The sequence below is a fragment of the Bombus fervidus genome, chromosome 7, assembly GCF_041682495.2.
Source record: "Bombus fervidus isolate BK054 chromosome 7, iyBomFerv1, whole genome shotgun sequence".
Lineage (NCBI taxonomy): Eukaryota > Metazoa > Arthropoda > Insecta > Hymenoptera > Apidae > Bombus > Bombus fervidus.
The window spans coordinates 3088338-3160426 of NC_091523.1; positions in this window are offsets into that span (position 1 = coordinate 3088338).

The window sequence follows — 72089 nt, forward strand, 5'->3', positions numbered from 1 at the left end:
GTAATGCTACATAACGTTATACGTTATCAGCTAATAGTATATAACGTTATACGTTAGAACGTAATGCTACATAACGTTATACGTTATAAGGTAATAGTATATAACATTATACGTTATAACGTAATGCTACATAACGTTATACGTTATAAGGTAATAGTATATAACATTATACGTTATAACGTAATGCTACATAACGTTATACGTTATAAGGTAATAGTATATAACGTATAACGTTATAAGGTAACAGTATTTAACGTATAACGATATAAGGTTATAATATATAACGTTATACGTTATAACGTAATGCTACATAACGATATACGTTATAACGTAATAGTAGATAACGTTATACGTAATAACGTAGTGCTACATAACGTTATACGTTATAAGGTAGTAGTATATAACATTATACTTTATATGGCAATAGTATATAACGTTATACGTTATAAGGTAATGCTACATAACGTTATACGTAATAAGATAATAGTATATAGCGTTATACGTTATAACGTAATGCTACATAGCGTTATACGATATAAGGTAATGCTACATAACGTTATACGTTATAAGGAAATAGTATATAACGTTATACGTTATAAGGTAATAGTATATAACGTTATACGTTATAACGTAATGCTACATAACGTTATACGTTATAAGGTAATAGTATATAACGTTAGAAGTTATAACGTAGTGCTACATAACGCTATACGTTATAACGAAATGCTACATAACGTTATACGTTATAAGGAAATAGTATATAACGTTATACATTATAAGGTAATAGTATATAACGTTATACATTATATGGTAATAGTATATAACGTTATACGTTATAACGTAATGCTACATAACGTTATACGTTATAAGGTAATAGTATATAACGTTATACGTTGTAACGTAATGCTACATAACGTTATACGTTATAAGGTAATAGTATGTAACGTTATACGTTATAACGTAATGCTACATAACGTCATACGTTATCAGGTAATAGTATATAACGTTATACGTTATAAGGTAATGCTACATAACGTTTTACGTTAGAAGGTATTGTATACAACGTTATACTCTATAACGTAATGCTACATAACGTTATACGTTATAAGGTAATAGTATATAACGTTATACGTGGTAAGGTAATTGTATATAACGTTATACGTTATAAGGTACTGCTACATAACGTTATACGTTAGAAGGAAATAGTATATAACGTTATACGTTATAACGTAACGCCACATAACGTTATACGTTATAAGGTAGTAGTATATAACGTATAACGTTATAGGGTAACAGCATTTAACGTATAACGATATAAGGTAATAGTATACAACGTTATACGTTATAACGTAATGCCACATAACGTTATACGTTATATGGTAGTAGTATACAACGTTATACGCTATAACGTAATGCTACATAACGTTATATGTTATAAGGTAATAGTATATAACGTTATACGTTATAAGGTAATTGTATATAACGTTATACGTTATAACTTAATGCTACATAACGTTATACGTTATAAGGTAATAGTATGTAACGTTGTACGTTATAACGTAATGCTACATAACGTTATACGTTATAAGGTAATAGTATATAACGTTATACGTTATCAGGTAATAGTATATAACGTTATACGTTATAAGGTAATGCGACATAACGTTTTACGTTAGAAGGTATTGTATACAACGTTATACGCTATAACGTAATGCTACATAACGTTATACGTTATAAGGTAATAGTATATAACGTTATACGTTGTAAGGTAATTGTATATAACGTTATACGTTATAAGGTACTGCTACATAACGTTATACGTTAGAAGGAAATAGTATGTAACGTTGTACGATATAACGTAATGCTTCATAACGTTATACGTTATAAGGTAATAGTATATAACGTTATACGTTATAAGGTAATGCTACATAACGTTATACGTAATAAGATAATAGTATATAGCGTTATACGTTATAACGTAATGCTACATAGCGTTATACGATATAAGGTAATGCTACATAACGTTATACGTTATAAGGAAATAGTATATAACGTTATACGTTATAAGGTAATAGTATATAACGTTATACGTTATAACGTAATGCTACATAACGTTATACGTTATAAGGTAATAGTATATAACGTTAGAAGTTATAACGTAGTGCTACATAACGCTATACGTTATAACGAAATGCTACATAACGTTATACGTTATAAGGAAATAGTATATAACGTTATACTTTATAAAGCAATAGTATATAACGTTATACATTATAAGGTAATAGTATATAACGTTATACGTTATATCGTAATGCTACATAACGTTATACGTTATAAGGTAATAGTATATAACGTTATACGTTGTAACGTAATGCTACATAACGTTATACTTTATAAGGTAATAGTATGTAACGTTATACGTTATAACGTAATGCTACATAACGTTATACGTTATAACGTAATGCTACATAACGTTATACGTTATAAGGAAATAGTATGTAACGTTATACGTTATAAGCTAATAGTATATAACGTTATACGTTATCAGGTAATTGTATATAACGTTATACGTTATAACGTAATGCTACATAACGTTATACGTTATATGGTAGTAGTATACAACGTTATACGCTATAACGTAATGCTACATAACGTTATACGTTATAAGGTAATAGTATGTAACGTTGTACGTTATAACGTAATGCTACATAACGTTATACGTTATAAGGTAATAGTATGTAACGTTGTACGTTCTAACGTAATGCTACATAACGTTATACGTTATAAGGTAAATAGTATATAACGTTATACGTTGTAACGTAATGCTACATAACGTTATACGTTAGAAGGAAATAGTATATAACGTTATACGTTATAACGTAACGCCACATAACGTTATACGTTATAAGGTAGTAGTATATAACGTATAACGTTATAGGGTAACAGCATTTAACGTATAACGATATAAGGTATTAGTATATAACGTTATACGTTATAACGTAATGCTACATAACGTTATACGTTATATGGTAGTAGTATACAACGTTATACGCTATAACGTAATGCTACATAACGTTATACGTTATAAGGTAATAGTATATAACGTTATACGTTATAAGGTAATTGTATATAACGTTATACGTTATAACGTAATGCTACATAACGTTATACGTTATAAGGTAATAGTATGTAACGTTGTACGTTATAACGTAATGCTACATAACGTTATACGTTATAAGGTAATAGTATATAACATTATACGTTATAACGTAATGCTACATAACGTTATACGTTATAAGGTAATAGTATATAACGTATAACGTTATAAGGTAACAGTATTTAACGTATAACGATATAAGGTTATAATATATAACGTTATACGTTATAACGTAATGCTACATAACGTTATACGTTATAAGGAAATAGTATATAACGTTATACGTTATAAGGTAATAGTATATAACGTTATACGTTATAACGTAATGCTACATAACGTTATACGTTATAAGGTAATAGTATATAACGTTAGAAGTTATAACGTAGTGCTACATAACGCTATACGTTATAACGAAATGCTACATAACGTTATACGTTATAAGGAAATAGTATATAACGTTATACATTATAAGGTAATAGTATATAACGTTATACATTATATGGTAATAGTATATAACGTTATACGTTATAACGTAATGCTACATAACGTTATACGTTATAAGGTAATAGTATATAACGTTATACGTTGTAACGTAATGCTACATAACGTTATACGTTATAAGGTAATAGTATGTAACGTTATACGTTATAACGTAATGCTACATAACGTTATACGTTATCAGGTAATAGTATATAACGTTATACGTTATAAGGTAATGCTACATAACTTTTTACGTTAGAAGGTATTGTATACAACGTTATACTCTATAACGTAATGCTACATAACGTTATACGTTATAAGGTAATAGTATATAACGTTATACGTGGTAAGGTAATTGTATATAACGTTATACGTTATAAGGTACTGCTACATAACGTTATACGTTAGAAGGAAATAGTATATAACGTTATACGTTATAACGTAACGCCACATAACGTTATACGTTATAAGGTAGTAGTATATAACGTATAACGTTATAGGGTAACAGCATTTAACGTATAACGATATAAGGTAATAGTATACAACGTTATACGTTATAACGTAATGCCACATAACGTTATACGTTATATGGTAGTAGTATACAACGTTATACGCTATAACGTAATGCTACATAACTATATATGTTATAAGGTAATAGTATATAACGTTATACGTTATAAGGTAATTGTATATAACGTTATACGTTATAACTTAATGCTACATAACGTTATACGTTATAAGGTAATAGTATGTAACGTTGTACGTTATAACGTAATGCTACATAACGTTATACGTTATAAGGTAATAGTATATAACGTTATACGTTATCAGGTAATAGTATATAACGTTATACGTTATAAGGTAATGCGACATAACGGTTTACGTTAGAAGGTATTGTATACAACGTTATACGCTATAACGTAATGCTACATAACGTTATACGTTATAAGGTAATAGTATATAACGTTATACGTTGTAAGGTAATTGTATATAACGTTATACGTTATAAGGTACTGCTACATAACGTTATACGTTAGAAGGAAATAGTATGTAACGTTGTACGATATAACGTAATGCTTCATAACGTTATACGTTATAAGGTAATAGTATATAACGTTATACGTTATAAGGTAATGCTACATAACGTTATACGTAATAAGATAATAGTATATAGCGTTATACGTTATAACGTAATGCTACATAGCGTTATACGATATAAGGTAATGCTACATAACGTTATACGTTATAAGGAAATAGTATATAACGTTATACGTTATAAGGTAATAGTATATAACGTTATACGTTATAACGTAATGCTACATAACGTTATACGTTATAAGGTAATAGTATATAACGTTAGAAGTTATAACGTAGTGCTACATAACGCTATACGTTATAACGAAATGCTACATAACGTTATACGTTATAAGGAAATAGTATATAACGTTATACGTTATAAGGCAATAGTATATAAAGTTTTACATTACATTATAATAGTATATAACGTTATACGTTATATCGTAATGCTACATAACGTTATACGTTATAAGGTAGTAGTATATAACGTTATACGTTGTAACGTAATGCTACATAACGTTATACGTTATAAGGTAATAGTATGTAACGTTATACGTTATAACGTAATGCTACATAACGTTATACGTTATAACGTAATGCTACATAACGTTATACGTTATAAGGAAATAGTATGTAACGTTATACGTTATAAGCTAATAGTATATAACGTTATACGTTATCAGTTAATTGTATATAACGTTATACGTTATAACGTAATGCTACATAACGTTATACGTTATATGGTAGTAGTATACAACGTTATACGCTATAACGTAATGCTACATAACGTTATACGTTATAAGGTAATAGTATGTAACGTTGTACGTTATAACGTAATGCTACATAACGTTATACGTTATAAGGTAATAGTATGTAACGTTGTACGTTATAACGTAATGCTACATAACGTTATACGTTATAAGGTAATAGTATATAACGTTATACGTTGTAACGTAATGCTACATAACGTTATACGTTAGAAGGAAATAGTATATAACGTTATACGTTATAACGTAACGCCACATAACGTTATACGTTATAAGGTAGTAGTATATAACGTATAACGTTATAGGGTAACAGCATTTAACGTATAACGATATAAGGTATTAGTATATAACGTTATACGTTATAACGTAATGCTACATAACGTTATACGTTATATGGTAGTAGTATACAACGTTATACGCTATAACGTAATGCTACATAACGTTATACGTTATAAGGTAATAGTATATAACGTTATACGTTATAAGGTAATTGTATATAACGTTATACGTTATAACGTAATGCTACATAACGTTATACGTTATAAGGTAATAGTATGTAACGTTGTACGTTATAACGTAATGCTACATAACGTTATACGTTATAAGGTAATAGTATATAACGTTATACGTTATCAGGTAATAGTATATAACGTTATACGTTATAAGGTAATGCTACATAACGTTTTACGTTAGAAGGTATTGTATAGAACGTTATACGCTATAACGTAATGCTACATAACGTTATACGTTATAAGGTAATAGTATATAACGTTATACGTTGTAAGGTAATTGTATATAACGTTATACGTTATAAGGTACTGCTACATAACATTATACGTTAGAAGGAAATAGTATGTAACGTAGTACGATATAACGTAATGCTTCATAACGTTATACGTTATAAGGTAATAGTATATAACGTTATACGTTATAAGGTAATGCTACATAACGTTATACGTAATAAGATAATAGTATATAGCGTTATACGTTATAACGTAATGCTACATAGCGTTATACGATATATGGTAATGCTACATAACGTTATACGTTATAAGGAAATAGTATATAACATTATACGTTATAAGGTAATAGTATATAACGTTATACGTTATAACGTAATGCTACATAACGTTATACGTTATAAGGTAATAGTATATAACGTTAGAAGTTATAACGTATTGCTACATAACGCTATACGTTATAACGAAATGCTACATAACGTTATACGTTATAAGGAAATAGTATATAACGTTATACGTTATAAGGAAATAGTATATAACGTTATACGTTATCAGGTAATAGTATATAACGTTATACGTTATAAGGTGATAGTATATAACGTTATACGTTATAAGGTAATGCTACATAACGTTATACGTAATAAGATAATAGTATATAGCGTTATACGTTATAACGTAATGCTACATAGCGTTATACGATATAAGGTAATGCTACATAACGTTATACGTTATAAGGTAATAGTATATAACGTTATACGTTATAAGGAAATAGTATATAACGTTATACGTTATAAGGTAATGCTACATAACGTTATACGTTAGAAGGAAATAGTATATAACGTTATAGGTTATAAGCTAATAGTATATAACGTTATACGTTATAAGGTAATAGTATATAACATTAGAAGTTATAACGTAGTGCTACATAACGTTATACGTTATAACGTAATGCTACATAACGTTATACGTTATAACGTAATGCTACATAACGTTATACGTTATAAGGTAATAGTATGTAACGTTATAGGTTATAAGCTAATAGTATATAACGTTATACGTTATCAGGTAATAGTATATAACGTTATACGTTATAAGGTAATGCTACATAACGTTTTACGTTAGAGGGTATTGTATACAACGATATACTCTATAACGTAATGCTACATAACGTTATACGTTATAAGGTAATAGTATATAACGTTATACGTTGTAAGGTAATTGTATATAACGTTATACGTTATAAGGTACTGCTACATAACGTTATACGTTAGAAGGAAATAGTATATAACGTTATACGTTATAACGTAACGCCACATAACGTTATACGTTATAAGGTAGTAGTATAATACGTATAACGTTATAGGGTAACAGCATTTAACGTATAACGATATAAGGTATTAGTATATAACGTTATACGTTATAACGTAATGCTACATAACGTTATACGTTATATGGTAGTAGTATACAACGTTATACGCTATAACGTAATGCTACATAACGTTATACGTTATAAGGTAATAGTATATAACGTTATACGTTATAAGGTAATTGTATATAACGTTATACGTTATAACGTAATGCTACATAACGTTATACGTTATAAGGTAATAGTATGTAACGTTGTACGTTATAACGTAATGCTACATAACGTTATACGTTATAAGGTAATAGTATATAACGTTATACGTTATCAGGTAATAGTATATAACGTTATACGTTATAAGGAAATGCTACATAACGTTTTACGTTAGAAGGTATTGTATAGAACGTTGTACGCTATAACGTAATGCTACATAACGTTATACGTTATAAGGTAATAGTATATAACGTTATACGTTGTAAGGTAATTGTATATAACGTTATACGTTATAAGGTACTGCTACATAACGTTATACGTTAGAAGGAAATAGTATGTAACGTTGTACGATATAACGTAATGCTTCATAACGTTATACGTTATAAGGTAATAGTATATAACGTTATACGTTATAAGGTAATGCTACATAACGTTATACGTTATAAGGAAATAGTATGTAACGTTATACGTTATAATCTAATAGTATATAACGTTATACGTTATCAGGTAATAGTATATAACGTTATACGTTATAAGGTAATGCTACATAACGTTATACGTTACAAGGAAATAGTATATAACGTTATACGTTGTAAGGTAATAGTATATAACGTTATACATTATATGGTAATAGTATATAACGTTATACGTTATAACGTAATGCTACATAACGTTATACGTTATAAGGTAATAGTACATAACGTTATACGTTGTAACGTAATGCTACATAACGTTATACGTTATAAGGTAATAGTATGTAACGTTATACGTTATAACGTAATGCTACATAACGTTATACGTTATAACGTAATGCTACATAACGTTATACGTTATAAGGAAATAGTATGTAACGTTATACGTTATAAGCTAATAGTATATAACGTTATACGTTATCAGGTAATAGTATATAACGTTATACGTTATAAGGTAATGCTACATAACGTTTTACGTTAGAAGGTATTGTATACAACGTTATACTCTATAACGTAATGCTACATAACGTTATACGTTATAAGGTAATAGTATATAACGTTATACGTTGTAAGGTAATTGTATATAACGTTATACGTTATAAGGTACTGCTACATAACGTTATACGTTAGAAGGAAATAGTATATAACGTTATACGTTATAAGGTAATAGTATATAATGTTATACGTTATAAGGTAATTGTATATAACGTTATACGTTATAACGTATTGCTACATAACGTTATACGTTATAAGGTAATAGTATGTAACTTTGTACGTTATAACGTAATGCTACATAACGTTATACGTTATAAGGTAATAGTATATAACGTTATACGTTATCAGGTAATAGTATATAACGTTATACGTTATAAGGTAATGCAACATAACGTTTTACGTTAGAAGGTATTGTATACAACGTTATACGCTATAACGTAATGCTACATAACGTTATACGTTATAAGGAAATAGTATATAACGTTATACGTTGTAAGGTAATAGTATATAACGTTATACGTTGTAACGTAATGCTACATAACGTTATACGTTATAAGGTAATAGTATGTAACGTTATACGTTATAACGTAATGCTACATAACGTTATACGTTATAACGTAATGCTACATAACGTTATACGTTATAACGTAATGCTACATAACGTAATACGTTATAAGGAAATAGTATGTAACGTTATACGTTATAAGCTACTAGTATATAACGTTATACGTTATCAGGTAATAGTATATAACGTTATACGTTATAAGGTAATGCTACATAACGTTTTACGTTAGAAGGTATTGTATACAACGTTATACGCTATAACGTAATGCTACATAACGTTATACGTTATAAGGTAATAGTATATAACGTTATACGTTGTCAGGTAATTGTATATAACGTTATACGTTATAAGGTACTGCTACATAACGTTATACGTTAGAAGGAAATAGTATGTAACGTTGTACGTTATAACGTATTGCTTCATAACGTTATACGTTATAAGGTAATAGTATATAACGTTATACGTTATAAGGTAATGCTACATAACGTTATACGTAATAAGATAATAGTATATAGCGTTATACGTTATAACGTAATGCTACATAGCGTTATACGATATAAGGTAATGCTACATAACGTTATACGTTATAAGGTAATAGTATATAACGTTACACGTTATAAGGAAATAGTATATAACGTTATACGTTATAAGGCAATGCTACATAACGTTATACGTTATCAGCTAATAGTATATAACGTTATACGTTAGAACGTAATGCTACATAACGTTATACGTTATAAGGTAATAGTATATAACATTATACGTTATAACGTAATGCTAGATAACGTTATACGTTATAAGGTAATAGTATATAACGTATAACGTTATAAGGTAACAGTATTTAACGTATAACGATATAAGGTAATAATATATAACGTTATACGTTATAACGTAATGCTACATAACGATATACGTTAGAACGTAATAGTAGATAACGTTATACGTAATAACGTAGTGCTACATAACGTTATACGTTATAAGGTAGTAGTATATAACATTATACTTTATAAGGCAATAGTATATAACGTTATACGTTATAAGGTAATGCTACATAACGTTATACGTAATAACATAATAGTATATAGCGTTATACGTTATAACGTAATGCTACATAGCGTTATACGATATAGGGTAATGCTACATAACGTTATACGTTATAAGGAAATAGTATATAACGTTATACGTTATAACGTAGTGCTACATAACGCTATACGTTATAACGAAATGCTACATAACGTTATACGTTATAAGGAAATAGTATATAACGTTATACGTTATAAGGTAATAGTATATAACGTTATACATTATATGGTAATAGTATATAACGTTATACGTTATAACGTAATGCTACATAGCGTTATACGATATAAGGTAATGCTACATAACGTTATACGTTATAAGGTAATAGTATATAACGTTATACGTTATAAGGAAATAGTATATAACGTTATACGTTATAAGGTAATGCTACATAACGTTATACGTTAGAAGGAAATAGTATATAACGTTATAGGTTATAAGCTAATAGTATATAACGTTATACGTTATAAGGTAATAGTATATAACATTAGAAGTTATAACGTAGTGCTACATAACGTTATACGTTATAACGTAATGCTACATAACGTTATACGTTATAACGTAATGCTACATAACGTTATACGTTATAAGGTAATAGTATGTAACGTTATAGGTTATAAGCTAATAGTATATAACGTTATACGTTATCAGGTAATAGTATATAACGTTATACGTTATAAGGTAATGCTACATAACGTTTTACGTTAGAGGGTATTGTATACAACGATATACTCTATAACGTAATGCTACATAACGTTATACGTTATAAGGTAATAGTATATAACGTTATACGTTGTAAGGTAATTGTATATAACGTTATACGTTATAAGGTACTGCTACATAACGTTATACGTTAGAAGGAAATAGTATATAACGTTATACGTTATAACGTAACGCCACATAACGTTATACGTTATAAGGTAGTAGTATAATACGTATAACGTTATAGGGTAACAGCATTTAACGTATAACGATATAAGGTATTAGTATATAACGTTATACGTTATAACGTAATGCTACATAACGTTATACGTTATATGGTAGTAGTATACAACATTATACGCTATAACGTAATGCTACATAACGTTATACGTTATAAGGTAATAGTATATAACGTTATACGTTATAAGGTAATTGTATATAACGTTATACGTTATAACGTAATGCTACATAACGTTATACGTTATAAGGTAATAGTATGTAACGTTGTACGTTATAACGTAATGCTACATAACGTTATACGTTATAAGGTAATAGTATATAACGTTATACGTTATCAGGTAATAGTATATAACGTTATACGTTATAAGGTAATGCTACATAACGTTTTACGTTAGAAGGTATTGTATAGAACGTTGTACGCTATAACGTAATGCTACATAACGTTATACGTTATAAGGTAATAGTATATAACGTTATACGTTGTAAGGTAATTGTATATAACGTTATACGTTATAAGGTACTGCTACATAACGTTATACGTTAGAAGGAAATAGTATGTAACGTTGTACGATATAACGTAATGCTTCATAACGTTATACGTTATAAGGTAATAGTATATAACGTTATACGTTATAAGGTAATGCTACATAACGTTATACGTTATAAGGAAATAGTATGTAACGTTATACGTTATAATCTAATAGTATATAACGTTATACGTTATCAGGTAATAGTATATAACGTTATACGTTATAAGGTAATGCTACATAACGTTATACGTTACAAGGAAATAGTATATAACGTTATACGTTGTAAGGTAATAGTATATAACGTTATACATTATATGGTAATAGTATATAACGTTATACGTTATAACGTAATGCTACATAACGTTATACGTTATAAGGTAATAGTACATAACGTTATACGTTGTAACGTAATGCTACATAACGTTATACGTTATAAGGTAATAGTATGTAACGTTATACGTTATAACGTAATGCTACATAACGTTATACGTTATAACGTAATGCTACATAACGTTATACGTTATAAGGAAATAGTATGTAACGTTATACGTTATAAGCTAATAGTATATAACGTTATACGTTATCAGGTAATAGTATATAACGTTATACGTTATAAGGTAATGCTACATAACGTTTTACGTTAGAAGGTATTGTATACAACGTTATACTCTATAACGTAATGCTACATAACGTTATACGTTATAAGGTAATAGTATATAACGTTATACGTTGTAAGGTAATTGTATATAACGTTATACGTTATAAGGTACTGCTACATAACGTTATACGTTAGAAGGAAATAGTATATAACGTTATACGTTATAACGTAATGCTACATAACGTTATACGTTATATGGTAGTAGTATACAACGTTATACGCTATAACGTAATGCTACATAACGTTATACGTTATAAGGTAATAGTATATAACGTTATACGTTATAAGGTAATTGTATATAACGTTATACGTTATAACGTATTGCTACATAACGTTATACGTTATAAGGTAATAGTATGTAACTTTGTACGTTATAACGTAATGCTACATAACGTTATACGTTATAAGGTAATAGTATATAACGTTATACGTTATCAGGTAATAGTATATAACGTTATACGTTATAAGGTAATGCTACATAACGTTTTACGTTAGAAGGTATTGTATACAACGTTATACGCTATAACGTAATGCTACATAACGTTATACGTTATAAGGAAATAGTATATAACGTTATACGTTGTAAGGTAATAGTATATAACGTTATACGTTGTAACGTAATGCTACATAACGTTATACGTTATAAGGTAATAGTATGTAACGTTATACGTTATAACGTAATGCTACATAACGTTATACGTTATAACGTAATGCTACATAACGTTATACGTTATAACGTAATGCTACATAACGTAATACGTTATAAGGAAATAGTATGTAACGTTATACGTTATAAGCTACTAGTATATAACGTTATACGTTATCAGGTAATAGTATATAACGTTATACGTTATAAGGTAATGCTACATAACGTTTTACGTTAGAAGGTATTGTATACAACGTTATACGCTATAACGTAATGCTACATAACGTTATACGTTATAAGGTAATAGTATATAACGTTATACGTTGTCAGGTAATTGTATATAACGTTATACGTTATAAGGTACTGCTACATAACGTTATACGTTAGAAGGAAATAGTATGTAACGTTGTACGTTATAACGTATTGCTTCATAACGTTATACGTTATAAGGTAATAGTATATAACGTTATACGTTATAAGGTAATGCTACATAACGTTATACGTAATAAGATAATAGTATATAGCGTTATACGTTATAACGTAATGCTACATAGCGTTATACGATATAAGGTAATGCTACATAACGTTATACGTTATAAGGTAATAGTATATAACGTTACACGTTATAAGGAAATAGTATATAACGTTATACGTTATAAGGCAATGCTACATAACGTTATACGTTATCAGCTAATAGTATATAACGTTATACGTTAGAACGTAATGCTACATAACGTTATACGTTATAAGGTAATAGTATATAACATTATACGTTATAACGTAATGCTACATAACGTTATACGTTATAAGGTAATAGTATATAACGTATAACGTTATAAGGTAACAGTATTTAACGTATAACGATATAAGGTAATAATATATAACGTTATACGTTATAACGTAATGCTACATAACGATATACGTTAGAACGTAATAGTAGATAACGTTATACGTAATAACGTAGTGCTACATAACGTTATACGTTATAAGGTAGTAGTATATAACATTATACTTTATAAGGCAATAGTATATAACGTTATACGTTATAAGGTAATGCTACATAACGTTATACGTAATAACATAATAGTATATAGCGTTATACGTTATAACGTAATGCTACATAGCGTTATACGATATAGGGTAATGCTACATAACGTTATACGTTATAAGGAAATAGTATATAACGTTATACGTTATAAGGTAATAGTATATAACGTTATACGTTATAACGTAATGCTACATAACGTTATACGTTAGAAGGTATTGTATACAACGTTATACTCTATAACGTAATGCTACATAACGTTATACGTTATAAGGTAATAGTATATAACGTTATACGTTGTAAGGTAATTGTATATAACGTTATACGTTATAAGGTACTGCTACATAACGTTATACGTTAGAAGGAAATAGTATATAACGTTATACGTTATAACGTAACGCCACATAACGTTATACGTTATAAGGTAGTAGTATATAACGTATAACGTTATAGGGTAACAGCATTTAACGTATAACGATATAAGGTAATAGTATATAACGTTATACGTTATAACGTAATGCCACATAACGTTATACGTTATATGGTAGTAGTATACAACGTTATACGCTATAACGTAATGCTACATAACGTTATATGTTATAAGGTAATAGTATATAACGTTATACGTTATAAGGTAATTGTATATAACGTTATACGTTATAACATAATGCTACATAACGTTATACGTTATAAGGTAATAGTATGTAACGTTGTACGTTATAACGTAATGCTACATAACGTTATACGTTATAAGGTAATAGTATATAACGTTATACGTTATCAGGTAACAGTATATAACGTTATACGTTATAAGGTACTGCTACATAACGTTATACGTTTGAAGGAAATAGTATGTAACGTTGTACGATATAACGTAATGCTTCATAACGTTATACGTTATAAGGTAATAGTATATAACGTTATACGTTATAAGGTAATGCTACATAACGTTATACGTAATAAGATAATAGTATATAGCGTTATACGTTATAACGTAATGCTACATAGCGTTATACGATATAAGGTAATGCTACATAACGTTATACGTTATAAGGAAATAGTATATAACGTTATACGTTATAAGGTAATAGTATATAACGTTATACGTTATAACGTAATGCTACATAACGTTATACGTTATAAGGTAATAGTATATAACGTTAGAAGTTATAACGTAGTGCTACATAACGCTATACGTTATAACGAAATGCTACATAACGTTATACGTTATAAGGAAATAGTATATAACGTTATACGTTATAAGGCAATAGTATATAACGTTATACATTATAAGGTAATAGTATATAACGTTATACGTTATATCGTAATGCTACATAACGTTATACGTTATAAGGTAATAGTATATAACGTTATACGTTGTAACGTAATGCTACATAACGTTATACGTTATAAGGTAATAGTATGTAACGTTATACGTTATAACGTAATGCTACATAACGTTATACGTTATAACGTAATGCTACATAACGTTATACGTTATAAGGAAATAGTATGTAACGTTATACGTTATAAGCTAATAGTATATAACGTTATACGTTATCAGGTAATAGTAAATAACGTTATACGTTATATGGTAATGCTACATAACGTTTTACGTTAGAAGGTATTGTATACAACGTTATACTCTATAACGTAATGCTACATAACGTTATACGTTATAAGGTAATAGTATATAACGTTATACGTTGTAAGGTAATTGTATATAACGTTATACGTTATAAGGTACTGCTACATAACGTTATACGTTGGAAGGAAATAGTATATAACGTTATACGTTATAACGTAACGCCACATAACGTTATACGTTATAAGGTAGTAGTATATAACGTATAACGTAATAGGGTAACAGCATTTAACGTATAACGATATAAGGTAATAGTATATAAAGTTATACGTTATAACGTAATGCTACATAACGTTATACGTTATATGGTAGTAGTATACAACGTTATACGCTATAACGTAATGCTACATAACGTTATACGTTATAAGGTAATAGTATATAACGTTATACGTTATAAGGTAATTGTATATAACGTTATACGTTATAACGTAATGCGACATAACGTTATACGTTATAAGGTAATATTATGTAACGTTGTACGTTATAACGTAATGCTACATAACGTTATACGTTATAAGGTAATAGTATATAACGTTATACGTTGTAACGTAATGCTACATAACGTTATACGTTATAACGTAGTGCTTCATAACGTTATACGTTATAACGTAGTGCTTCATAACGTTATACGTTATAACGTAATAGTATACAACGTTATACGCTATAACGTAATGCTACATAACGTTATACGTTATAAGGTAATAGTATATAACGTAATACGTTATAAGGTAATAGTATATAACGTTAGAAGTTACAACGCAGTGCTACATAACGCTATACGTTATAACGCAATGCTACATAACGTTATACGTTATAAGGTACTGCTACATAACGTTATACGTTAGAAGGAAATAGTATATAACGTTATACGTTATAACGTAATGCTACATAACGTTATACGTTATATGGTAGTAGTATACAACGTTATACGCTATAACGTAATGCTACATAACGTTATACGTTATAAGGTAATAGTATATAACGTTATACGTTATAAGGTAATTGTATATAACGTTATACGTTATAACGTATTGCTACATAACGTTATACGTTATAAGGTAATAGTATGTAACTTTGTACGTTATAACGTAATGCTACATAACGTTATACGTTATAAGGTAATAGTATATAACGTTATACGTTATCAGGTAATAGTATATAACGTTATACGTTATAAGGTAATGCTACATAACGTTTTACGTTAGAAGGTATTGTATACAACGTTATACGCTATAACGTAATGCTACATAACGTTATACGTTATAAGGAAATAGTATATAACGTTATACGTTGTAAGGTAATAGTATATAACGTTATACGTTGTAACGTAATGCTACATAACGTTATACGTTATAAGGTAATAGTATGTAACGTTATACGTTATAACGTAATGCTACATAACGTTATACGTTATAACGTAATGCTACATAACGTTATACGTTATAACGTAATGCTACATAACGTAATACGTTATAAGGAAATAGTATGTAACGTTATACGTTATAAGCTACTAGTATATAACGTTATACGTTATCAGGTAATAGTATATAACGTTATACGTTATAAGGTAATGCTACATAACGTTTTACGTTAGAAGGTATTGTATACAACGTTATACGCTATAACGTAATGCTACATAACGTTATACGTTATAAGGTAATAGTATATAACGTTATACGTTGTCAGGTAATTGTATATAACGTTATACGTTATAAGGTACTGCTACATAACGTTATACGTTAGAAGGAAATAGTATGTAACGTTGTACGTTATAACGTATTGCTTCATAACGTTATACGTTATAAGGTAATAGTATATAACGTTATACGTTATAAGGTAATGCTACATAACGTTATACGTAATAAGATAATAGTATATAGCGTTATACGTTATAACGTAATGCTACATAGCGTTATACGATATAAGGTAATGCTACATAACGTTATACGTTATAAGGTAATAGTATATAACGTTACACGTTATAAGGAAATAGTATATAACGTTATACGTTATAAGGCAATGCTACATAACGTTATACGTTATCAGCTAATAGTATATAACGTTATACGTTAGAACGTAATGCTACATAACGTTATACGTTATAAGGTAATAGTATATAACGTATAACGTTATAAGGTAACAGTATTTAACGTATAACGATATAAGGTAATAATATATAACGTTATACGTTATAACGTAATGCTACATAACGATATACGTTAGAACGTAATAGTAGATAACGTTATACGTAATAACGTAGTGCTACATAACGTTATACGTTATAAGGTAGTAGTATATAACATTATACTTTATAAGGCAATAGTATATAACGTTATACGTTATAAGGTAATGCTACATAACGTTATACGTAATAACATAATAGTATATAGCGTTATACGTTATAACGTAATGCTACATAGCGTTATACGATATAGGGTAATGCTACATAACGTTATACGTTATAAGGAAATAGTATATAACGTTATACGTTATAAGGTAATAGTATATAACGTTATACGTTATAACGTAATGCTACATAACGTTATACGTTATAAGGTAATAGTATATAACGTTAGAAGTTATAACGTAGTGCTACATAACGCTATACGTTATAACGAAATGCTACATAACGTTATACGTTATAAGGAAATAGTATATAACGTTATACGTTATAAGGTAATAGTATATAACGTTATACATTATATGGTAATAGTATATAACGTTATACGTTATAACGTAATGCTACATAACGTTATACGTTATAAGGTAATAGTATATAACGTTATACGTTGTAACGTAATGCTACATAACGTTATACGTTATAAGGTAATAGTATGTAACGTTATACGTTATAACGTAATGCTACATAACGTTATACGTTATCAGGTAATAGTATATAACGTTATACGTTATAAGGTAATGCTACATAACGTTTTACGTTAGAAGGTATTGTATACAACGTTATACTCTATAACGTAATGCTACATAACGTTATACGTTATAAGGTAATAGTATATAACGTTATACGTTGTAAGGTAATTGTATATAACGTTATACGTTATAAGGTACTGCTACATAACGTTATACGTTAGAAGGAAATAGTATATAACGTTATACGTTATAACGTAACGCCACATAACGTTATACGTTATAAGGTAGTAGTATATAACGTATAACGTTATAGGGTAACAGCATTTAACGTATAACGATATAAGGTAATAGTATATAACGTTATACGTTATAACGTAATGCCACATAACGTTATACGTTATATGGTAGTAGTATACAACGTTATACGCTATAACGTAATGCTACATAACGTTATATGTTATAAGGTAATAGTATATAACGTTATACGTTATAAGGTAATTGTATATAACGTTATACGTTATAACATAATGCTACATAACGTTATACGTTATAAGGTAATAGTATGTAACGTTGTACGTTATAACGTAATGCTACATAACGTTATACGTTATAAGGTAATAGTATATAACGTTATACGTTATCAGGTAATAGTATATAACGTTATACGTTATAAGGTACTGCTACATAACGTTATACGTTAGAAGGAAATAGTATGTAACGTTGTACGATATAACGTAATGCTTCATAACGTTATACGTTATAAGGTAATAGTATATAACGTTATACGTTATAAGGTAATGCTACATAACGTTATACGTAATAAGATAATAGTATATAGCGTTATACGTTATAACGTAATGCTACATAGCGTTATACGATATAAGGTAATGCTACATAACGTTATACGTTATAAGGAAATAGTATATAACGTTATACGTTATAAGGTAATAGTATATAACGTTATACGTTATAACGTAATGCTACATAACGTTATACGTTATAAGGTAATAGTATATAACGTTAGAAGTTATAACGTAGTGCTACATAACGCTATACGTTATAACGAAATGCTACATAACGTTATACGTTATAAGGAAATAGTATATAACGTTATACGTTATAAGGCAATAGTATATAACGTTATACATTATAAGGTAATAGTATATAACGTTATACGTTATATCGTAATGCTACATAACGTTATACGTTATAAGGTAATAGTATATAACGTTATACGTTGTAACGTAATGCTACATAACGTTATACGTTATAAGGTAATAGTATGTAACGTTATACGTTATAACGTAATGCTACATAACGTTATACGTTATAACGTAATGCTACATAACGTTATACGTTATAAGGAAATAGTATGTAACGTTATACGTTATAAGCTAATAGTATATAACGTTATACGTTATCAGGTAATAGTAAATAACGTTATACGTTATATGGTAATGCTACATAACGTTTTACGTTAGAAGGTATTGTATACAACGTTATACTCTATAACGTAATGCTACATAACGTTATACGTTATAAGGTAATAGTATATAACGTTATACGTTGTAAGGTAATTGTATATAACGTTATACGTTATAAGGTACTGCTACATAACGTTATACGTTGGAAGGAAATAGTATATAACGTTATACGTTATAACGTAACGCCACATAACGTTATACGTTATAAGGTAGTAGTATATAACGTATAACGTTATAGGGTAACAGCATTTAACGTATAACGATATAAGGTAATAGTATATAAAGTTATACGTTATAACGTAATGCTACATAACGTTATACGTTATATGGTAGTAGTATACAACGTTATACGCTATAACGTAATGCTACATAACGTTATACGTTATAAGGTAATAGTATATAACGTTATACGTTATAAGGTAATTGTATATAACGTTATACGTTATAACGTAATGCGACATAACGTTATACGTTATAAGGTAATATTATGTAACGTTGTACGTTATAACGTAATGCTACATAACGTTATACGTTATAAGGTAATAGTATATAACGTTATACGTTGTAACGTAATGCTACATAACGTTATACGTTATAAGGTAATTGTATGTAACGTTATACGTTATAACGTAATGCTACATAACGTTATACGTTATAACGTAATGCTACATAACGTAATACGTTATAAGGAAATAGTATGTAACGTTATACGTTATAAGGTACTAGTATATAACGTTATACGTTATCAGGTAATAGTATATAACGTTATACGTTATAAGGTAATGCTACATAACGTTTTACGTTAGAAGGTATTGTATACAACGTTATACGCTATAACGTAATGCTACATAACGTTGTACGTTATAAGGTAATAGTATATAACGTTATACGTTGTCAGGTAATTGTATATAACGTTATACGTTATAAGGTAGTGCTACATAACGTTATACGTTAGAAGGAAATAGTACGTAACGTTGTACGTTATAACGTAATGCTTCATAACTTTTACGTTATAAGGTAATAGTATATAACGTTATACGTTATAAGGTAATGCTACATAACGTTATACGTAATAAGATAATAGTATATAGCGTTATACGTTATAACGTAATGCTACATAGCGTTATACGATATAAGGTAATGCTACATAACGTTATACGTTATAAGGTAATAGTATATAACGTTATACGTTATAAGGAAATAGTATATAACGTTATACGTTAGAAGGTAATGCTACATAACGTTATACGTTATCAGCTAATAGTATATAACGTTATACGTTAGAACGTAATGCTACATAACATTATACGTTATAAGGTAATAGTATATAACATTATACGTTATAACGTAATGCTACATAACGTTATACGTTATAAGGTAATAGTATATAACGTATAACGTTATAAGGTAACAGTATTTAATGTATAACGATATAAGGTAATAATATATAACGTTATACGTTATAACGTAATGCTACATAACGATATACGTTATAACGTAATAGTAGATAACGTTATACGTAATAACATAGTGCTACATAACGTTATACGTTATAAGGTAGTAGTATATAACATTATACTTTATAAGGCAATAGTATATAACGTTATACGTTATAACGTAGTGCTTCATAACGTTATACGTTATAACGTAGTGCTTCATAACGTTATACGTTATAACGTAGTGCTTCATAACGTTATACGTTATAACGTAGTGCTTCATAACGTTATACGTTATAACGTAGTGCTTCATAACGTTATACGTTATAACGTAATAGTATACAACGTTATACGCTATAACGTAATGCTACATAACGTTATACGTTATAAGGTAATAGTATATAACGTAATACGTTATAAGGTAATAGTATATAACGTTATACGTTGTCAGGTAATTGTATATAACGTTATACGTTATAAGGTACTGCTACATAACGTTATACGTTAGAAGGAAATAGTATGTAACGTTGTACGTTATAACGTATTGCTTCATAACGTTATACGTTATAAGGTAATAGTATATAACGTTATACGTTATAAGGTAATGCTACATAACGTTATACGTAATAAGATAATAGTATATAGCGTTATACGTTATAACGTAATGCTACATAGCGTTATACGATATAAGGTAATGCTACATAACGTTATACGTTATAAGGTAATAGTATATAACGTTACACGTTATAAGGAAATAGTATATAACGTTATACGTTATAAGGCAATGCTACATAACGTTATACGTTATCAGCTAATAGTATATAACGTTATACGTTAGAACTTAATGCTACATAACGTTATACGTTATAAGGTAATAGTATATAACGTATAACGTTATAAGGTAACAGTATTTAACGTATAACGATATAAGGTAATAATATATAACGTTATACGTTATAACGTAATGCTACATAACGATATACGTTAGAACGTAATAGTAGATAACGTTATACGTAATAACGTAGTGCTACATAACGTTATACGTTATAAGGTAGTAGTATATAACATTATACTTTATAAGGCAATAGTATATAACGTTATACGTTATAAGGTAATGCTACATAACGTTATACGTAATAACATAATAGTATATAGCGTTATACGTTATAACGTAATGCTACATAGCGTTATACGATATAGGGTAATGCTACATAACGTTATACGTTATAAGGAAATAGTATATAACGTTATACGTTATAAGGTAATAGTATATAACGTTATACGTTATAACGTAATGCTACATAACGTTATACGTTATAAGGTAATAGTATATAACGTTAGAAGTTATAACGTAGTGCTACATAACGCTATACGTTATAACGAAATGCTACATAACGTTATACGTTATAAGGAAATAGTATATAACGTTATACGTTATAAGGTAATAGTATATAACGTTATACATTATATGGTAATAGTATATAACGTTATACGTTATAACGTAATGCTACATAACGTTATACGTTATAAGGTAATAGTATATAACGTTATACGTTGTAACGTAATGCTACATAACGTTATACGTTATAAGGTAATAGTATGTAACGTTATACGTTATAACGTAATGCTACATAACGTTATACGTTATCAGGTAATAGTATATAACGTTATACGTTATAAGGTAATGCTACATAACGTTTTACGTTAGAAGGTATTGTATACAACGTTATACTCTATAACGTAATGCTACATAACGTTATACGTTATAAGGTAATAGTATATAACGTTATACGTTGTAAGGTAATTGTATATAACGTTATACGTTATAAGGTACTGCTACATAACGTTATACGTTAGAAGGAAATAGTATATAACGTTATACGTTATAACGTAACGCCACATAACGTTATACGTTATAAGGTAGTAGTATATAACGTATAACGTTATAGGGTAACAGCATTTAACGTATAACGATATAAGGTAATAGTATATAACGTTATACGTTATAACGTAATGCCACATAACGTTATACGTTATATGGTAGTAGTATACAACGTTATACGCTATAACGTAATGCTACATAACGTTATATGTTATAAGGTAATAGTATATAACGTTATACGTTATAAGGTAATTGTATATAACGTTATACGTTATAACATAATGCTACATAACGTTATACGTTATAAGGTAATAGTATGTAACGTTGTACGTTATAACGTAATGCTACATAACGTTATACGTTATAAGGTAATAGTATATAACGTTATACGTTATCAGGTAATAGTATATAACGTTATACGTTATAAGGTACTGCTACATAACGTTATACGTTAGAAGGAAATAGTATGTAACGTTGTACGATATAACGTAATGCTTCATAACGTTATACGTTATAAGGTAATAGTATATAACGTTATACGTTATAAGGTAATGCTACATAACGTTATACGTAATAAGATAATAGTATATAGCGTTATACGTTATAACGTAATGCTACATAGCGTTATACGATATAAGGTAATGCTACATAACGTTATACGTTATAAGGAAATAGTATATAACGTTATACGTTATAAGGTAATAGTATATAACGTTATACGTTATAACGTAATGCTACATAACGTTATACGTTATAAGGTAATAGTATATAACGTTAGAAGTTATAACGTAGTGCTACATAACGCTATACGTTATAACGAAATGCTACATAACGTTATACGTTATAAGGAAATAGTATATAACGTTATACGTTATAAGGCAATAGTATATAACGTTATACATTATAAGGTAATAGTATATAACGTTATACGTTATATCGTAATGCTACATAACGTTATACGTTATAAGGTAATAGTATATAACGTTATACGTTGTAACGTAATGCTACATAACGTTATACGTTATAAGGTAATAGTATGTAACGTTATACGTTATAACGTAATGCTACATAACGTTATACGTTATAACGTAATGCTACATAACGTTATACGTTATAAGGAAATAGTATGTAACGTTATACGTTATAAGCTAATAGTATATAACGTTATACGTTATCAGGTAATAGTAAATAACGTTATACGTTATATGGTAATGCTACATAACGTTTTACGTTAGAAGGTATTGTATACAACGTTATACTCTATAACGTAATGCTACATAACGTTATACGTTATAAGGTAATAGTATATAACGTTATACGTTGTAAGGTAATTGTATATAACGTTATACGTTATAAGGTACTGCTACATAACGTTATACGTTGGAAGGAAATAGTATATAACGTTATACGTTATAACGTAACGCCACATAACGTTATACGTTATAAGGTAGTAGTATATAACGTATAACGTTATAGGGTAACAGCATTTAACGTATAACGATATAAGGTAATAGTATATAAAGTTATACGTTATAACGTAATGCTACATAACGTTATACGTTATATGGTAGTAGTATACAACGTTATACGCTATAACGTAATGCTACATAACGTTATACGTTATAAGGTAATAGTATATAACGTTATACGTTATAAGGTAATTGTATATAACGTTATACGTTATAACGTAATGCGACATAACGTTATACGTTATAAGGTAATATTATGTAACGTTGTACGTTATAACGTAATGCTACATAACGTTATACGTTATAAGGTAATAGTATATAACGTTATACGTTGTAACGTAATGCTACATAACGTTATACGTTATAAGGTAATTGTATGTAACGTTATACGTTATAACGTAATGCTACATAACGTTATACGTTATAACGTAATGCTACATAACGTAATACGTTATAAGGAAATAGTATGTAACGTTATACGTTATAAGGTACTAGTATATAACGTTATACGTTATCAGGTAATAGTATATAACGTTATACGTTATAAGGTAATGCTACATAACGTTTTACGTTAGAAGGTATTGTATACAACGTTATACGCTATAACGTAATGCTACATAACGTTGTACGTTATAAGGTAATAGTATATAACGTTATACGTTGTCAGGTAATTGTATATAACGTTATACGTTATAAGGTAGTGCTACATAACGTTATACGTTAGAAGGAAATAGTACGTAACGTTGTACGTTATAACGTAATGCTTCATAACTTTTACGTTATAAGGTAATAGTATATAACGTTATACGTTATAAGGTAATGCTACATAACGTTATACGTAATAAGATAATAGTATATAGCGTTATACGTTATAACGTAATGCTACATAGCGTTATACGATATAAGGTAATGCTACATAACGTTATACGTTATAAGGTAATAGTATATAACGTTATACGTTATAAGGAAATAGTATATAACGTTATACGTTAGAAGGTAATGCTACATAACGTTATACGTTATCAGCTAATAGTATATAACGTTATACGTTAGAACGTAATGCTACATAACATTATACGTTATAAGGTAATAGTATATAACATTATACGTTATAACGTAATGCTACATAACGTTATACGTTATAAGGTAATAGTATATAACGTATAACGTTATAAGGTAACAGTATTTAATGTATAACGATATAAGGTAATAATATATAACGTTATACGTTATAACGTAATGCTACATAACGATATACGTTATAACGTAATAGTAGATAACGTTATACGTAATAACATAGTGCTACATAACGTTATACGTTATAAGGTAGTAGTATATAACATTATACTTTATAAGGCAATAGTATATAACGTTATACGTTATAACGTAGTGCTTCATAACGTTATACGTTATAACGTAGTGCTTCATAACGTTATACGTTATAACGTAGTGCTTCATAACGTTATACGTTATAACGTAGTGCTTCATAACGTTATACGTTATAACGTAATAGTATACAACGTTATACGCTATAACGTAATGCTACATAACGTTATACGTTATAAGGTAATAGTATATAACGTAATACGTTATAAGGTAATAGTATATAACGTTAGAAGTTACAACGCAGTGCTACATAACGCTATACGTTATAACGCAATGCTACATAACGTTATACGTTATAAGGAAATAGTATATAACGTTATACGTTATAAGGTAATAGTATATAACGTTATACGTTATCAGGTAATAGTATATAAGGTTATACGTTATAAGGTAATGCTACATAACGTTATACGTTAGAAGGTAATAGTATATAACGTTATACGTTATAACGTAACGCTACATAACGTTATACGTTATAAGGTAGTAGTATATAACGTATAACGTTATAAGGTAACAGTATTTAACGTATAACGTTATAAGGTAACAGTATTTAACGTATAACGATATAATGTAATAGTTTATAACGTTATACGGTATAACGTAATGCTACATAACGTTATACGTTATAAGGTAATAGTATATAACGTTATACGTTATAAGGTAATTGTATATAACGTTATACGTTATAACGTAATGCTACATCACGTTATACGTTATAAGGTAATAGTATGTAACGTTATACGTTATAACGTAATGATACATAACGTTATACGTTATAAGGTAATAGTATATAACGTTATACGTTATAACGTAATGCTACATAACGTTATACGTTATATGGTAGTGGTATACAACGTTATACGGTATAACGTAATGCTACATAACGTTATACGATATAAGGTAATAGTATATAACGTTATACGTTATAAGGTAATTGTATATAACGTTATACGTTATAACGTAATGCTACATCACGTTATACGTTATAAGGTAATAGTATGTAACGTTATACGTTATAGCGTAATGATACATAACGTTATACTTTATAAGGTAATAGTATATAACGTTATACGTTATAAGGTAATAGTATATAACGTTATATGTTGTAAGGTAATTATATATAACGTTATACGTTATAAGGTACTGCTACATAACGTTATACGTTAGAAGGAAATAGTATATAACGTTATACGTTATAACGTAACGCCACATAACGTTATACGTTATAAGGTAGTAGTATATAACGTATAACGTTATAGGGTAACAGTATTTAACGTATAACGATATAAGGTAATAGTATATAACGTTATACGTTATAACGTAATGCTACATAACGTTATACGTTATATGGTAGTAGTATACAACGTTATACGCTATAACGTAATGCTACATAACGTTATACGTTATAAGGTAATAGTATATAACGTTATACGTTGTAAGGTAATTGTATATAACGTTATACGTTATAAGGTACTGCTACATAACGTTATACGTTAGAAGTAAATAGTATGTAACGTTGTACGTTATAACGTAATGCTTCATAACGTTATACGTTATAAGGTAATAGTATATAACGTTATACGTTATAACGCAATGCTACATAACGTTATACTTTATAAGGTAATAGTATGTAACGTTGTACGTTATAATGTAATGCTACATAACGTTATACGTTATAAGGTAATAGTATATAACGTTATACGTTATAAGGTAATGCTACATAACGTTATACGTAATAAGATACTAGTATATAGCGTTATACGTTATAACGTAATGCTACATAGCGTTATACGATATAAGGTAATGCTACATAACGTTATACGTTATAAGGAAATAGTATATAACGTCATACGTCATAAGGTAATAGTATATAACGTTATACGTTATAACGTAATGCTACAAAACGTTATACGTTATAAGGTAATAGTATATAATGTTATACGTTATAAGGTAATAGTATATAACGTTATACATTATAAGGTAATAGTATATAACGTTATACGTTATAACGTAATGCTACATAACGTTATACGTTATAAGGTAATAGTATATAACGTTATACATTATAAGGTAATAGTATATAACGTTATACGTTATAACGTAATGCTACATAACGTTATACGTTATAAGGTAATAGTATATAACGTTATACGTTGTAACGTAATGCTACATAACGTTATACGTTATAAGGTAATAGTATGTAACGTTATACGTTATAACGTAATGCTACATAACGTTATACGTTATAACGTAATGCTACATAACGTTATACGTTATAAGGAAATAGTATGTAACGTTATACGTTATAAGCTAATAGTATATAACGTTATACGTTATCAGGTAATAGTATATATCGTTATACGTTATAAGGTAATGCTACATAACGTTTTACGTTAGAAGGTATTGTATACAACGTTATACTCTATAACGTAATGCTACATAACGTTATACGTTATAAGGTAATAGTATATGACGTTATACGTTATGAGGTAATTGTATATAACGTTATACGTTATAACGCAATGCTACATAACGTTATACGTTATAAGGTAATAGTATGTAACGTTGTACGTTATAACGTAATGCTACATAACGTTATACGTTATAAGGTAATAGTATATAACGTTATACGTTATAAGGTAATGCTACATAACGTTATACGTAATAAGATACTAGTATATAGCGTTATACGTTATAACGTAATGCTACATAGCGTTTTACGATATAAGGTAATGCTACATAACGTTATACGTTATAAGGAAATAGTATATAACGTTATACGTTATAAGGTAATAGTATATAACGTTATACGTTATAACGTAATGCTACATAACGTTATACGTTATAAGGTAATAGTATATAACGTTAGAAGTTATAACGTAGTGCTACATAACGCTATACGTTATAACGAAATGCTACATAACGTTATACGTTATAAGGAAATAGTATATAACGTTATACGTTATAAGATAATAGTATATAACGTTATACATTATAAGGTAATAGTATATAACGTTATACGTTATAACGTAATGCTACATAACGTTATACGTTATAAGGAAATAGTATATAACGTTATACGTTGTAAGGTAATAGTATATAACGTTATACGTTGTAACGTAATGCTACATAACGTTATACGTTATAAGGTAATAGTATGTAACGTTATACGTTATAACGTAATGCTACATAACGTTATACGTTATAACGTAATGCTACATAACGTTATACGTTATAACGTAATGCTACATAACGTAATACGTTATAAGGAAATAGTATGTAACGTTATACGTTATAAGCTACTAGTATATAACCTTATACGTTATCAGGTAATAGTATATAACGTTATACGTTATAAGGTAATGCTACATAACGTTTTACGTTAGAAGGTATTGTATACAACGTTATACGCTATAACGTAATGCTACATAACGTTATACGTTATAAGGTAATAGTATATAACGTTATACGTTGTCAGGTAATTGTATATAACGTTATACGTTATAAGGTACTGCTACATAACGTTATACGTTAGAAGGAAATAGTATGTAACGTTGTACGTTATAACGTATTGCTTCATAACGTTATACGTTATAAGGTAATAGTATATAACGTTATACGTTATAAGGTAATGCTACATAACGTTATACGTAATAAGATAATAGTATATAGCGTTATACGTTATAACGTAATGCTACATAGCGTTATACGATATAAGGTAATGCTACATAACGTTATACGTTATAAGGTAATAGTATATAACGTTACACGTTATAAGGAAATAGTATATAACGTTATACGTTATAAGGCAATGCTACATAACGTTATACGTTATCAGCTAATAGTATATAACGTTATACGTTAGAACGTAATGCTACATAACGTTATACGTTATAAGGTAATAGTATATAACATTATACGTTATAACGTAATGCTACATAACGTTATACGTTATAAGGAAATAGTATGTAACGTTATACGTTATAAGCTAATAGTATATAACGTTATACGTTATCAGGTAATAGTAAATAACGTTATACGTTATATGGTAATGCTACATAACGTTTTACGTTAGAAGGTATTGTATACAACGTTATACGCTATAACGTAATGCTACATAACGTTATACGTTATAAGGTAATAGTATATAACGTTATACGTTGTACGGTAATTGTATATAACGTTATACGTTATAAGGTACTGCTACATAACGTTATACGTTAGAAGGAAATAGTATGTAACGTTGTACGATATAACGTAATGCTTCATAACGTTATACGTTATAAGGTAATAGTATATAACGTTATACGTTATAAGGTAATGCTACATAACGTTATACGTAATAAGATAATAGTATATAGCGTTATACGTTATAACGTAATGCTACATAGCGTTATACGATATAAGGTAATGCTACATAACGTTATACGTTATAAGGAAATAGTATATAACGTTATACGTTATAAGGTAATAGTATATAACGTTATACGTTATAACGTAATGCTACATAACGTTATACGTTATAAGGTAATAGTATATAACGTTAGAAGTTATAACGTAGTGCTACATAACGCTATACGTTATAACGAAATGCTACATAACGTTATACGTTATAAGGAAATAGTATATAACGTTATACGTTATAAGGCAATAGTATATAACGTTATACATTATAAGGTAATAGTATATAACGTTATACGTTATATCGTAATGCTACATAACGTTATACGTTATAAGGTAATAGTATATAACGTTATACGTTGTAACGTAATGCTACATAACGTTATACGTTATAAGGTAATAGTATGTAACGTTATACGTTATAACGTAATGCTACATAACGTTATACGTTATAAGGTAATAGTATATAACGTTATACGTTATAAGGTAATTGTATATAACGTTATACGTTATAACGTAATGCGACATAACGTTATACGTTATAAGGTAATAGTATATAACGTTAGAAGTTATAACGTAGTGCTACATAACGCTATACGTTATAACGAAATGCTACATAACGTTATACGTTATAAGGAAATAGTATGTAACGTTATACGTTATAAGCTAATAGTATATAACGTTATACGTTATCAGGTAATAGTAAATAACGTTATGCGTTATATGGTAATGCTACATAACGTTTTACGTTAGAAGGCATTGTATACAACGTTATACTCTATAACGTAATGCTACATAACGTTATACGTTATAAGGTAATAGTATATAACGTTATACGTTGTAAGGTAATTGTATATAACGTTATACGTTATAAGGTACTGCTACATAACGTTATACGTTGGAAGGAAATAGTATATAACGTTATACGTTATAACGTAACGCCACATAACGTTATACGTTATAAGGTAGTAGTATATAACGTATAACGTTATAGGGTAACAGCATTTAACGTATAACGATATAAGGTAATAGTATATAAAGTTATACGTTATAACGTAATGCTACATAACGTTATACGTTATATGGTAGTAGTATACAACGTTATACGCTATAACGTAATGCTACATAACGTTATACGTTATAAGGTAATAGTATATAACGTTATACGTTATAAGGTAATTGTATATAACGTTATACGTTATAACGTAATGCGACATAACGTTATACGTTATAAGGTAATATTATGTAACGTTGTACATTATAACGTAATGCTACATAACGTTATACGTTATAAGGTAATAGTATATAACGTTATACGTTGTAACGTAATGCTACATAACGTTATACGTTATAAGGTAATTGTATGTAACGTTATACGTTATAACGTAATGCTACATAACGTTATACGTTATAACGTAATGCTACATAACGTAATACGTTATAAGGAAATAGTATGTAACGTTATACGTTATAAGGTACTAGTATATAACGTTATACGTTATCAGGTAATAGTATATAACGTTATACGTTATAAGGTAATGCTACATAACGTTTTACGTTAGAAGGTATTGTATACAACGTTATACGCTATAACGTAATGCTACATAACGTTATACGTTATAAGGTAATAGTATATAACGTTATACGTTGTCAGGTAATTGTATATAACGTTATACGTTAGAACGTAATGCTACATAACATTATACGTTATAAGGTAATAGTATATAACATTATACGTTATAACGTAATGCTACATAACGTTATACGTTATATGGTAGTAGTATACAACGTTATACGCTATAACGTAATGCTACATAACGTTATACGTTAGAAGGTAATGCTACATAACGTTATACGTTATCAGCTAATAGTATATAACGTTATACGTTAGAACGTAATGCTACATAACATTATACGTTATAAGGTAATAGTATATAACATTATACGTTATAACGTAATGCTACATAACGTTATACGTTATAAGGTAATATTATATAACGTATAACGTTATAAGGTAACAGTATTTAACGTATAACGATATAAGGTAATAATATATAACGTTATACGTTATAACGTAATGCTACATAACGATATACGTTATAACGTAATAGTAGATAACGTTATACGTAATAACATAGTGCTACATAACGTTATACGTTATAAGGTAGTAGTATATAACATTATACTTTATAAGGCAATAGTATATAACGTTATACGTTATAACGTAGTGCTTCATAACGTTATACGTTATAACGTAGAGCTTCATAACGTTATACGTTATAACGTAGTGCTTCATAACGTTATACGTTATAACGTAGTGCTTCATAACGTTATACGTTATAACGTAATAGTATACAACGTTATACGCTATAACGTAATGCTACATAACGTTATACGTTATAAGGTAATAGTATATAACGTAATACGTTATAAGGTAATAGTATGTAACGTTAGAAGTTACAACGCAGTGCTACATAACGCTATACGTTATAACGCAATGCTACATAACGTTATACGTTATAAGGAAATAGTATATAACGTTATACGTTATAAGGTAATAGTATATAACGTTATACGTTATCAGGTAATAGTATATAAGGTTATACGTTATAAGGTAATGCTACATAACGTTATACGTTAGAAGGTAATAGTATATAACGTTATACGTTATAACGTAACGCTACATAACGTTATACGTTATAAGGTAGTAGTATATAACGTATAACGTTATAAGGTAACAGTATTTAACGTATAACGTTATAAGGTAACAGTATTTAACGTATAACGATATAATGTAATAGTTTATAACGTTATACGGTATAACGTAATGCTACATAACGTTATACGTTATAAGGTAATAGTATATAACGTTATACGTTATAAGGTAATTGTATATAACGTTATACGTTATAACGTAATGCTACATCACGTTATACGTTATAAGGTAATAGTATGTAACGTTATACGTTATAACGTAATGATACATAACGTTATACGTTATAAGGTAATAGTATATAACGTTATACGTTATAACGTAATGCTACATAACGTTATACGTTATATGGTAGTGGTATACAACGTTATACGGTATAACGTAATGCTACATAACGTTATACGCTATAAGGTAATAGTATATAACGTTATACGTTATAAGGTAATTGTATATAACGTTATACTTTATAACGTAATGCTACATCACGTTATACGTTATAAGGTAATAGTATGTAACGTTATACGTTATAGCGTAATGATACATAACGTTATACTTTATAAGGTAATAGTATATAACGTTATACGTTATAAGGTAATTGTATATAACGTTATATGTTGTAAGGTAATTATATATAACGTTATACGTTATAAGGTACTGCTACATAACGTTATACGTTAGAAGGAAATAGTATATAACGTTATACGTTATAACGTAACGCCACATAACGTTATACGTTATAAGGTAGTAGTATATAACGTATAACGTTATAGGGTAACAGTATTTAACGTATAACGATATAAGGTAATAGTATATAACGTTATACGTTATAACGTAATGCTACATAACGTTATACGTTATATGGTAGTAGTATACAACGTTATACGCTATAACGTAATGCTACATAACGTTATACGTTATAAGGTAATAGTATATAACGTTATACGTTGTAAGGTAATTGTATATAACGTTATACGTTATAAGGTACTGCTACATAACGTTATACGTTAGAAGTAAATAGTATGTAACGTTGTACGTTATAACGTAATGCTTCATAACGTTATACGTTATAAGGTAATAGTATATAACGTTATACGTTATAACGCAATGCTACATAACGTTATATTTTATAAGGTAATAGTATGTAACGTTGTACGTTATAATGTAATGCTACATAACGTTATACGTTATAAGGTAATAGTATATAACGTTATACGTTATAAGGTAATGCTACATAACGTTATACGTAATAAGATACTAGTATATAGCGTTATACGTTATAACGTAATGCTACATAGCGTTATACGATATAAGGTAATGCTACATAACGTTATACGTTATAAGGAAATAGTATATAACGTCATACGTTATAAGGTAATAGTATATAACGTTATACGTTATAACGTAATGCTACATAACGTTATACGTTATATGGTAGTGGTATACAACGTTATACGGTATAACGTAATGCTACATAACGTTATACGCTATAAGGTAATAGTATATAACGTTATACGTTATAAGGTAATTGTATATAACGTTATACGTTATAACGTAATGCTACATAACGTTATACGTTATATGGTAGTAGTATACAACGTTATACGCTATAACGTAATGCTACATAACGTTATACGTTATAAGGTAATAGTATATAACGTTATACGTTATAAGGTAATTGTATATAACGTTATACGTTAGAACGTAATGCTACATAACATTATACGTTATAAGGTAATAGTATATAACATTATACGTTATAACGTAATGCTACATAACGTTATACGTTATAAGGTAATAGTATATAACGTATAACGTTATAAGGTAACAGTATTTAACGTATAACGATATAAGGTAATAATATATAACGTTATACGTTATAACGTAATGCTACATAACGATATACGTTATAACGTAATAGTAGATAACGTTATACGTAATAACATAGTGCTACATAACGTTATACGTTATAAGGTAGTAGTATATAACATTATACTTTATAAGGCAATAGTATATAACGTTATACGTTATAACGTAGTGCTTCATAACGTTATACGTTATAACGTAGTGCTTCATAACGTTATACGTTATAACGTAGTGCTTCATAACGTTATACGTTATAACGTAATAGTATACAACGTTATACGCTATAACGTAATGCTACATAACGTTATACGTTATAAGGTAATAGTATATAACGTAATACGTTATAAGGTAATAGTATATAACGTTAGAAGTTACAACGCAGTGCTACATAACGCTATACGTTATAACGCAATGCTACATAACGTTATACGTTATAAGGAAATAGTATATAACGTTATACGTTATAAGGTAATAGTATATAACGTTATACGTTATCAGGTAATAGTATATAAGGTTATACGTTATAAGGTAATGCTACATAACGTTATACGTTAGAAGGTAATAGTATATAACGTTATACGCTATAACGTAACGCTACATAACGTTATACGTTATAAGGTAGTAGTATATAACGTATAACGTTATAAGGTAACAGTATTTAACGTATAACGTTATAAGGTAACAGTATTTAACGTATAACGATATAATGTAATAGTTTATAACGTTATACGGTATAACGTAATGCTACATAACGTTATACGTTATAAGGTAATAGTATATAACGTTATACGTTATAAGGTAATTGTATATAACGTTATACGTTATAACGTAATGCTACATCACGTTATACGTTATAAGGTAATAGTATGTAACGTTATACGTTATAACGTAATGATACATAACGTTATACGTTATAAGGTAATAGTATATAACGTTATACGTTATAACGTAATGCTACATAACGTTATACGTTATATGGTAGTGGTATACAACGTTATACGGTATAACGTAATGCTACATAACGTTATACGCTATAAGGTAATAGTATATAACGTTATACGTTATAAGGTAATTGTATATAACGTTATACGTTATAACGTAATGCTACATCACGTTATACGTTATAAGGTAATAGTATGTAACGTTATACGTTATAGCGTAATGATACATAACGTTATACTTTATAAGGTAATAGTATATAACGTTATACGTTATAAGGTAATAGTATATAACGTTATATGTTGTAAGGTAATTATATATAACGTTATTCGTTATGAGGTACTGCTACATAACGTTATACGTTAGAAGGAAATAGTATATAACGTTATACGTTATAACGTAACGCCACATAACGTTATACGTTATAAGGTAGTAGTATATAACGTATAACGTTATAGGGTAACAGTATTTAACGTATAACGATATAAGGTAATAGTATATAACGTTATACGTTATAACGTAATGCTACATAACGTTATACGTTATATGGTAGTAGTATACAACGTTATACGCTATAACGTAATGCTACATAACGTTATACGTTATAAGGTAATAGTATATAACGTTATACGTTGTAAGGTAATTGTATATAACGTTATACGTTATAAGGTACTGCTACATAACGTTATACGTTAGAAGTAAATAGTATGTAACGTTGTACGTTATAACGTAATGCTTCATAACGTTATACGTTATAAGGTAATAGTATATAACGTTATACGTTATAACGCAATGCTACATAACGTTATACTTTATAAGGTAATAGTATGTAACGTCATACGTTATAAGGTAATTGTATTTAACGTTATACGTTATAACGTAATGCTACAAAACGTTATACGTTATAAGGTAATAGTATATAACGTTATACGTTATAAGGTAATAGTATATAACGTTATACATTATAAGGTAATAGTATATAACGTTATACGTTATAACGTAATGCTACATAACGTTATACGTTATAAGGTAATAGTATATAACGTTATACATTATAAGGTTATAGTATATAACGTTATACGTTATAAGGTAATGCTACATAACGTTTTACGTTAGAAGGTATTGTATACAACGTTATACTCTATAACGTAATGCTACATAACGTTATACGTTATAAGGTAATAGTATATAACGTTATACGTTGTAAGGTAATTATATATAACGTTATACGTTATAAGGTACTGCTACATAACGTTATACGTTATATGGTAGTAGTATACAACGTTATACGCTATAAAATTATGCTACATAACGTTGTACGTTATAAGGTAATAGTAAACGTTATACGTTATGAGGTAATTGTATATAACGTTATACGTTATAACGCAATGCTACATAACGTTATACGTTATAAGGTAATAGTATGTAACGTTGTACGTTATAACGTAATGCTACATAACGTTATACGTTATAAGGTAATAGTATATAACGTTATACGTTATAAGGTAATGCTACATAACGTTATATGTATTAAGATACTAGTATATAGCGTTATACGTTATAACGTAATGCTACATAACGTTATACGTTATAAGGTAATAGTATGTAACGTTGTACGTTATAAGGTAATTGTATATAACGTTATACGTTATAACGTAATGCTACATCACGTTATACGTTATAAGGTAATAGTATATAACGTTATACGTTATAAGGTAATTGTATATAACGTTATACGTTATAACGTAATGCTACATCACGTTATACGTTATAAGGTAATAGTATGTAACGTTATACGTTATAGCGTAATGATACATAACGTTATACTTTATAAGGTAATAGTATATAACGTTATACGTTATAAGGTAATAGTATATAACGTTATACGTTATAGGGTAACAGTATTTAACGTATAACGATATAAGGTAATAGTATATAACGTTATACGTTATAACGTAATGCTACATAACGTTATACGTTATATGGTAGTAGTATACAACGTTATACGCTATAACGTAATGCTACATAACGTTATACGTTATAAGGTAATAGTATATAACGTTATACGTTGTAAGGTAATTGTATATAACGTTATACGTTATAAGGTACTGCTACATAACGTTATACGTTAGAAGTAAATAGTATGTAACGTTGTACGTTATAACGTAATGCTTCATAACGTTATACGTTATAAGGTAATAGTATATAACGTTATACGTTATAAGGTAATGCTACATAACGTTATACGTAATAAGGAAATATTATATAACGTTATACGTTATAAGGTAATGCTACATAACGTTATACGTAATAAGATAATAGTATATAGCGTTATACGTTATAACGTAATGCTACATAACGTTATACGTTATAACGTAATGCTACATAACGTTATACGTTATAAGGAAATAGTATGTAACGTTATACGTTATAAGCTAATAGTATATAACGTTATACGTTATAACGTAACGCCACATAACGTTATACGTTATAAGGTAGTAGTATATAACGTATAACGTTATAGGGTAACAGTATTTAACGTATAACGATATAAGGTAATAGTATATAACGTTATACGTTATAACGTAATGCTACATAACGTTATACGTTATATGGTAGTAGTATATAACGTTATACGTTATAAGGTAATGCTACATAACGTTATACGTAATAAGATACTAGTATATAGCGTTATACGTTATAACGTAATGCTACATAGCGTTTTACAATATAAGGTAATGCTACATAACGTTATACGTTATGAGGTAATTGTATATAACGTTATACGTTATAACGCAATGCTACATAACGTTATACGTTATAAGGTAATAGTATGTAACGTTGTACGTTATAACGTAATGCTACATAACGTTATACGTAATAAGATACTAGTATATAGCGTTATACGTTATAACGTAATGCTACATAGCGTTCTACGATATAAGGTAATGCTACATAACGTTATACGTTATAAGGAAATAGTATATAACGTTATACGTTATAAGGTAATAGTATATAACGTTATACGTTATAACGTAATGCTACATAACGTTATACGTTATAAGGTAATGCTACATAACGTTATACGTAATAAGATACTAGTATATAGCGTTATACGTTATAACGTAATGCTACATAGCGTTTTACGATATAAGGTAATGCTACATAACGTTATACGTTATAAGGAAATGGTATATAACGTTATACGTTATAAGGTAATAGTATATAACGTTATACGTTATAACGTAATGCTACATAACGTTATACGTTATAAGGTAATAGTATATAACGTTAGAAGTTATAACGTAGTGCTACATAACGCTATACGTTATAACGAAATGCTACATAACGTTATACGTTATAAGGAAATAGTATATAACGTTATACGTTATAAGATAATACTATATAACGTTATACATTATAAGGTAATAGTATATAACGTTATACGTTATAAGGTAATTGTATATAACGTTATACGTTATAACGTAATGCTACATCACGTTATACGTTATAAGGTAATAGTATGTAACGTTATACGTTATAACGTAATGATACATAACGTTATACGTTATAAGGTAATAGTATATAACGTTATACGTTATAACGTAATGCTACATAACGTTATACGTTATATGGTAGTGGTATACAACGTTATACGGTATAACGTAATGCTACATAACGATATACGCTATAAGGTAATAGTATATAACGTTATACGTTATAAGGTAATTGTATATAACGTTATACGTTATAACGTAATGCTACATCACGTTATACGATATAAGGTAATAGTATGTAACGTTATACGTTATAGCGTAATGATACATAACGTTATATGTTATAAGGTAATAGTATATAACGTTATACGTTATAAGGTAATAGTATATAACGTTATACGTTGTAAGGTAATTATATATAACGTTATACGTTATAAGGTACTGCTACATAACGTTATACGTTAGAAGGAAATAGTATATAACGTTATACGTTATAACGTAACGCCACATAACGTTATACGTTATAAGGTAGTAGTATATAACGTATAACGTTATAGGGTAACAGTATTTAACGTATAACGATATAAGGTAATAGTATATAACGTTATACGTTATAACGTAATGCTACATAACGATATACGTTATATGGTAGTAGTATACAACGTTATACGCTATAACGTAATGCTACATAACGTTATACGTTATAAGGTAATAGTATATAACGTTATACGTTATAAGGTAATTGTATATAACGTTATACGTTATAACGCAATGCTACATAACGTTATACGTTATAAGGTAATAGTATGTAACGTTGTACGTTATAACGTAATGCTACATAACGTTATACGTAATAAGATACTAGTATATAGCGTTATACGTTATAACGTAATGCTACATAGCGTTTTACGATATAAGGTAATGCTACATAACGTTATACGTTATAAGGAAATAGTATATAACGTTATACGTTATAAGGTAATAGTATATAACGTTATACGTTATAACGTAATGCTACATAACGTTATACGTTATAAGGTAATAGTATATAACGTTAGAAGTTATAACGTAGTGCTACATAACGCTATACGTTATAACGAAATGCTACATAACGTTATACGTTATAAGGAAATAGTATATAACGTTATACGTTATAAGATAATACTATATAACGTTATACATTATAAGGTAATAGTATATAACGTTATACGTTATAAGGTAATTGTATATAACGTTATACGTTATAACGTAATGCTACATCACGTTATACGTTATAAGGTAATAGTATGTAACGTTATACGTTATAACGTAATGATACATAACGTTATACGTTATAAGGTAATAGTATATAACGTTATACGTTATAACGTAATGCTACATAACGTTATACGTTATATGGTAGTGGTATACAACGTTATACGGTATAACGTAATGCTACATAACGATATACGCTATAAGGTAATAGTATATAACGTTATACGTTATAAGGTAATTGTATATAACGTTATACGTTATAACGTAATGCTACATCACGTTATACGATATAAGGTAATAGTATGTAACGTTATACGTTATAGCGTAATGATACATAACGTTATATGTTATAAGGTAATAGTATATAACGTTATACGTTATAAGGTAATAGTATATAACGTTATACGTTGTAAGGTAATTATATATAACGTTATACGTTATAAGGTACTGCTGCATAACGTTATACGTTAGAAGGAAATAGTATATAACGTTATACGTTATAACGTAACGCCACATAACGTTATACGTTATAAGGTAGTAGTATATAACGTATAACGTTATAGGGTAACAGTATTTAACGTATAACGATATAAGGTAATAGTATATAACGTTATACGTTATAACGTAATGCTACATAACGTTATACGTTATATGGTAGTAGTATACAACGTTATACGCTATAACGTAATGCTACATAACGTTATACGTTATAAGGTAATAGTATATAACGTTATACGTTATAAGGTAATTGTATATAACGTTATACGTTATAACGCAATGCTACATAACGTTATACGTTATAAGGTAATAGTATGTAACGTTGTACGTTATAACGTAATGCTACATAACGTTATACGTTATAAGGTAATAGTATATAACGTTATACGTAATAAGGAAATATTATATAACGTTATACGTTATAAGGTAATGCTACATAACGTTATACGTAATAAGATAATAGTATATAGCGTTATACGTTATAACGTAATGCTACATAACGTTATACGTTATAACGTAATGCTACATAACGTTATACGTTATAAGGAAATAGTATGTAACGTTATACGTTATAAGCTAATAGTATATAACGTTATACGTTATAACGTAACGCCACATAACGTTATACGTTATAAGGTAGTAGTATATAACGTATAACGTTATAGGGTAACAGTATTTAACGTATAACGATATAAGGTAATAGTATATAACGTTATACGTTATAACGTAATGCTACATAACGTTATACGTTATATGGTAGTAGTATATAACGTTATACGTTATAAGGTAATGCTACATAACGTTATACGTAATAAGATACTAGTATATAGCGTTATACGTTATAACGTAATGCTACATAGCGTTTTACAATATAAGGTAATGCTACATAACGTTATACGTTATGAGGTAATTGTATATAACGTTATACGTTATAACGCAATGCTACATAACGTTATACGTTATAAGGTAATAGTATGTAACGTTGTACTTTATAACGTAATGCTACATAACGTTATACGTAATAAGATACTAGTATATAGCGTTATACGTTATAACGTAATGCTACATAGCGTTTTACGATATAAGGTAATGCTACATAACGTTATACGTTATAAGGAAATAGTATATAACGTTATACGTTATAAGGTAATAGTATATAACGTTATACGTTATAACGTAATGCTACATAACGTTATACGTTATAAGGTAATGCTACATAACGTTATACGTAATAAGATACTAGTATATAGCGTTATACGTTATAACGTAATGCTACATAGCGTTTTACGATATAAGGTAATGCTACATAACGTTATACGTTATAAGGAAATAGTATATAACGTTATACGTTATAAGGTAATAGTATATAACGTTATACGTTATAACGTAATGCTACATAACGTTATACGTTATAAGGTAATAGTATATAACGTTAGAAGTTATAACGTAGTGCTACATAACGCTATACGTTATAACGAAATGCTACATAACGTTATACGTTATAAGGAAATAGTATATAACGTTATACGTTATAAGATAATACTATATAACGTTATACATTATAAGGTAATAGTATATAACGTTATACGTTATAAGGTAATTGTATATAACGTTATACGTTATAACGTAATGCTGCATCACGTTATACGTTATAAGGTAATAGTATGTAACGTTATACGTTATAACGTAATGATACATAACGTTATACGTTATAAGGTAATAGTATATAACGTTATACGTTATAACGTAATGCTACATAACGTTATACGTTATATGGTAGTGTTATACAACGTTATACGGTATAACGTAATGCTACATAACGATATACGCTATAAGGTAATAGTATATAACGTTATACGTTATAAGGTAATTGTATATAACGTTATACGTTATAACGTAATGCTACATCACGTTATACGATATAAGGTAATAGTATGTAACGTTATACGTTATAGAGTAATGATACATAACGTTATACGTTATAAGGTAATAGTATATAACGTTATACGTTATAAGGTAATAGTATATAACGTTATACGTTGTAAGGTAATTATATATAACGTTATACGTTATAAGGTACTGCTACATAACGTTATACGTTAGAAGGAAATAGTATATAACGTTATACGTTATAACGTAACGCCACATAACGTTATACGTTATAAGGTAGTAGTATATAACGTATAACGTTATAGGGTAACAGTATTTAACGTATAACGATATAAGGTAATAGTATATAACGTTATACGTTATAACGTAATGCTACATAACGTTATACGTTATATGGTAGTAGTATACAACGTTATACGCTATAACGTAATGCTACATAACGTTATACGTTATAAGGTAATAGTATATAACGTTATACGTTATAAGGTAATTGTATATAACGTTATACGTTATAACGCAATGCTACATAACGTTATACGTTATAAGGTAATAGTATGTAACGTTGTACGTTATAACGTAATGCTACATAACGTTATACGTTATAAGGTAATAGTATATAACGTTATACGTTATAAGGTAATGCTACATAACGTTATACGTAATAAGATACTAGTATATAGCGTTATACGTTATAACGTAATGCTACATAACGTTATACGTTATAAGGTAATAGTATGTAACGTTGTACGTTATAAGGTAATTGTATATAACGTTATACATTATAAGGTAATAGTATATAACGTTATACGTTATAACGTAATGCTACATAACGTTATACGTTATAAGGTAATAGTATATAACGTTATACATTATAAGGTAATAGTATATAACGTTATACGTTATAAGGTAATGCTACATAACGTTTTACGTTAGAAGGTATTGTATACAACGTTATACTCTATAACGTAATGCTACATAACGTTATACGTTATAAGGTAATAGTATATAACGTTATACGTTGTAAGGTAATTATATATAACGTTATACGTTATAAGGTACTGCTACATAACGTTATACGTTATATGGTAGTAGTATACAACGTTATACGCTATAAAATTATGCTACATAACGTTGTACGTTATAAGGTAATAGTAAACGTTATACGTTATGAGGTAATTGTATATAACGTTATACGTTATAACGCAATGCTACATAACGTTATACGTTATAAGGTAATAGTATGTAACGTTGTACGTTATAACGTAATGCTACATAACGTTATACGTATTAAGATACTAGTATATAGCGTTATACGTTATAACGTAATGCTACATAACGTTATACGTTATAAGGTAATAGTATGTAACGTTGTACGTTATAAGGTAATTGTATATAACGTTATACGTTATAACGTAATGCTACATCACGTTATACGTTATAAGGTAATAGTATATAACGTTATACGTTATAAGGTAATTGTATATAACGTTATACGTTATAACGTAATGCTACATCACGTTATACGTTATAAGGTAATAGTATGTAACGTTATACGTTATAGCGTAATGATACATAACGTTATACTTTATAAGGTAATAGTATATAACGTTATACGTTATAAGGTAATAGTATATAACGTTATACGTTATAGGGTAACAGTATTTAACGTATAACGATATAAGGTAATAGTATATAACGTTATACGTTATAACGTAATGCTACATAACGTTATACGTTATATGGTAGTAGTATACAACGTTATACGCTATAACGTAATGCTACATAACGTTATACGTTATAAGGTAATAGTATATAACGTTATACGTTGTAAGGTAATTGTATATAACGTTATACGTTATAAGGTACTGCTACATAACGTTATACGTTAGAAGTAAATAGTATGTAACGTTGTACGTTATAACGTAATGCTTCATAACGTTATACGTTATAAGGTAATAGTATATAACGTTATACGTTATAAGGTAATGCTACATAACGTTATACGTAATAAGGAAATATTATATAACGTTATACGTTATAAGGTAATGCTACATAACGTTATACGTAATAAGATAATAGTATATAGCGTTATACATTATAACGTAATGCTACATAACGTTATACGTTATAACGTAATGCTACATAACGTTATACGTTATAAGGAAATAGTATGTAACGTTATACGTTATAAGCTAATAGTATATAACGTTATACGTTATAACGTAACGCCACATAACGTTATACGTTATAAGGTAGTAGTATATAACGTATAACGTTATAGGGTAACAGTATTTAACGTATAACGATATAAGGTAATAGTATATAACGTTATACGTTATAACGTAATGCTACATAACGTTATACGTTATATGGTAGTAGTATATAACGTTATACGTTATAAGGTAATGCTACATAACGTTATACGTAATAAGATACTAGTATATAGCGTTATACGTTATAACGTAATGCTACATAGCGTTTTACAATATAAGGAAATGCTACATAACGTTATACGTTATGAGGTAATTGTATATAACGTTATACGTTATAACGCAATGCTACATAACGTTATACGTTATAAGGTAATAGTATGTAACGTTGTACGTTATAACGTAATGCTACATAACGTTATACGTAATAAGATACTAGTATATAGCGTTATACGTTATAACGTAATGCTACATAGCGTTTTACGATATAAGGTAATGCTACATAACGTTATACGTTATAAGGAAATAGTATATAACGTTATACGTTATAAGGTAATAGTATATAACGTTATACGTTATAACGTAATGCTACATAACGTTATACGTTATAAGGTAATGCTACATAACGTTATACGTAATAAGATACTAGTATATAGCGTTATACGTTATAACGTAATGCTACATAGCGTTTTACGATATAAGGTAATGCTACATAACGTTATACGTTATAAGGAAATAGTATATAACGTTATACGTTATAAGGTAATAGTATATAACGTTATACGTTATAACGTAATGCTACATAACGTTATACGTTATAAGGTAATAGTATATAACGTTAGAAGTTATAACGTAGTGCTACATAACGCTATACGTTATAACGAAATGCTTCATAACGTTATACGTTATAAGGAAATAGTATATAACGTTATACGTTATAAGATAATACTATATAACGTTATACATTATAAGGTAATAGTATATAACGTTATACGTTATAAGGTAATTGTATATAACGTTATACGTTATAACGTAATGCTACATCACGTTATACGTTATAAGGTAATAGTATGTAACGTTATACGTTATAACGTAATGATACATAACGTTATACGTTATAAGGTAATAGTATATAACGTTATACGTTATAACGTAATGCTACATAACGTTATACGTTATATGGTAGTGGTATACAACGTTATACGGTATAACGTAATGCTACATAACGATATACGCTATAAGGTAATAGTATATAACGTTATACGTTATAAGGTAATTGTATATAACGTTATACGTTATAACGTAATGCTACATCACGTTATACGATATAAGGTAATAGTATGTAACGTTATACGTTATAGCGTAATGATACATAACGTTATATGTTATAAGGTAATAGTATATAACGTTATACGTTATAAGGTAATAGTATATAACGTTATACGTTGTAAGGTAATTATATATAACGTTATACGTTATAAGGTACTGCTACATAACGTTATACGTTAGAAGGAAATAGTATATAACGTTATACGTTATAACGTAACGCCACATAACGTTATACGTTATAAGGTAGTAGTATATAACGTATAACGTTATAGGGTAACAGTATTTAACGTATAACGATATAAGGTGATAGTATATAACGTTATACGTTATAACGTAATGCTACATAACGTTATACGTTATATGGTAGTAGTATACAACGTTATACGCTATAACGTAATGCTACATAACGTTATACGTTATAAGGTAATAGTATATAACGTTATACGTTATAAGGTAATTGTATATAACGTTATACGTTATAACGCAATGCTACATAACGTTATACGTTATAAGGTAATAGTATGTAACGTTGTACGTTATAACGTAATGCTACATAACGTTATACGTTATAAGGTAATAGTATATAACGTTATACGTAATAAGGAAATATTATATAACGTTATACGTTATAAGGTAATGCTACATAACGTTATACGTAATAAGATAATAGTATATAGCGTTATACGTTATAACGTAATGCTACATAACGTTATACGTTATAACGTAATGCTACATAACGTTATACGTTATAAGGAAATAGTATGTAACGTTATACGTTATAAGCTAATAGTATATAACGTTATACGTTATAACGTAACGCCACATAACGTTATACGTTATAAGGTAGTAGTATATAACGTATAACGTTATAGGGTAACAGTATTTAACGTATAACGATATAAGGTAATAGTATATAACGTTATACGTTATAACGTAATGCTACATAACGTTATACGTTATATGGTAGTAGTATATAACGTTATACGTTATAAGGTAATGCTACATAACGTTATACGTAATAAGATACTAGTATATAGCGTTATACGTTATAACGTAATGCTACATAGCGTTTTACAATATAAGGTAATGCTACATAACGTTATACGTTATGAGGTAATTGTATATAACGTTATACGTTATAACGCAATGCTACATAACGTTATACGTTATAAGGTAATAGTATGTAACGTTGTACGTTATAACGTAATGCTACATAACGTTATACGTAATAAGATACTAGTATATAGCGTTATACGTTATAACGTAATGCTACATAGCGTTTTACGATATAAGGTAATGCTACATAACGTTATACGTTATAAGGAAATAGTATATAACGTTATACGTTATAAGGTAATAGTATATAACGTTATACGTTATAACGTAATGCTACATAACGTTATACGTTATAAGGTAATGCTACATAACGTTATACGTAATAAGATACTAGTATATAGCGTTATACGTTATAACGTAATGCTACATAGCGTTTTACGATATAAGGTAATGCTACATAACGTTATACGTTATAAGGAAATAGTATATAACGTTATACGTTATAAGGTAATAGTATATAACGTTATACGTTATAACGTAATGCTACATAACGTTATACGTTATAAGGTAATAGTATATAACGTTAGAAGTTATAACGTAGTGCTACATAACGCTATACGTTATAACGAAATGCTACATAACGTTATACGTTATAAGGAAATAGTATATAACGTTATACGTTATAAGATAATACTATATAACGTTATACATTATAAGGTAATAGTATATAACGTTATACGTTATAAGGTAATTGTATATAACGTTATACGTTATAACGTAATGCTACATCACGTTATACGTTATAAGGTAATAGTATGTAACGTTATACGTTATAACGTAATGATACATAACGTTATACGTTATAAGGTAATAGTATATAACGTTATACGTTATAACGTAATGCTACATAACGTTATACGTTATATGGTAGTGGTATACAACGTTATACGGTATAACGTAATGCTACATAACGTTATACGCTATAAGGTAATAGTATATAACGTTATACGTTATAAGGTAATTGTATATAACGTTATACGTTATAACGTAATGCTACATCACGTTATACGATATAAGGTAATAGTATGTAACGTTATACGTTATAGCGTAATGATACATAACGTTATACGTTATAAGGTAATAGTATATAACGTTATACGTTATAAGGTAATAGTATATAACGTTATACGTTGTAAGGTAATTATATATAACGTTATACGTTATAAGGTACTGCTACATAACGTTATACGTTAGAAGGAAATAGTATATAACGTTATACGTTATAACGTAACGCCACATAACGTTATACGTTATAAGGTAGTAGTATATAACGTATAACGTTATAGGGTAACAGTATTTAACGTATAACGATATAAGGTAATAGTATATAACGTTATACGTTATAACGTAATGCTACATAACGTTATACGTTATATGGTAGTAGTATACAACGTTATACGCTATAACGTAATGCTACATAACGTTATACGTTATAAGGTAATAGTATATAACGTTATACGTTATAAGGTAATTGTATATAACGTTATACGTTATAACGCAATGCTACATAACGTTATACGTTATAAGGTAATAGTATGTAACGTTGTACGTTATAACGTAATGCTACATAACGTTATACGTTATAAGGTAATAGTATATAACGTTATACGTAATAAGGAAATATTATATAACGTTATACGTTATAAGGTAATGCTACATAACGTTATACGTAATAAGATAATAGTATATAGCGTTATACGTTATAACGTAATGCTACATAACGTTATACGTTATAACGTAATGCTACATAACGTTATACGTTATAAGGAAATAGTATGTAACGTTATACGTTATAAGCTAATAGTATATAACGTTATACGTTATAACGTAACGCCACATAACGTTATACGTTATAAGGTAGTAGTATATAACGTTAGAAGTTATAACGTAGTGCTACATAACGCTATACGTTATAACGAAATGCTACATAACGTTATACGTTATAAGGAAATAGTATATAACGTTATACGTTATAAGATAATACTATATAACGTTATACATTATAAGGTAATAGTATATAACGTTATACGTTATAAGGTAATTGTATATAACGTTATACGTTATAACGTAATGCTACATCACGTTATACGTTATAAGGTAATAGTATGTAACGTTATACGTTATAACGTAATGATACATAACGTTATACGTTATAAGGTAATAGTATATAACGTTGTACGTTATAACGTAATGCTACATAACGTTATACGTTATATGGTAGTGGTATACAACGTTATACGGTATAACGTAATGCTACATAACGTTATACGCTATAAGGTAATAGTATATAACGTTATACGTTATAAGGTAATTGTATATAACGTTATACGTTATAACGTAATGCTACATCACGTTATACGATATAAGGTAATAGTATGTAACGTTATACGTTATAGCGTAATGATACATAACGTTATACGTTATAAGGTAATAGTATATAACGTTATACGTTATAAGGTAATAGTATATAACGTTATACGTTGTAAGGTAATTATATATAACGTTATACGTTATAAGGTACTGCTACATAACGTTATACGTTAGAAGGAAATAGTATATAACGTTATACGTTATAACGTAACGCCACATAACGTTATACGTTATAAGGTAGTAGTATATAACGTATAACGTTATAGGGTAACAGTATTTAACGTATAACGATATAAGGTAATAGTATATAACGTTATACGTTATAACGTAATGCTACATAACGTTATACGTTATATGGTAGTAGTATACAACGTTATACGCTATAACGTAATGCTACATAACGTTATACGTTATAAGGTAATAGTATATAACGTTATACGTTATAAGGTAATTGTATATAACGTTATACGTTATAACGCAATGCTACATAACGTTATACGTTATAAGGTAATAGTATGTAACGTTGTACGTTATAACGTAATGCTACATAACGTTATACGTTATAAGGTAATAGTATATAACGTTATACGTTATAAGGTAATGCTACATAACGTTATACGTAATAAGATACTAGTATATAGCGTTATACGTTATAACGTAATGCTACATAGCGTTTTACGATATAAGGTAATGCTACATAACGTTATACGTTATAAGGAAATAGTATATAACGTTATACGTTATAAGGAAATAGTATATAACGTTATACGTTATAACGTAATGCTACATAACGTTATACGTTATAAGGTAATAGTATATAACGTTAGAAGTTATAACGTAGTGCTACATAACGCTATACGTTATAACGAAATGCTACATAACGTTATACGTTATAAGGAAATAGTATATAACGTTATACGTTATAAGATAATAGTATATAACGTTATACATTATAAGGTAATAGTATATAACGTTATACGTTATAACGTAATGCTACATAACGTTATACGTTATATGGTAGTGGTATACAACGTTATACGGTATAACGTAATGCCACATAACGTTATACGTTATAAGGTAATAGTATATAACGTTATACGTTATAAGGTAATTGTATATAACGTTATACGTTATAACGTAATGCTACATTACGTTATACGTTATAAGGTAATAGTATGTAACGTTATACGTTATAACGTAATGATACATAACGTTATACGTTATAAGGTAATAGTATATAACGTTATACGTTATAACGTAATGCTACATAACGTTATACGTTACAAGGTAATATTATATAACGTTATACGTTATAAGGTAATAGTATATAACGTTATACGTTATAACGTAATGCTACATAACATTATACGTTATAAGCTAATAGTATATAACGTTGTACGTTATAACGTAATGCTACATAACGTTATACGTTATAAGGTAATAGTATATAACGTTATACGTTATGACGTAGCGCTACATAACGTTATACGTTATAAGGTAGTAGTATATAACGTATAACGTTATAGGGTAACAGTATTTAACGTATAACGATATAAGGTAATAGCATATAACGTTATACGTTATAACGTAATGCTACATAACGTTATACGCTATAAGGTAATAGTATATAACGTTATACGTTATAAGGTAATTGTATATAACGTTATACGTTATAACGCAATGCTACATCACGTTATACGATATAAGGTAATAGTATGTAACGTTATACGTTATAGCGTAATGATACATAACGTTATACGTTGTAAGGTAATAGTATATAACGTTATACGTTATAAGGTAATAGTATATAACGTTATACGTTGTAAGGTAATTATATATAACGTTATACGTTATAAGGTACTGCTACATAACGTTATACGTTAGAAGGAAATAGTATATAACGTTATACGTTATAACGTAACGCCACATAACGTTATACGATATAAGGTAGTAGTATATAACGTATAACGTTATAGGGTAACAGTATTTAACGTATAACGATATAAGGTAATAGTATATAACGTTATACGTTATAACGTAATGCTACATAACGTTATACGTTATATGGTAGTAGTATACAACGTTATACGCTATAACGTAATGCTACATAACGTTATACGTTATAAGGTAATAGTATGTAACGTTGTACGTTATAACGTAATGCTACATAACGTTATACGTTATAAGGTAATAGTATATAACGTTATACGTTATAAGGTAATGCTACATAACGTTATACGTAATAAGATACTAGTATATAGCGTTATACGTTATAACGTAATGCTACATAGCGTTTTACGATATAAGGTAATGCTACATAACGTTATACGTTATAAGGAAATAGTGTATAACGTTATACGTTATAAGGTAATAGTATATAACGTTATACGTTATAACGTAATGCTACATAACGTTATACGTTATAAGGTAATAGTATATAACGTTAGAAGTTATAACGTAGTGCTACATAACGCTATACGTTATAACGAAATGCTACATAACGTTATACGTTATAAGGAAATAGTATATAACGTTATACGTTATAAGATAATAGTATATAACGTTATACATTATAAGGTAATAGTATATAACGTTATACGTTATAACGTAATGCTACATAACGTTATACGTTATATGGTAGTGGTATACAACGTCATACGGTATAACGTAATGCCACATAACGTTATACGTTATAAGGTAATAGTATATAACGTTATACGTTATAAGGTAATTGTATATAACGTTATACGTTATAACGTAATGCTACATCACGTTATACGTTATAAGGTAATAGTATGTAACGTTATACGTTATAACGTAATGATACATAACGTTATACGTTATAAGGTAATAGTATATAACGTTATACGTTATAACGTAATGCTACATAACGTTATACGTTACAAGGTAATATTATATAACGTTATACGTTATAAGGTAATAGTATATAACGTTATACGTTATAACGTAATGCTACATAACATTATACTTTATAAGCTAATAGTATATAACGTTGTACGTTATAACGTAATGCTACATAACGTTATACGTTATAAGGTAATAGTATATAACGTTATACGTTATGACGTAGCGCTACATAACGTTATACGTTATAAGGTAGTAGTATATAACGTATAACGTTATAGGGTAACAGTATTTAACGTATAACGATATAAGGTAATAGCATATAACGTTATACGTTATAACGTAATGCTACATAACGTTATACGTTACAAGGTAATATTATATAACGTTATACGTTATAAGGTAATAGTATATTACGTTATACGTTATAAGGTAATAGTATATAACGTTAGAAGTTACAACGCAGTGCTACATAACGCTATACGTTATAAGGTAATGCTACATAACGTTATACGTTATAAGGTAATAGTACATAACGTTATACGTTGTAAGGTAATTGTATATAACGTTATACGTTATAAGGTAATGCTACATAACGTTATACGTTAGAAGGAAATAGTATATAACGTTATACGTTATGACGTAACGCTACATAACGTTATACGTTATAAGGTAGTAGTATATAGCGTATAACGTTATAGGGTAACAGTATTTAACGTATAACGATATAAGGTAATAGCATATAACGTTATACGTTATAACGTAATGCTACATAACGTTATACGTTATATGGTAGTAGTATACAAAGTTATACGCTATAACGTAATGCTACATAACGTTATACGTTAGATGGTAATAGTATATAACGTTATACGTTATAAGGTAATTGTATATAACGTTAGAAGTTACAACGCAGTGCTACATAACGCTATACGTTATAAGGTAATGCTACATAACGTTATACGTTATAAGGTAATAGTATATAACGTTAGAAGTTATAACGTAGTGCTACATAACGCTATACGTTATAACGAAATGCTACATAACGTTATACGTTATAAGGAAATAGTATATAACGTTATACGTTATAAGATAATAGTATATAACGTTATACATTATAAGGTAATAGTATATAACGTTATACGTTATAACGTAATGCTACATAACGTTATACGTTATATGGTAGTGGTATACAACGTCATACGGTATAACGTAATGCCACATAACGTTATACGTTATAAGGTAATAGTATATAACGTTATACGTTATAAGGTAATTGTATATAACGTTATACGTTATAACGTAATGCTACATAACGTTAAACGTTATAAGGTAATTGTATATAACGTTATACGTTATAACGCAATGCTACATAACGTTATACGTTATAAGGTAATAGTATATAACGTTATACGTTATAACGAAATGCCACATAACGTTATTCGTTATACCGTAATGCCACATAACATTATACGTTATAAGGAAATAGTATACAACGTTATACGTTATAACGTAATGCTACATAGCGCTACACGTTATAACCTAATAGCATATAACGTTATACGTTATAACGTAATGCTACATAACGTTATACGTTATAAGGTAATAGTATATTACGTTATACGTAATAACGTAGTGCTACATAACGTTATGCGTTATAACGAAATAATACACAACGTTATACGTTATAACGTAGTGCTATTCCAACTCTGTACAAAGTTATTCCAACTCTGTACAAAGGTATTCCAACTCTGTCGAAGGCATTCCAACTCTGTCGAAAGCATTCCAACCCTGTAGAAAGCATTCCGACTCTGTACAAAGATATTCCAACTCTGTCGAAAGCATTCCAACACTGTAGAAAGCATTCCAACTCGGTCGAAAGCATTCCAAGCCTGTAGAAAGCATTCCAAGCATGTAGAAAGCATTCCAAGCCTGTAGAAAGCATTCCAATCATGTAGAAAGCATTCCAAACCTGTACATAACATTCTATCTCTGTACAAAGGTATTACAACTCCGTCCAAAGCATTCCAATCCTGTAGGAAGCATTCCAACTCTGTACAAAGGTATTCCAACTCTGTCGAAAGCATTCCAACCCTGTAGAAAGCATTCCAACCCTGTAGAAAGCATTCCAACACAGTCGAAAACATTCCAACCCTGTAGAAAGCAGTCCAACCCTGTAGAAAGCATTCCAACTCGGTCGAAAGCATTCCAAGCATGTAGAAAACATTCCAAGCATGTAGAAAGCTTTCCAAGCATGTAGGAAGCATTCCAAGCCTGTAGAAAGCATTCCAAGCCTGTAGAAAGCATTCCAACTCTGTACAAAGGTATTCCAACTCTGTACAAAGGTATTCCAACTCTGTCGAAAGCATTCCAACCCTCTAGAAAGCATTCCAACCCTCTAGAAAGCATTCCAACTCTCCAGACAGCATTGCAACCCTGTACAAATGTATTCCAACTCTGTCGAAAGCATTCCATCTCTGTCGAGAGCATCCCAACGCTCTAGAAAGCATTCCCACCCTGCATAAAGGTATTCCAACTCTGTCCAAAGCATTCGCACCCTGCATAAAGGTATTCCAACTCTGTCCAAAGCATTCCCACCCTACATAAAGGTATTGCAACTCTGTCCAAAGCATTCCAACCCTGTAGGAAGCATTCCAACTCTGTACAAAGGTATTCCAACTCTGTCGAAAGCATTCCAACCCTCTAGAAAGCATTCCAACTCTGTACAAAGGTATTCCAACTCTGTACAAAGGTATTCCAACTCTGTCGAAACCATTCCAACCCTGTAGGAAACATTCCAACTCTGTACAAAGGTATTCCAACTCTGTCCAAAGCATCCCAACCCTCTAGAAAGCATTCCAACGCTCTAGAAAGCATCCCAACTCTTTCGAGAGCATTCCAACGCTCTAGAAAGCATTCCCACCAAGCATAAAGGTATTCCAACTCTGTCCAAAGCATTCGCACCCTGCATAAAGGTATTCCAACTCTGTCCAAAGCATTCCCACCCTGCATAAAGGTATTCCAACTCTGTCAAAAGCATTCCAACCCTGTAGGAAGCATTCCAACTCTGTACAAAGGTATTCCAACTCTGTCGAAAGCATTCCAAGCCTGTAGAAAGCATTCCAACTCTGTACAAAGGTATTCCAACTCTGTACAAAGGTATTCCAACTCTGTACAAAGGTATTCCAACTCTGTCGAAAGCATTCCAACCCTGTAGGAAGCATTCCAACCCTCTAGAAAGCATTCCAACCCTCTAGAAAGCATTGCAACCCTCTAGAAAGCATTCCAAACATGTACAAATGCATTCCAACTCTGTCGAAAGCATTCCAACTCTGTCGAGAGTATTCCATCGCTCTAGAAAGCATTCCAACCCTGCACAAAGGTATTCCAACTCTGTCCAAAGCATTCCAACCCTCTAGAAAGCATTCCAACTATGTACAAAGGTATTCCAACTCTGTCGAAAGCATTCCAACCCTGTAGATAGCATTCCAACCCTGTTCATAACATACTAACTCTGTACAAAGGTACTCCAACTCTGTCGAAGGCATTCCAACCCTGTAGAAAGCATTGCAACCCTGTAGAAAGCATTCCAACCCTGTAGAAAGCATTCCAATCCTGTAGAAAGCATTCCAAATCTGTACATAACATTCTATCTCTGTACAAACATATTCCAACTCTGTCCAAAGCATTCCAACCCTGTAGGAAGCATTCCAACTCTGTACAAAGGTATTCCATCTCTGTCGAAAGCATTCCGACCCTGTAGAAAGCATTCCAACTATGTACAAAGGTATTCCAACTCTGTCGAAAGCATTCCAACCCTGTAGAAAGCATTCCAACCCTGTTCATAACATTCTAACTCTGTACAAAGGTATTCCAACTCTGTCGAAAGCATTCCAACCCTGTAGAAAGCATTGCAACCCTGTAGAAAGCATTCCAACCCTGTAGAAAGCATTCCAATCCTGTAGAAAGCATTCCAAATCTGTACATAACATTCTATCTCTGTACAAACATATTCCAACTCTGTACAAAGGTATTCCAACTCTGTACAAAGGTATTCCAACTCTGTCGAAAGCATTCCAACCCTGTAGATAGCATTCCATCTCTGTACAAAGGTATTCCAACTCTGTCGAAAGCATTCCAACCCTGTAGAAAGCATTCCATCTCTGTACAAAGGTATACCAACTCTGTTCAAAGCATTCCAACCCTGTAGGAAGCATTCCAACTATGTACAAAGGTATTCCAACTCTGTCCAAAGCATTCCAACCCTGTAGGAAGCATTCCAACTCTGTACAAAGGTATTCCATCTCTGTCGAAAGCATTCCGACCCTGTAGAAAGCATTCCAACTATGTACAAAGGTATTCCAACTCTGTCGAAAGCATTCCAACCCTGTAGGAAGCATTCCAACTCTGTACAAAGGTATTCCATCTCTGTCGAAAGCATTCCGACCCTGTAGAAAGCATTCCAACTATGTACAAAGGTATTCCAACTCTGTCAAGTGCATTCCAACCCTGTAGAAAGCATTCCATCGTTCTAGAAAGCATTCCAACCCTGCACAAAGGTATTCCAACTCTGTCCAAAGCATTCCAACCCTGTAGGAAGCATTCCAACTATGTACAAAGGTATTCCAACTCTGTCGAAAGCATTCCAACCCTGTAGAAAGCATTCCAACCCTGTTCATAACATTCTAACTCTGTACAAAGGTATTCCAACTCTGTCGAAAGCATTCCAACCCTGTAGAAAGCATTACAACCCTGTAGAAAGCATTCCAACCCTGTAGAAAGCATTCCAATCCTGTAGAAAGCATTCCAAATCTGTACATAACATTCTATCTCTGTACAAACATATTCCAACTCTGTACAAAGGTATTCCAACTCTGTACAAAGGTATTCCAACTCTGTCGAAAGCATTCCAACCCTGTAGATAGCATTCCATCTCTGTACAAAGGTATTCCAACTCTGTCGAAAGCATTCCAACCCTGTAGAAAGCATTCCATCTCTGTACAAAGGTATACCAACTCTGTTCAAAGCATTCCAACCCTGTAGAAGGCATTCCATCCCTGTAGAAAGCATTCCAACCCTCTAGAAAGCATTCCAACCCTCTAGAAAGCATTCCAACCCTCTAGAAAGCATTCCAAACCTGTACAATTGCATTCCAACTCTGTCGACAGCATTCCAACTCTGTCGAGAGCATTCCATCGCTCTAGAAAGCATTCCAATCCTGCACAAAGGTATTTCAACTCTGTCCAAAGCTTACCAACCCTCTAGAAAGCATTCCAACTATGTACAAAGGTATTCCAAATCTGTCGAAAGCATTCCAACCCTCTAGAAAGCATTCCAACTATGTACAAAGGTATTCCAACTCTGTCGAAAGCATTCCCATCCCGTAAAAAGCATTCCAAATCTGTACATAACATTCTATCTCTGTAGAAACGTATTCCAACTCTGTCCAAAGCATTCCATCCCTGTAGGAAGCATTCCAACTCTGTACAAAGGTATTCCAACTCTGTCGAAAGCATTCCAACCCTGTAGAAAGCATTCAAACTCTGTACAAAGGTATTCCAACTCTGTCGACAGCATTCCAACTCTGTACAAAGGTATTCCAACTCTGTCGAAAGCATTCCAACCCTGTAGAAAGCATTTAAACTCTGTACAAAGGTATTCCAACTCTGTCGACAGCATTCCAACCCTGTAGAAAGCAGTCCATCTCTGTACAAAGGTATACCAACTCTGTTCAAAGCATTCCAACCCTGTAGAAGGCATTCCATCCCTGTAGAAAGCATTCCAACCCTGTAGAAAGCATTACCATTCTGTAGAAAGGTATTCCAACTCTGTACAAAGGTATTCCAACTCTGTCCAAAGCATTCCAACCCTGTAGGAAGCATTCCAACTATGTACAAAGGTATTCCAACTCTGTCGAAAGCATTCCAACCCTGTAGAAAGCATTCCAACCCTGTTCATAACATTCTAACTCTGTACACAGGTATTCCAACTCTGTCGAAAGCATTCCAACCCTGTAGAAAGCATTCCAACCCTGTTCATAACATTCTAACTCTGTACACAGGTATTCCAACTCTGTCGAAAGCATTCCAACCCTGTAGAAAGCATTGCAACCCTGTAGAAAGCATTCCAACCCTGTAGAAAGCATTCCAACCCCGTAGAAAGCATTCCAAATCTGTACATAACATTCTATCTCTGTACAAACGTACTCCAACTCTGTCCAAAGCATTCCATCCCTGTAGGAAGCATTCCAACTCTGTACAAAGGTATTCCAACTCTGTCGAAAGCATTCCAACCCTGTAGAAGGCATTCCATCCCTGTAGAAAGCATTCCAACCCTGTAGGAAGCATTCCAATTCTGTAGAAAGGTATTCCAACTCTGTACAAAGGTATTCCAACTCTGTCCAAAGCATTCCAACCCTGTAGGAAGCATTCCAACTATGTACAAAGGTATTCCAACTCTGTCGAAAGCATTCCAACCCTGTAGAAAGCATTCCAACTCTGTACAAAGGTATTCCAACTCTGTACAAAGGTATTCCAACTCTGTACAAAGATATTCCAACTCTGTACAAAGGTATTCCAACTCTGTCGAAAGCATTCCAACCCTGTAGAAAGCAGTCCATCTCTGTACAAAGGTATTCCAACTCTGTTCAAAGCATTCCAACCCTGTAGAAGGCATTCCATCCCTGCAGAAAGCATTCCAATCCTGTAGAAGGCATTCCAAATCTGTACAAATGTATTCCAACTCTGTACAAAGGTATTCCAACTCTGTACAAAGGTATTCCAACTCTGTCGAAAGCATTCCAACCCTGTAGATAGCATTCCATCTCTGTACAAAGGTATTCCAACTCTGTCGAAAGCATTCCAACCCTGTAGAAAGTATTCCAACCATGTAGGAAGCAATCCAACTCTGTACAAAGGTATTCCACCTCTGTCGAAACCATTCCAACCCTCTAGAAAGCATTCCAACCGTGTACATAATATTCTAACTCTGTGCAAAGGTATTCCAACTCTGTCGAAAGCATTCCAAGCCTGTAGGAAACATTCCAACTCTGTACAAAGGTATTCCAACTCTGTCCAAAGCATTCCAACCCTGTAGGAAGCATTCCAACTCTGTACAAAGGTATTCCAACTCTGTCGAAAGCATTCCAACCCTGTAGAAAGAATTGAAACTCTGTACAAAGGTATTCCAACTCTGTCAAGAGCATTCCAACCCTGTAGAAAGCATTCCATCTCTGTACAAAGTTATACCAACTCTGTTCAAAGCATTCCAACCCTGTAGAAGGCATTCCATCCCTGTAGAAAGCATTCCAATCCTGTAGAAGGCATTCCAAATCTGTACAAAGGTATTCCAACTCTGTACAAAGGTATTCCAACTCTGTACAAAGGTATTCCAACTCTGTACAAAGGTATTCCAACTCTGTCGAAAGTATTCCAACCCTGTAGAAAGCATTCAAACTCTGTACAAAGGTATTCCAACTCTGTCAAGAGCATTCCAACCCTGTAGAAAGCATTCCATCGTTCTAGAAAGCATTCCAACCCTGCACAAAGGTATTCCAACTCTGTCGAAAGCATTCCAACACTGTAGAAAGCATTCCAACCCTGTAGAAAGCATTCCAACCCTGTAGAAAGCATTCCAATCCTGTAGAAAGCATTCCAAATCTGTACATAACATTCTATCTCTGTATAAACGTATTCCAACTCTGTCCAAAGCATTCCAACCCTCTAGAAAGCATTCCAACCCTCTAGAAAGCATTCCAACCGTGTACATAATATTCTAACTCTGTGCAAAGGTATTCCAACTCTGTCGAAAGCATTCCAAGCCTGTAGGAAACATTCCAACTCTGTACAAAGGTATTCCAACTCTGTCCAAAGCATTCCAACCCTGTAGGAAGCATTCCAACTCTGTACAAAGGTATTCCAACTCTGTCGAAAGCATTCCAACCCTGTAGAAAGAATTGAAACTCTGTACAAAGGTATTCCAACTCTGTCAAGAGCATTCCAACCCTGTAGAAAGCTTTCCATCTCTGTACAAAGTTATACCAACTCTGTTCAAAGCATTCCAACCCTGTAGAAGGCATTCCATCCCTGTAGAAAGCATTCCAATCCTGTAGAAGGCATTCCAAATCTGTACAAAGGTATTCCAACTCTGTACAAAGGTATTCCAACTCTGTACAAAGGTATTCCAACTCTGTACAAAGGTATTCCAACTCTGTCGAAAGTATTCCAACCCTGTAGAAAGCATTCAAACTCTGTACAAAGGTATTCCAACTCTGTCAAGAGCATTCCAACCCTGTAGAAAGCATTCCATCGTTCTAGAAAGCATTCCAACCCTGCACAAAGGTATTCCAACTCTGTCGAAAGCATTCCAACACTGTAGAAAGCATTCCAACCCTGTAGAAAGCATTCCAACCCTGTAGAAAGCATTCCAATCCTGTAGAAAGCATTCCAAATCTGTACATAACATTCTATCTCTGTATAAACGTATTCCAACTCTGTCCAAAGCATTCCAACCCTCTAGAAAGCATTCCAACCCTCTAGAAAGCATTCCAACCCTCTAGAAAGCATTCCAACCCTGTAGAAAGCATTCAAACTCTGTACAAAGGTATTCCAACCCTGTCAAGAGCATTCCAACCCTGTAGAAAGCATTCCATCGTTCTAGAAAGCATTCCATCCCTGCACAAATGTATTCCAACTCTGTCCAAAGCATTCCAACCCTTTAGGAAGCATTCCAACTATGTACAAAGGTATTCCAACTCTGTCGAAAGCATCCCAACCCCGTAGAAAGCATTCCAACCCTGTTCATAACATTCTAACTCTGTACAAAGGTATTCCAACTCTGTCGAAAGCATTCCAACCCTGTAGAAAGCATTCCAACCCTGTAGAAAGCATTCCAATCCTGTAGAAAGCATTCCAAATCTGTACATAACATTCTATCTCTGTACAAACGTATTCCAACTCTTTCCAAAGCATCCCAACCCTGTAGGAAGCATTCCAACTCTGTACAAAGGTATTCCAACTCTGTCGAAAGCATTCCAACCCTGTAGAAAGCATTCAAACTCTGTACAAAGGTATTCCAACTCTGTCAAGAGAATTCCAACCCTGTAGAAAGCATTCCAACTCTGTACAAAGGTATTCCAACTCTGTACAAAGGTATTCCAACTCTGTACAAAGGTATTCCAACTCTGTACAGAGGTATTCCAACTCTGTACAAAGGTATTCCAACTCTGTCGAAAGCATTCCAACACTGTAGAAAGCAGTCCATCTCTGTACAAAGGTATACCAACTCTGTTCAAAGCATTCCAACCCTGTAGAAGACATTCCATCCCTGTAGAAAGCATTCCAACCCTGTAGAAAGCATTCCAATTCTGTAGAAAGGTGTTCCAACTCTGTACAAAGGTATTCCAACTCTGTACAAAGGTATTCCAACTGTGTACAAAGGTATTCCAACTCTGTCGAAAGCATTCCAACCCTGTAGATAGCATTCCATCTCTGTACAAAGGTATTCCAACTCTGTCGAAAGCATTCCAACCCTGTAGAAAGTATTCCAACCATGTAGGAAGCAATCCAACTCTGTACAAAGGTATTCCACCTCTGTCGAAACCATTCCAACCCTCTAGAAAGCATTCCAACCGTGTACATAATATTCTAACTCTGCGCAAAGGTATTCCAACTCTTTCCAAAGCATTCCAACCCTGTAGGAAGCATTCCAACTCTGTACAAAGGTATTCCAACTCTGTCGAAAGCATTCCAACCCTGTATGGAGCATTCCAACTCTGTACAAAGGTACTCCAACTCTGTCGAAAGCATTCCAACCCTGTAGAAAGCATTCCAACCCAGTAGAAAGCATTCCAACCCTGTAGAAAGCATTCCAATTCTGTAGAAAGGTATTCCAACTCTGTACAAAGGTATTCCAACACTGTACAAAGGTATTCCAACTGTGTACAAAGGTATTCCAACTCTGTCGAAAGCATTCCAACCCTGTAGATAGCATTCCATCTCTGTACAAAGGTATTCCAACTCTGTCGAAAGCATTCCAACCCTCTAGAAAGCATTCCAACCGTGTACATAATATTCCAACTCTGTACAAAGGTATTCCAACTCTGTCGAAAGCATTCCAACCCTGTAGAAAGCATTCAAACTCTGTACAAAGGTATTCCAACTCTGTCAAGAGCATTCCAACCCTGTAGAAAGCATTCCAACTCTGTACAAAGGTATTCCAACTCTGTACAAAGGTATACCAACTCTGTTCAAAGCATTCCAACCCTGTAGAAGGCATTCCATCCCTGTAGAAAGCATTCCAACCCCGTAGAAAGCATTCCAATTCTGTAGAAAGGTATTCCAACTCTGTACAAAGGTATTCCAACTCTGTCCAAAGCATTCCAACCCTGTAGGAAGCATTCCAACTATGTACAAAGGTATTCCAACTCTGTCGAAAGCATTCCCATCCCGTAGAAAGCATTCCAAATCTGTACATAACATTCTAACTCTGTACACATGTATTCCAACTCTGTCGAAAGCATTCCAACCCTGTAGAAAGCATTGCAACCCTGTAGAAAGCATTCCAACCCTGTAGAAAGCATTGCAACCCTGTAGAAAGCATTCCAACCCTGTAGAAAGCATTCCAATCCTGTAAAAAGCATTCCAAATCTGTACATAACATTCTATCTCTGTACAAATATATTCCAACTCTGTACAAAGGTATTCCAACTCTGTACAAAGGTATTCCAACTCTGTCGAAAGCATTCCAACCCTGTAGATAGCATTCCATCTCTGTACAAAGGTATTCCAACTCTGTCGAAAGCATTCCAACCCTGTAGAAAGCATTCCATCTCTGTACAAAGGTATACCAACTCTGTTCAAAGCATTCCAACCCTGTAGAAGGCATTCCATCCCTGTAGAAAGCATTCCAACCCTCTAGAAAGCATTCCAACCCTCTAGAAAGCATTCCAAACCTGTACAATTGCATTCCAACTCTGTCGACAGCATTCCAACTCTGTCGAGAGCATTCCATCGCTCTAGAAAGCATTCCAATCCTGCACAAAGGTATTCCAACTCTGTCCAAAGCTTACCAACCCTCTAGAAAGCATGCCAACTATGTACAAAGGTATTCCAAATCTGTCGAAAGCATTCCAACCCTCTAGAAAGCATTCCAACTATGTACAAAGGTATTCCAGCTCTGTCGAAAGCATTCCCATCCCGTAGAAAGCATTCCAAATCTGTACATAACATTCTATCTCTGTAGAAACGTATTCCAACTCTGTCCAAAGCATTCCATCCCTGTAGGAAGCATTCCAACTCTGTACAAAGGTATTCCAACTCTGTCGAAAGCATTCCAACCCTGTAGAAAGCATTCCAACTATGTACAAAGGTATTCCAACTCTGTCGAAAGCATTCCAACCCTGTAGAAAGCATTCCAACCCTGTTCATAACATTCTAACTCTGTACACAGGTATTCCAACACTGTCGAAAGCATTCCAACCCTGTAGAAAGCATTCCAACCCTGTTCATAACATTCTAACTCTGTACACAGGTATTCCAACTCTGTCGAAAGCATTCCAACCCTGTAGAAAGCATTGCAACCCTATAGAAAGCATTCCAACCCTGTAGAAAGCATTCCAACCCCGTAGAAAGCATTCCAAATCTGTACATAACATTCTATCTCTGTACAAACGTATTCCAACTCTGTCCAAAGCATTCCATCCCTGTAGGAAGCATCCCAACTCTGTACAAAGGTATTCCAACTCTGTCGAAAGCATTCCAACCCTGTAGAAAGCATTCAAACTCTGTACACAGGTATTCCAACTCTGTCAAGAGCATTCCAACCCTGTAGAAAGCATTCCATCGTTCTAGAAAGCATTCCAACCCTGCACAAAGGTATTCCAACTCTGTCCAAAGCATTCCAACCCTGTAGGAAGCGTTCCAACTATGTACAAAGGTATTCCAACTCTGTCCAATGCATTCCAACCCTGTAGAAAGCATTCCAACCCTGTTCATAACATTCTAAGTCTGTACAAAGGTATTCCAACTCTGTCGAAAGCATTCCAACCCTGTAGAAAGCATTGCAACCCTGTAGAAAGCATTCCAACCCTGTAGAAAGCATTCCAATCCCGTAGAAAGCATTCCAAATCTGTACATAACATTCTATCTCTGTACAAACGTATTCCAACTCTGTCCAAAGCATTCCAACCCTGTAGAAAGCATTCCAACTCTGTACAAAGGTATTCCAACTCTGTCGAAAGCATTCCAACCCTGTAGGAGGAATTCAAACTCTGTACAAAGGTATTCCAACTCTGTCAAGAGCATTCCAACCCTGTAGAAATCATTCCATCTCTGTACAAAGGTATACCAACACTGTTCAAAGCATTCCAACCCTGTAGAAGGCATTCCATCCCTGTAGAAAGCATTCCAATCCTGTAGAAGGCATTCCAAATCTGTACAAAGGTATTCCAACTCTGTACAAAGGTATTCCAACTCTGTACAAAGGTATTCCAACTCTGTACAAAGGTATTCCAACTCTGTACAAAGGTATTCCAACTCTGTACAGAGGTATTCCAACTCTGTCGAAAGCATTCCAACCCTGTAGAAAGCATTCAAACTCTGTACAAAGGTATTCCAACTCTGTCAAGAGCATTCCAACCCTGTACAAAGCATTCCATCGTTCTAGAAAGCATTCCAACCCTGCACAAAGGTATTCCAACTCTGTCGAAAGCATTAAAACACTGTAGAAAGCATTCCAACCCTGCACAAAGCATTCCAACCCTGTAGAAAGCATTCCAACCCTGTAGAAAGCATTCCAACCCTGTAGAAAGCATTCAAACTCTGTACAAATGCATTCCAACTCTGTCGAAAGCATTCCAACTCTGTCGAGAGCATTCCATCGCTCTAGAAAGCATTCCTACCCTGCACAAAGGTATTCCAACACTTTCGAAAGCATTCCAACCCTCTAGAAAGCATTCCAACTCTGTACAAAGGTATTCCAACTCTGTCGAAAGCATTCCAACCCTGTAGAAAGCATTCAAACTCTGTACAAAGGTATTCCAACTCTGTCAAGAGCATTCCAACCCTGTAGAAAGCATTCCATCGTTCTAGAAAGCATTCCAACCCTGCACAAAGGTATTCCAACTCTGTCGAAAGCATTCCAACCCTGTAGGAAGCATTCCAACTATGTACAAATGTATAACCAACTCTGTCGAAAGCATTCCAACCCTGTAGAAAGCATTCCAACCCTGTAGAAAGCATTCCAACCCTGTAGAAAGCATTCCAATTCTGTAGAAAGGTATTCCAACTCTGTACAAAGGTATTCCAACTCTGTACAAAGGTATTCCATCTCTGTCGAAAGCATTCCAACCCTGTAGGATGCATTCCAACCCTCTAGAAAGCATCCCAACCCTCTAGAAAGCATTCCAACCCTCTAGAAAGCATTCCAACCCTCTAGAAAGCATTCCAAACCTGTACAAATGCATTCCAACTCTGTCGAACGCATTCCAACTCTGTCGAGAGCATTCCATCGCTCTAGAAAGCATTCCAACCCTGCACAAAGGTACTCCAACTCTGTCCAAAGCATTCCAACCCTCTAGAAAGCATTCCAACTATGTACAAGGGTATTCCAACTCTGTCGAAAGCATTCCAACCCTGTAGAAAGCATTCCAACCCTGTAGAAAGCATTCCAACCCTGTAGAAAGCATTCCAATCCTGTAGAAAGCATTCAAACTCTGTACATAACATTCTATCTCTGTATAAACGTATTCCAACTCTGTCCAAAGCATTCCAACCCTGTAGGAAGCATTCCAACTCTGTACAAAGGTATTCCAACTCTGTCCAAAGCATTCCAACCCTGTAGGAAGCATTCCATCGTTCTAGAAAGCATTCCAACCCTGCACAAAGGTATTCCAACTCTGTCCAAAGCATTCCAACCCTGTAGGAAGCATTCCAACTATGTACAAATGTATTCCAACTCTGTCAAAAGCATTCCAACCCTGTAGAAAGCATTCCAACCCTGTAGAAAGCATTGCAACACTGTAGAAAGCATTCCAACCCTGTAGAAAGCATTCGAATCCCGTAGAAAGCATTCCAAATCTGTACATAACATTCTATCTCTGTACAAACGTATTCCAACTCTGTCGAAAGCATTCCAACCCTGTAGAAAGCATTCAAACTCTGTACAAAGGTATTCCAACCCTCTAGAAAGCATTCCAACTATGTACAAAGGTATTCCAACTCTGTCGAAAGCATTCCAACCCTGTAGAAAGCATTCCAACCCTGTAGAAAGCGTTCCAACTCTGTACAAAGGTATTCCAACCCTGTACAAAGGTATTCCATCTCTGTACAAAGGTATTCCAACTCTGTACAAAGGTATTCCAACTCTGTCGAAAGCATTCCAACCCTGTAGAAAGCAGTCCATCTCTGTACAAAGGTATACCAACGCTGTTCAAAGCATTCCAACCCTGTAGAAGGCATTCCATCCCTGTAGAAAGCATTCCAATCCTGTAGAAGGCATTCCAAATCTGTACAAAGGTATTCCAACTCTGTACAAAGGCATTCCAACTCTGTACAAAGGTATTCCAAGTCTGTCGAAAGCATTCCAACCCTGTAGATAGCGTTCCATCTCTGTACAAAGGTATTCCAACTCTGTCGAAAGCATTCCAACCCTGTAGAAAGTATTCCAACCCTGTAGGAAGCATTCCAACTCTGTACAAAGTAATTCCACCTCAGTCGAAACCATTCCAACCCTCTAGAAAGCATTCCAACCGTGTACATAATATTCTAACTCTGTGCAAAGGTATTCCAACTCTGTCGAAAGCATTCCAAGCCTGTAGGAAGCATTCCAACTCTGTACAAAGGTATTCCAACTCTGTCGAAAGCATTCCAACACTGTAGAAAGCATTGCAACCCTGTAGAAAGCATTCCAACCCTGTAGAAAGCATTCCAATTCTGTAGAAAGCATTCCAAACCTGTACATAACATTCTATCTCTGTACAAACGTATTCCAACTCTGTCCAAAGCATTCCAACCCTGTAGAAAGCATTGCAACCCTGTAGAAAGCATTCCAACCCTGTAGAAAGCATTCCAATCATGTAGAAAGCATTCCAAACCTGTACATAACATTCTATCTCTGTACAAACGTATTCCAACTCTGTCGTAAGCATTCCAACTCTGTCGAGAGCATTCCAACGCTCTAGAATGCATTCCCACCCTGCATAAAGGTATTCCAACTCTGTCCAAAGCATTCCCACCCTGCATAAAGGTATTCCAACTCTGTACAAAGGTATTCCAACTCTGTCGAAAGCATTCCAACTCTGTCGAAAGCATTCCATCGCTCTAGAAAGCATTCCAACCTTGCACAAGGGTATTCCAACTCTGTCCAAAACATTCCAACCCTGTAGGAAGCATTCCAACTCTGTACAAAGGTATTCCAACTCTGTCGAATGCATTCCAGCCCTGTAGAAAGCATTCAAACTCTGTACAAAGGTATTCCAACTCTGTCGAAGGCATTCCAAGCACGTAGAAAGCATTCCAACCCTTTACAAATGTATTCCAACTCTGTCGAAAGCATTCCAACTCTGTCGAGAACATTCCAACGCTCTGGAAAGCATTCCCACCCTGCATAAAGGTATTCCAACTCTGTCCAAAGCATTCCCACCCTGCATAAAGGTATTCCAACTCTGTCAAAAGCATTCCAACCCTGTAGGAAGCATTCCAACTCTGTACAAAGGTATACCAACTCAGTCGAAAGCATTCCTCGCCTGTAGAAAGCATACCAACTCTGTTCATAACATTCTAACTCTGTACAAAGGTATTCCAACTCTGTCGAAAGCATTCCAACCCTGTAGAAAGCATTCCAACTCTGTACAAAGGTATTCCAACTCTGTCGAAAGCATTCCAACGCTGTTGCAAGCATTCAAACTCTGTACAAAGGTATTCCAACTCTGTCAAGAGCATTCCAACGCTGTATAAAGCATTCCAACTCTGTACAAAGGTATTCCAACTCTGTCCAAAGCATTCCAACCCTGTAGGAAGCATTCCAACTCTGTACAAAGGTATTCCAACCCTGTACAAAGGTATTCCAACTCTGAACAAAGGTATTCCAACTCGGTACAAAGGTATTCCAACTCTGTCGAAAGCATTCCAACCCTGTAGAAAGCAGTCCATCTCTGTACAAAGGTATACCAACTCTGTTCAAAGCATTCCAACCCTGTAGAAGACATTCCATCCCTGTAGAAAGCATTCCAATCCTGTAGAAGGCATTCCAAAGCTGTACAAAGGTATTCCAACTCTGTACAAAGGTATTCCAACTCTGTACAAAGGTATTCCAAGTCTGTCGAAAGCATTCCAACCCTGTAGATAGCATTCCATCTCTGTACAAAGGTATTCCAACTCTGTCGAAAGCATTCCAACACTGTAGAAAGTATTCCAACCCTGTAGGAAGCATTCCAACTCTGTACAAAGGAATTCCACCTCTGTCGAAACCATTCCAACCCTCTAGAAAGCATTCCAACCGTGTACATAATATTCTAACTCTGTGCAAAGGTATTCCAATTCTGTCGAAAGCATTCCAAGCCTGTAGGAAGCATTCCAACTCTGTACAAAGGTATTCCAACTCTGTCGAAAGCATTCCAACACTGTAGAAATCATTGCAACCCTGTAGAAAGCATTCCAACCCTGTAGAAAGCATTCCAATTCTGTAGAAAGCATTCCAAACCTGTACATAACATTCTATCTCTGTACAAACGTATTCCAACTCTGTCCACAGCATTCCAACCCTGTAGAAAGCATTGCAACCCTGTAGAAAGCATTCCAACCCTGTAGAAAGCATTCCAATCATGTAGAAAGCATTCCAAACCTGTACATAACATTCTATCTCTGTACAAACGTATTCCAACTCTGTCGAAAGCATTCCAACTCTGTCGAGAGCATTCCAACGCTCTAGAATGCATTCCCACCCTGCATAAAGGTATTCCAACTCTGTCCAAAGCATTCCCACCCTGCATAAAGGTATTCCAACTCTGTACAAAGGTATTCCAACTCTGTCGAAAGCATTCCAACTCTGTCGAAAGCATTCCATTGCTCTAGAAAGCATTCCAACCATGCACAAAGGTATTCCAACTCTGTCCAAAACATTCCAACCCTGTAGCAAGCATTCCAACTCTGTACAAAGGTATTCCAACTCTGTCGAATGCATTCCAGCCCTGTAGAAAGCATTCAAACTCTGTACAAAGGTATTCCAACTCTGTCGAAGGCATTCCAAGCACGTAGAAAGCATTCCAACCCTTTACAAATGTATTCCAACTCTGTCGAAAGCATTCCAACTCTGTCTAGAACATTCCAACGCTCTGGAAAGCATTCCCACCCTGCATAAAGGTATTCCAACTCTGTCCAAAGCATTCCCACCCTGCATAAAGGTATTCCAACTCTGTCAAGAGCATTCCAACCCTGTAGGAAGCATTCCAACTCTGTACAAAGGTATACCAACTCAGTCGAAAGCATTCCTCGCCTGTAGAAAGCATACCAACTCTGTTCATAACATTCTAACTCTGTACAAAGGTATTCCAACTCTGTCGAAAGCATTCCAACCCTGTAGAAAGCATTCCAACTCTGTACGAAGGTATTCCAACTCTGTCGAAAGCATTCCAACGCTGTAGCAAGCATTCAAACTCTGTACAAAGGTATTCCAACTCTGTCAAGAGCATTCCAACCCTGTATAAAGCATTCCAACTCTGTGCAAAGGTATTCCAACTCTGTCCAAAGCATTCCAACCCTGTAGGAAGCATTCCAACTCTGTACAAAGGTATACCAACTCAGTCGAATGCATTCCTCGCCTGTAGAAAGCATACCAACTCTGTTCATAACATTCTAACTCTGTACAAAGGTATTCCAACTCTGTCGAAAGCATTCCAACCCTGTAGAAAGCATTCCAACTCTGTACGAAGGTATTCCAACTCTGTCGAAAGCATTCCAACGCTGTAGCAAGCATTCAAACTCTGTACAAAGGTATTCCAACTCTGTCAAGAGCATTCCAACCCTGTATAAAGCATTCCAACTCTGTACAAAGGTATTCCAACTCTGTCCAAAGCATTCCAACCCTGTAGGAAGCATTCCAACTCTGTACAAAGGTATTCCAACTCTGTCGAAAGCATTCCTACCCTGTAGAAAGAATTCAAACTCTGTACAATGGTATTCCAACTCTGTCAAGAGCATTCCAACCCTGTAGAAAGCATTCCATCTCTGTACAAAGGTATACCAACTCTGTTCAAAGCATTCCAACCCTGTAGAAGGCATTCCATCCCTGTAGAAAGCATTCCAATCCTGTAGAAGGCATTCCAAATCTGTACAAAGGTATTCCAACTCTGTCAAGAGCATTCCAACCCTGTAGAAAGCATTCCAACTCTGTACAAAGGTATTCCAACTCTGTACAAAGGTATTCCAACTCTGTACAAAGGTATTCCAACTCTGTCGAAAGCATTCCAACCCTGTAGATAGCATTCCAACTCTGTACAAAGGTATTCCAACTCTGTCCAAAGCATTCCAACCCTGTAGGAAGCATTCCAACTCTGTACAAAGGTATTCCAACTCTGTCGAAAGCATTCCAACCCTGTAGAAAGAATTCAAACTCTGTACAATGGTATTCCAACTCTGTCAAGAGCATTCCAACCCTGTAGAAAGCATTCAAACTCTGTACAAATGCATTCCAAATCTGTCGAAAGCATTCCAACTCTGTCGAGAGCATTCCATCGCTCTAGAAAG